The sequence below is a fragment of the Rattus rattus genome, chromosome 18 (genome assembly GCF_011064425.1).
Source record: "Rattus rattus isolate New Zealand chromosome 18, Rrattus_CSIRO_v1, whole genome shotgun sequence".
Lineage (NCBI taxonomy): Eukaryota > Metazoa > Chordata > Mammalia > Rodentia > Muridae > Rattus > Rattus rattus.
In genome coordinates, this window is record NC_046171.1 from 5,230,323 (window position 1) to 5,299,746 (window position 69,424).

General features: G+C 49.5%; 4 protein-coding genes across 5 annotated transcripts in view; 3 read left to right on the forward strand and 1 right to left on the reverse strand.

Moving 5' to 3' along the window:
• Positions 1 to 4,268: 4,268 nt before the first annotated feature.
• LOC116887677 (40S ribosomal protein S25-like) lies at positions 4,269 to 4,774 on the forward strand. Its single transcript, XM_032889275.1, has one exon. It carries the CDS (start codon positions 4,332 to 4,334, stop codon positions 4,704 to 4,706), a length of 375 nt encoding a protein of 124 aa, XP_032745166.1. The 5' UTR covers positions 4,269 to 4,331; the 3' UTR covers positions 4,707 to 4,774.
• A 3,500-nt stretch (positions 4,775 to 8,274) lies between these two features.
• Positions 8,275 to 44,921, forward strand: Srpk1 (SRSF protein kinase 1). Its single transcript, XM_032889274.1, has 16 exons — positions 8,275 to 8,387; positions 8,748 to 8,808; positions 20,565 to 20,683; positions 22,185 to 22,293; positions 22,938 to 23,025; positions 23,977 to 24,064; positions 29,710 to 29,816; positions 30,328 to 30,493; positions 32,068 to 32,093; positions 32,507 to 32,720; positions 33,096 to 33,497; positions 34,145 to 34,245; positions 38,390 to 38,497; positions 40,165 to 40,234; positions 41,352 to 41,444; positions 42,594 to 44,921. The coding sequence occupies exons 1-16, from the start codon at positions 8,375 to 8,377 to the stop codon at positions 42,776 to 42,778; spliced, it is 1,950 nt and encodes a 649-aa protein (XP_032745165.1). The 5' UTR covers positions 8,275 to 8,374; the 3' UTR covers positions 42,779 to 44,921.
• A 6,638-nt stretch (positions 44,922 to 51,559) lies between these two features.
• Lhfpl5 (LHFPL tetraspan subfamily member 5) lies at positions 51,560 to 58,649 on the reverse strand. The gene is made up of 3 exons (XM_032888938.1): positions 57,884 to 58,649; positions 53,975 to 54,211; positions 51,560 to 51,632 (listed from the first exon to the last, which is right to left on the reverse strand). The coding sequence occupies exons 1-3, from the start codon at positions 58,293 to 58,295 to the stop codon at positions 51,622 to 51,624; spliced, it is 660 nt and encodes a 219-aa protein (XP_032744829.1). The 5' UTR covers positions 58,296 to 58,649; the 3' UTR covers positions 51,560 to 51,621.
• Positions 58,650 to 68,103: 9,454 nt separating this feature from the next.
• LOC116887321 (colipase) overlaps positions 68,104 to 69,424 on the forward strand; it is a 2,371-nt gene continuing 1,050 nt past the window's right edge. The window contains exon 1 of one of the 2 annotated variants that reach the window (XM_032888914.1): positions 68,104 to 68,235. In XM_032888914.1, coding sequence (XP_032744805.1) covers positions 68,152 to 68,235 — 84 coding nt within the window. In that variant the 5' untranslated portion in view covers positions 68,104 to 68,151. The remainder of the gene's footprint in view (positions 68,236 to 69,424) is intronic. The other variant, XM_032888915.1, reaches the window with a different exon arrangement.

Below are 69,424 nucleotides of genomic sequence, written 5' to 3' on the forward strand. Positions count from 1 at the left end.
ACTCCACCCCTGGACTAAATCCCCCACCCCTTAGAAGGGCAGTTCTTAAATTGGCATTTTTAAAAGATTTATTTATTTAATGTACGTGAGTACACTGTAGCTGTCAGACACACCAGAAGAGGGCATCAGATCCCATTACAGATGGTTGTGAGCCACTATGTGGTTGCTGGAATTTGAACTCAGGACCTCTGGAAAAGCAGGTAGTGCTCTTAACCACTGAGCCATCTCTCCAACCCTTAAACTGGCATTTTTAAGACTGGGGAGATTAACAAGCTGGGAGTGTCCACATCTTTAGTCTCAGCACTTGGGAGGCAGAAGGCAAGCCGATTTCTGTGAACTTAAGGCTAGCCTGGTGTACAGACAGGACAGCCAGGGCTATACAGAGAAACCCTGTCTTGAAGAACAACTGCAGCACTGAAATACTTGGAGTGTGGACGAGCTTCTCATGGGTACGGTGTGGGTAAAGGCCACTGAGCCCAAGCGTCAGGACCATCCCAAGATCATCAGACAAAGGGGAGTCCTCATCACTGGAAGGTAACCTTCTGGTCAGTTATCCCCACGCCAAGAGTAAGGAGCAAATCTCCTGACTGGAAAGCATTGACAGCAAAGTGGTTGTTGGTCAGTCCTGCAGAATTCACCAGTGGCCCTTTTAATTAAAAAAAATACCGGGTTGGGGATTTGGCTCAGTGGTAGAGCACTTACCTAGGAAGCGCAAGGTCCTGGGTTCGGTCCCCAGCCCCGGAAAAAAAAAAAAAAATACTGAGGGGGCACACACCACGGTGTGTGGGGCTCAGAGAACAGCTTGTGGGAGACGGTTCTCCACCGTATGGGTTCCTGGGTCAGCAAGCTTGGCAGCAAGCCCCTTTACCCGCTGAGCCATCCTGTCAGCCCAGTGATAGCCCTTTCTAACATCCACCACGTAGATTACCAAGCAACTCCTCCCACTAGGGAAATCCCATTTCTCCTGTAATTGGAGATGGAACCTTGGACCTCACATGCCAGCCAGAAGCTGCCTTATTGCCAGCCCTCTTCGCCCCCACTTATATTTTGAGAAAGGGTCTCTCAACACTCCCGAGGCTGGCAGAACTCCTACCTCAGCCTCTCAATTAGCTAGGATTACAAGCCTTCAACACACGTCTGGATGAATGGCTTGGAGCCGCCTAACCAAATACAGGGCAGAGTCCACCTCCTGCTGTCACAGCCCACTTTGAAGGGGACACCCTGAGACTCTGGGGCTCCAGTCAACCCAGTGTTGGCACCCAAAAAGACAACAGTCTAGGATCTCAAAGCACTGAGAGCCGTATTCTCCCGGCCTCCTAGCGACTGTTTGCCCAGTGCGCGTGCGGTCGCTCTCCATCGGCCCCACGGTGGTGCAGGAGTGAAGTTGTTGCAGAAGCAAATCCTTCCGTTGGCCCTTCCCTAACAGGCATCTTTCCCAACCAAAACAAACAAGAAAACCCTAGGCAGGGTGTGGTCGGCTCAGGTTACTCGGCACCACCCTCTGCTGCCCCCCTGAGGGGCTGTGGGGCACCACAGTCTGCGGCCTCTGCACCCCTTTCTACTGTTCCTCCCTGTTCCACCCCACCCACCCAAGGCCTTTACTCCTCCATCTTCCCCTCCTCCATGCCTCCAACCCTTCACCAATGCTCATTCCCCACGAACCGCCCGGGTGTAGTCACCTCCAGGACAGGCTTGACCGGCTAGTCTCCTCTTGCCTACTCTGCCCTCCACCCTGGTGATACGGTACACCCCCTTCTAACTTTAGATGGGTTTCAGCAGTGGGAGCCACTACCACAGAGCGTGAGAGGAGAAAGACACCGGCTGTTGACCCCCTGTTGTGCTTATCGAAGGGCACAGCCTTTATCATTCTCGTTCCTGTCACAGCAGAGCCTCGGCCCTGGCTGCCCCAACCAGCCAGTCTCGGCCCCCCCATCCTCAACAGCCAATCAAAGAGATAAGTGAAAAACAGAAAAGGGACACTCGTCCAGTGTGGCCACACGGAAGCGAGAAACAAAGGGGCCCTCTCAAGTCCATCTTTGGGGCTCTGATGTGAGGTTTAGGTTTAATGGCGGCCATAAGGTGCGCATAGCCGCGTAGCTAAGCAGTCCAGGCCAGAGTGGGGCCTCGCCCATCACTGACCCAGCGCTGTCTGGGTTCCAGTCTCTCCTGCAAGGTGGTCTGGCTGTGGTCAGGACCCTGTGAAAATGTTTTCCTGGGATAAATTCCCCTCTAGCTGGTACACAGGCTTCAGGCGGTTCCTTCTCCCAGCGTTAGAATCCTGGGGAAAATTCCAATTCCTTGGGGACTTTTGTTTCAGTAATCCGATGGGCAGAGGGAAGGGCACAAGACTTTATCTTTCTCTGCTTCCCTCTGTGCACACCCACGCCCACGCCCGGGATTTCACATAGTACAAGCTGACCTCAAATGTGCTGCGTAGCTGCGGGCGACCTTGAATTTAGGAAACTCCTGCCTCCACCTTCCGGTGCTGGGAGCACAGTCATGTAGCACCACCACACCCGGGTTATGGGGATCAAACCCAGAGCTCTGTGTACACTGGGAAATTATTGGGCTACGTTCCCGCCAGAGTGTGTCTTTAGAATATCTTTTTTTTTTTTGTTATCAGGGGCCCTTTCTTACCATTGCAGCTTTGTTCTGGATTGTGACACGGGAGGAAAAGATCAAGGGGAGGAAAGGAGCTGAGAGATTCCCCTTCTCAACTCTCAAGAGGACCCATCCCGGTCAGCACCTACATCCCGGCTTCCAGCTTCTGGAATTTTCTGCCGTCGACATCATAGCCTCGGCTTATTCTAGTGACTCCAGCAAAATAATACAAGCTCCCTCGGGGTTCTAGAGATGGCTCTTTTCCCTGTCCATCCCAGTCTGGGTGGGGTGAAAGCTCAAGTTGATGCTGGGCCCTGGCCACCTCAGCATCTCTTGCTGGCTTTCCTTAACCTCCATCCCTCCATTAATTTATTTATCTTCTGTTCTCTGTATGTTCACAAAACTACCACAAAGGCAAGAAAAGTTTCCTTAGGGATCTCCATCTACGCAGTGAGACTTTTCTGTCAGCAGAAAGTTGTCTCGGTGATAGCTTTGGTTTCTTTTTTTTTTTTTTTTTTTTTTTTTTTTTTTTTTGGAGCTGGGGACCAAATGCAAGCGCTCTACCACTGAGCTAAATCCCCAATCCCTAGCTTTGATTTCTTTTATTGTTTATGTTCTCCAGTAGGATGGAGGGATGCCTCAGGAGACTTGCCTCTTTGGATTCAGTTTGTACTTAGTGTAATGTTTTATCACCTTCAAGGTAAAAGAATACAAGCCAGGCATGATGGCTCTCGCCTTTAATCTCAGCCCTGAATAGACAGAGGCTCACAGAGCTCTGTGAGTTCAAGGCCAACCAAGGCTAATTAGTAAGATCCCGAGTCAAAGCCAAAACAAAAAGAGAGAGAGAGAATGTATCTGGCCGTGGTAGCACACACTTATAACCCTGGTACTCGGGAGGCAGGGGCAGAAGGATTGTGTGGAGTTTGAGGACAGCCTGGACTCCATAGCCCTAACAGGACCCTATCTCAAAAGATCAGGAACAAGGAAAGGACCAGAGAATGTTAGACTTGAGGACACATGTGCCTTCAGGTTTAAGTGATCAGATTTAGAAGCTGCCTCAGCAGTGTTGGGGGAGATTACAGGAACAGTCTTTACAAGTATGTTACTTCAAGAGGAATGGGATGTTTTTCAGAAATTAAATTCTGACACCGCCCATGAGCAGCCAAAAATATAATGGCTTTTGCTGCTGTCTGAATAATTCCACTTTTAAAAAGACTTGCAGAGAAAGGGGGAGGAAGCATGTGCACCCAAGAGGCAATGGATACCAAAAAAAAAAACAAAAAAAACAAAAAAAACCCCAAACCACTCTTTGAGACAGGGTGTCAAATAGCACAGGGCTAACCTTGAATGGTATGTGAACAAGGATAACCTTGAACTTCTGATCTTCTTACCTCTACCTCCCCAGGGCTGGGTTTCCAGGCGTATACCACCTCAATTCACTGTACCTCAGGTCATCCTGCATGCGAGACACTTTATCCACGGAGACACAGCCTCAGCCCCGGTAGCCACTAGTATTGAATTATTTCCAGAAAGGTCAAGTCCAGAAAAGGCAACCTTTCTGAACCGGTGGTGAAGAGCACAGGAAGGTAAGATGGTTTACATATGTAAATTAAGAAGCAGAAGCTAGGGGCTGGAGAGACCGCTCAGCGGTTAAGAGCACTGTACTTTTTTTTTTTTTTTCGACATCTTAGTGTGGCTGCAGTGGTCCACACTACTCTCTGAGTTTCGCCATGCCGCCCAAAGACGACAAGAAGAAGAAGGATGCCGGAAAGTCGGCCAAAAAAGACAAGGACCCAGTAAATAAATCTGGTGGCAAGGCCAAAAAGAAGAAGTGGTCCAAAGGCAAAGTTCGGGACAAGCTGAACAATCTCGTCCTGTTTGACAAAGCTACTTACGACAAACTTTGTAAGGAAGTTCCCAACTATAAGCTTATTACTCCAGCTGTGGTCTCCGAGAGACTGAAGATTCGAGGCTCTTTGGCCAGGGCAGCCCTTCAGGAGCTACTTAGTAAAGGACTTATCAAGTTGGTTTCAAAGCACAGAGCCCAAGTAATTTACACCAGAAACACAAAGGGTGGAGATGCCCCAGCTGCTGAAGATGCATAAACAGATTCAATCAGCTGTACATTTGGGAAAATAAAACTTTATTGAATCAAAAAAAAAAAAAAAAAAAAGAGCACTGACTGCTCTTCCAGAGGTCCTGAGTTCAATTCCCAGCAACCACATGGTGGCTCACAGCCATCTGTAATGGGGTCTGATGTCCTCTTCTGGTGTGTCTGAGGACAGCGACAGTGTACGTATATATAATAAATAAATCTTTAAAGAACAAAAAAGCAGAAGTTTGCCCCCATCTGTAGGGAGCAGTCGCAGGGGATAAACACTGGTGATGAGGAAGCTGTGGTTCAAGGTGATACTACCTCGTGGTTTTCTGTTGTTACAGACACTGGTCAATCCTTAGTAAACACTTGTAGGACCGGAGGAAGGCTGAGTCACATGAGTCACAGTGAGTTGCACTGCTTCCTGATGTAGCTATAGTAAACACTTGGAACGTGTGTGTGTGTGTGTGTGTGTGTGTGTGTGTGTATGCGTATGCATGTGAGTGTTCGCGTGTGAGCACACGCTCACCTTTGCCATCCCTTTGATCCTCATCTGGGGAAGGCTTTGCTGTTTCCGTGGGTCTGAGACATCCCTAGCTATGGCTGGACTCATATCAACAATGCACATTCACAACCCATGGGGCCGGTTCCCTGGGCTAGTACAGTCTCAGGCTCGAGGACACTGGGTGTTTTCTGATCCTACTATCCGTTGAGTCCCAAGTTTAAAGTAGAAAGCAGTTTTCTTTGGCTAACAAGGGCTGGCCTCTTTCACAATAAACCCAGAAATGCCACCATTCAGGTTCCGGGCAGGAGATGCTGTGATCTGAATTTCCAATTTAGCAAACCCACCTTTCCACCCCTGCCTATTTCGTACCCACAGTCACTCTTGGTCCCAGTCTCCACCCACAAGTTTTCCAGCCTGGGCCCTTTTGCTCAATCGATTTTTCTTTCAGGAATGCTTGACATCTCCTTCCCCACCTATGGAAATCCGACACATTTCCCAACACCCACATCAAACGTGGTGGCCTCCTCCCTGTCCGGACCGATCTGCCTGCTTTGCTAAGGAGGTTGTGCATGGGCTCCCAGGCTTGGTCTGTGCTCCTGAGTGCTCACCCTCCATTCCCAACCGATTGATTGCTCCTCTGTCTTCCCTCCATCACCTCCTCTTCTTCCTTTATTGCACGTAAATGTGAGTGCAGTATGTATACCCGTGTACGTGTTCCCGTGTGTGCGAGCACAGTGGTGTGTGCCGCGTGTGTCCATGTGCCTGTGCATGCAGAGGCCTGAGCTTTTACACTGCTTGTCTTCCTTAATCATTCTCTACCCTGTTGAGGCAGGGTCTCTCTTTGAACCAGAAGCTAATTAACTCATCTAGCGAGCCAAGATCCCTGTCTCCAGCAGGCTGCCTCACCTACCCAGCAGTTATACAGGCTCTGGGGAATCCACATGTCAGGCAAGAACGTTACCCACTGAGCCAACTCCCTAGCTGGAATATAGACATATACATGACACTTGAAAAGGCTTCGGGGGCTGGAGAGATGGCTCAGTGGTTAGAGCACCAACTGCTCTTCCAGAGGTCCTGAGTTCAATTCCCAACAACCACATGGTGGCTCACAACCATCATGGGATCAGATGCCCTCTTCTGGTGTGTCTGAAGACAACGACAATATACACACACACATATATATATATATATATATATATATATATATATAATGTCTTCTTGTTCTTTTAAGTTTTCTTCTCCTTTCTTTCTTTCTTTCTTTCTTTCTTCCTTTCTTTCTTTCTTTTTTTGTTTTTCTAGGCAGGGTTTCTCTGTATAACACTCCTGGCTGTCTTGGAACTTACCATGTAGATCAGGATGACCTTGAACTCAGAGATCCACCTACCTCAGCTTTGCAAGGGCGGGATTGAAGGCATTTGCCACCATGGCCTGCTGAAGATTGATTTTTACATATATGCATCTGTGGGTTTGTGAAAGTGAGTGCAGTGGCCTACAGAAGCAGGTCTCTATCGGATTCCCCTGGAGCTGGAGTTACAGGTTACTGTGAGCCCCGGGCAGTTTGTAGAGAACCCAACTCCAGGCCTCTGCAGGAATAGTTTGTGCTCTTAACCACTGAGCCATCCGTCCCGCATGTGCTCCCTATGAAGCATGGTCTCACTTTGTAGCCCAGATTGGCTTGGAGCTCGCTATATAGCTCAGCGTGGCTTGAGACTTGCAGCAATCCCCTTGCCTCAGCTTCCTGATTACTGGTTGGAATACTAACATCTGGTTTACCCAGTGACTTTGTAGCTGTATTCTGGGCAAACATCCTCTCTTTGCTAGCTGAGGCCTGAGCATGGGGGGAAAAATCATGCTCAAAAAAGATCAAAAGGAGACTGTTCTGAAACATGTGTGAAGTATATAAAATTCAAATTTCAGTGCCTACTAGTAAATCTCCATAGCGGCATCCACGTCTATGCTTAGGAATAAATATTGGGGTCCAGAGTGCCTCGTGCTCCTCCCCCACCCATTTCAGAAATACCTGATGATTCTACTTACTCTAAGGGTTTTGATGCCTGAATCACTGGGTTGGTACACCACGACTCTGAGCATACACCCTTTCCAAGTTCTCATCTTTCCGTATTGGGGATAATAACTACCTTGGCCTGCAATTAACATCAGCATCTAATAAGATCATGCACTTAAACAGTATGGAAACACCCTGTAAGTCCTACGATGAGGAGATGAAGTGATTCGAGGAGAAAACAGAAATCTCGTCCACCCCCTTCCTTTAAAGCTTTCAACTTACGGCTTTCAACTTTTAGAGGGAATTCCCTTTTGGAGTGTTTGCGTTTACTTTTAGAAACTGTTTTATTTACTTATGGGCGAGGGGTTGTTCCCTGTGCCTTGACTCCGGTGTGCAGCTCAGAGGGCGACCTGAGAGAATCCAGAATTGAGTCCTCTCGATTCGCGGGTTTGAACTCAGGTCCTCAAGCTTGGAGGTAGGCCCCTTTACCTGCTGGGCTGTCTCCTGTTCCAGTTCTTATTGATTTATTTTTGAATCAGGGTCTCATTATGTAGTCCTGGCCGGCCTAGAACTTGCTACCTATACCAACGGGCTTCGAACTGATACAGATGCACCTGCTTGTGGAGTGCTGGGATTAAAGGCATGGGCTGCTGGCCCAAGGTTTTATCTTCAAAAGATGACAACGGCACACGTTCCCTCCCTCCCTCCGGCCTTTGTTCTGTGTGCATCCACATTCGATTGCAGTTTCCCATTTTCTTTAGTGTCTTCACCGACCCTCACAACAGCTCAGGGAGGAACTGGGACATGTTTGGTCAATCGGTTTTGCAGGCCGGGCAACTGAGGCAAATCCCGACTGACTGCGGGGCCCTGCCCTTCCTCAGGAGGTAAGAACTTCTCCTCGATGCAGCTCGTTTTATGGCGGGGGCACTAGAACCAGCTTCCTTTTCAGGGTCCCTGGGTCCCCTGCGCTCCACTCCCGCACTCCCCGGAGCAGGTGGTAGGCTCCGGGCCTACTACGCAGGCGCGCGACGCCGTGCGAGGCGTGGCTGGGCGGGCCCGGAGGCGGGGCCGGCGCGCGCGGTGAGGGAGAGCTGGGATTAGGGCCGCGGCGGGAGCCCGAGTCGGCGTCACTCGAGTGCGCAGGCGCCTGGCGGTTACCGGTCTCGCCATGGAGCGGAAAGGTGAGCGGCCGAGCGGCCTCCGCCACGAGGAGACACCGCGGCCCCCGAGTGGGCGCCCGGCGCCTCTCCTGGCCGCAGTCGCGGCCCCCGAAGCGGCGTCACCTCGCCCGCTCGCCCCTCGGCAGCGCCTTCTTCGGGCGCCCGCCGTCCCCGCCCCTCGCTCCGCAGCCCCCAGGCCGGGGCGGCGAGGCCTCATGGCCGGCCCGAGCTTCTGCGGGCGCTCCGGGCCTGGCAGCCGCCGTGCACTCCGGGCAGCCCGGCCCGCGCTCGGCCGGCTCAGCCTCAGGCCCCACCGCCCTGCGTCCTCGCGCCGCTCCCCGCCTCCCTCTTACATCGGCCCTTCATCCTTCTTTCCCACAGTGCTCGCGCTCCAGGCCCGAAAGAAAAGGACCAAGGCCAAGAAGGACAAAGCCCAAAGGAAGTGAGTCTTGTACCCCAACATCCCGCCCTTTGCGTCTCCTCGGGGACCTCCTCCTCCTACCCGGTCGCGCTCCTCGGAAGCGCACTGGGTTCGGGCGGCTCCCCCCCCAACCCCACCCCGCCACATGGCTTCTGAGTCGCTGTGTGATTCGCTCTCCGGGAACCATGTGGAAGGGAGCTGGGTCTCCAGGCCCCGGTCTTAGCAGCTCCCCAGGCCTGCTCAGGAAAGACCCAGAGCCTGCCCGGCACCACTCCCCAACTCCATCGGGGAGGCTCAAGTGTGGGCCGGCGGCCGGAGCTGGTAATCATTACCTGCCTGTGAACTCCTCTCTCCCCGCCTTCTTCCGCAGCGTCTTAACCTTGCCTCCTACGTCTGTCCGCACGCTCTGCCATCAGGAAATTGTTGAATGAATTTTTCCCTGTTTACCCTTGGCCCTGCCAACCACACGTTTGCCTGGGTAGAGGAGGGTGGCCGGCAGTCTTCCTTCGCGCCTGATTAGTCTACTTCCTAAGTCTGCGAGGCGCGGTGTGTCGCTGTCCTCTCGGTTGGGTTGTGCAGGCTGGCTGCGTTGTGTACTACCGGTGGGCGTGTTATCTGAACGGAGTTAGTGCAGTAATGTCGAGAGACAAATTGCTAGTCCATTCTGGCTTGAGCTACACTTGCCAGATTTGTTAGTGATGTTGGGAGTGCCTGCACAAAGAGAGCACAGCTTGATAGAAACGCACCGGCTGGAGTCTTCAAGTGAGCTTAGCTGCTGCCACCCCTCATCCCCTCCCCCCTTTTTTTTTTTGAGACAGCCTTGACTGACCTGGAACTCACTATGTAGACCAGGCTGGCCTCGAACTCGACATCCTCTTGTCTCTGGCTGAGAATCCTGGGACTAAGGGACGTGTGCCACCGGTGCAACTGTGGGAGCACTGCCACTGAGCTTAGAGGTCAGCTTTAAGGATGATCTTGTACTCAGATTTAGTAGCAGAGGCTCCTCCAGGTCGACTCAGAAAGATCTCTGCCCAGCACTCCATTTCAGATGAATTATTTTCCGTGGTTTTTCATTTATCTGGTATTTTGTGTTGGATGCCATCAAGCTGGGTCTGCACTGCTATACCACACATTGGAGGTCTTCCTAGGTCACCCAGAAAGACAGTACCAGATCGGGGTGAGTGTTTTTGGAGGCTCCCTGATGTTTAGGGAGGCCGTGTCATGACTTCTCTGAGTGGGACCAGAGCGTTTCCTGTGGTGTGCCTTAGGAAGTTTTTTAAGTTTGCACAAGGTGTGGGGCCGTGCAAGTGCTCAGGTTCTTGGGTTGGCTATCCATTCACAGACTGTCCAGCACAAGTTTTTTGGTTTTTTTTTTTTTTTTTTTTTTTCTATTTTTCGGAGCTGGGGACCGAACCCAGGGCCTTGCGCTTCCTAGGCAAGCGCTCTACCACTGAGCTAAATCCCCAGTCCCCAGCACGAGTTTTTAATCCCACACTGATTGGTTAACAGCAGCGCCAACCGGGCAGCAGCTGGAATCTCAGCACTCCTTGGGGAAGCCATGCGAGAATGTTTTATGTTTTCTGGTGGAAAAAGGAAATGGTTTTATTAATCACTTAAAAAGTTTTTTTTCCCCCTCATATTTTATTTTTGGTTTTTCTCCATGTTCCCTGGCTGTTCTGGAAGTCTCTCTGTGGACTGCCTCTGCCTCGAGTGCTCGGATTGAAGGCCTGCACCGTCACACTTGGTTTAAAGGGGTTTTGAAAAGATGAGCGTCTCGCTATGTACAGCCTAAGGTGGTCTTGAACTTGGGGTGATCTTCCTGCGTCAGCCTCTACAATGACAGGATGACTAGTCTTGTGCCATCGTGCCCAGCTGGCTAGTCACCTGTGTTTTGGTCTGTCCTGTGTAAGACATGGCATCTTATTTAGATATGAGGGTGACCACTGTCATGGGGCAGGAGAATGCAAGTGGATGGTCACACATGCAGCAGAGGTTCAATATTTCATGTGGTTGAGGGTGAACATACGGTGTGTGTGCATGGGAATGATGTGTCAGAGTCCAACATTACAAGTTGACTCTGTCCTTCTCTGTGTAGGGTTGAACCTGGGTTCTGGTGGCGAGAATCCTACCCACCGATCCATCTTGCCTGCCGCACATGCTTGTTTCAAAAGCAGACCTCCTTAGTGTTGGGTACTCTTATTTCTCTCACTACTGCAGGCAACTTGGAGTTGTCCGTGCTCTTAGTTATCCCTGTGCGTATCCTTACTTTACTGAATATAATCTTGCCTCCCCCTTGTTTCCCAACCTCTTTTTTTTTTTTTTTTTAAAGATTCATTTATTATATATAAGTATACTGTCGCTGTCTTCAGATACACCAGAAGAGGACATCGGATCTCTTTTTTTTTTTTTTTTTTTTCTTTTCTTTTTTTTTCGGAGCTGGGGACCGAACCCAGGGCCTTGTGCTTGCTAAGCAAGCGCTCTACCACTGAGCTAAATCCCCAACCCCCGACATCGGATCTCTTTACAGATGGTTGTGAGCCACCATGTGGTTGCTGGGAATTGAACTCAGGACCTCTGGAAGAGCAGTCAGTGCTCTAACTACTGAGCCATCTCTCCAGCCCCCAACCTCTTTTCAAGTAGTTAAATTGTCTGATTAATTAATTTGGGGACAGTTCTGTGGCAGAAGCCCCACCTGACCTAGGTAACTTGACTCTGCTCCTGACAACTTTGCTATTTTTCTGGCAGAGGTATAAGCTACCAAGAAGCTGTTAGGAAGCCTGCCGTAGTTTGGTCTTCTGAGTAAGGGGTCTGATTCTGAGTTCTGATTGTAGACCGACTTGGACTTACAGGTCTATATTTGAGTCACTCAGCCATAGTGACAAGCAATCAGGACTGAGCAATATAAGAAAATAGTGTTCACATGTACAGGCTTAGAGGTTCTCAAGTGCTCCCCACTATGCAGCCATGGTGTGGCACCGAAGGGTGGGATAGTCCTGATGCTGTGGACTGCCTGTAAACCAGACCCTCAGCACTTGGAGCCGTGGGTCACAGTCAGAGCTGGCGGCTGGGCTCCTGCTCCAGAGCATCGTCCCTTTGGGTTTGTGCTCCAAGGTTAAGGGCAGGTGACCTTGCCTAACCTGAAGGATTCCTTCCCTACCCTACTGTTCTAGAGCTTTCCGTCCATTCTTTCTGATGTTTTTGGGGGGTGGGGTGGTCAGGGAGAGATAGGTTCTCTGTAGACCTGGCTGTTCTGGAGTTCACTGTAAATTAGGCTTTCCTTGAACTCAGGCCTGCTTCTGTGCTGGGATTGAAGGTGTGCTCCACCACACCCTAACAGAAAATAGACATTTTCTATTTACTCTCATGTTAACTAGTTGTGTAGTGATCAGTTTTGCTTTAGATGGTTAGAGGTCAACTCTTTAGACATCTGTGAAGCTAGGACTGGGACCTGGGTTGGGTGTGCTCTGTAGCCCCATGGCTAGATACCTTGTGTTGGGACAAATAAGGACGGGCCGGAGGGGAAGAGGCTTCTGTGGCCCTGGGAACTTGGTGCTCACCTGTGACCCATTGTGTGAGGAGCGGGATGCAGGGGGTGCAGGGGGTGCAGGCTGCACCTTGCCTGTGAGCATTTGCATTCCAGTATGCTGCAGGGCCTGAGCCGCCTTCCTCTGCTGTGGGCTGTTGGACTCCAGCAGCTCACGGCTTTTAATGGTGTGGAGTCCACATTGGAGCACTCACCTCAGTACTTAGCTTGGCGGGTCGTCAGCCTTGAACTTTCCCAAGCTGCAAGGTCTCCATGATACCAAAGGATATCCATGCGACAATAGGATAAACCAGGAGGAGTTTCAGTGAGGAACCAATATTTATGGTGTGACCAAAACCAGAGGCCTAGGATCAGACCAATGACTCATAGCAATGAACATTTGCAAGTGAAGATGCGTGGTCAGAGGTTTTCCGCCACTTGCAGTCAGTCTCATGGTTGTTGTGCAGATCCGATTGTGTGATTGAGCTGGGGAAATGCACATGCTCCAAGCTGGGAAGGACATTTTTTTATCTTATTTATTTTCTTTAGTATAAATTGTTACACTGAAGATTTATAAAGGAAGAATGCATAAAGACTCCTAACACTCTGTAGTAGAAAGTAGAGCCTTCACAGGTCCTTAGAAGTGAGCTCTGCGCGTTCCGTCCCGTGCACGTGCTGTCTCCTCCTCGTGTGTTGCTTTCACAGTTGCTTTCCTCACTAAGTTTTGCGTGTGGAATGAGACAAGGCATGTCGTCCCAGGGGTTCCAGCAGAGGACTGGTCAGGATTAATGTCTGTTAACAAGCATGGACTTTATTTACTTTGGTTTCTCTGTGTGGCCCTGGCTGTCCTGGAACTTGCTTTGTAGACCAGGATGGTTTTGAACTCAAAAGAGATTCCCCTGCTTCTGCGTGCCAAGTGCTGGAACTAAAGGTGTGCACTGTGTAGTTCTTTTTCTTGCTCTTAAGAGCTGTTTATAAATGGTATGTCCTTTGTTCTGTGGAATAATTTATATTTCTTATCTATTTAAAAGCGTTTGAACTTCGTGTGTTTTTAACATAAAGTGATTTCCCCCAACGTGGCTGATTATTTTCACTTCTGAAATTTTCAGAGTTAACTTGTAATTTTAATTGTATGGATTTACTAAGTTTAAGTATGTGCTTTTAAATTGCATCTCAAGAGCTCTTGTCAGAAATATTTTATTCGTTAGCAGGTTTATATGTTAGCAAGCATATTTTGCTTACATGGGTGTTTCTACATGAGATCCAGGCTTGTCAAATTACTTGAAGCCCCAACCTGTTAAAATGTTAAAGTAAATAAGATTTTCTCCTGTTCGAAGGAAAGCAATGAAAGGTGACCAGCTAGAATCTAGGTTTTTGTAGAGTAACTGGAGGTTACCACCCTCTGCTTCCAATGCTGTGTCAAATGGATGCTCGGGTCTGAGCTGGATGTATGTATGTGCGGATGTATGTATGTATGCATGCCTGTGTATGTGTGTATCTATGGATGTTTTATTATTGTATGGGTGTATGCCTGCATTATAGCTGCACACCATGTGTGTTCACCCTTAGCGGCCAGAAGAAAGGTGTCAGATCCCCTGGAGTTAAGATGGCTGTGAGCCACCATGTAGGTACTGAGAACCAAATTGAGGTCCTCTGCAAGAGCAGCCAGTAACTTAACAACTGAGCCACCTTTCCAGCCCCTAAGCATGTAGCCTGTCTTTGGAAACCTTAGGGAATCACTTCTGACTCCAGAGCACGCTCTAAATCAGCTCCTGGGCCTGAGCGCCAGCTCCCCTTGTAGAACCTCCACTTTTAATTATTCAGGTTAAAATTCAGCACTTCCTTAAATGTCACAATGCTATTAAAATATTGTGTGTGTGTGTGTGTGTGTGTGTGTGTGTGTGTGTGTGTGTGTGTGTGTGTGTGTATGCTTGTCCTTCACCCACTCAGCCTTCTTTTTTTTTTTTTTTCTGGAGCTGGGGACCAACCAGGGCCTTGCGCTTGCTAGGCAAGCGCTCTACCACTGAGCTAAATCCCAACCCTCAGCCTTCTTCTATAGCCCATCTTGGCCACTATCCTACAGGAACATGGATTTTCTGGAGAGTAGGACCTTAATGGGACTCTGCAGTTTGCCTGTGGAGCTCTAGATAGAAGATGGTGGCTTCAGATACATGTGGGCTTTAGTTCCTTTCATGGCGTAGATGTGCACACAGTGAAGGCACACTCTTCTGGTCCCGCTGCAGCTCCAGTGTCTAGAAAAGTGCAGACACAACTGTGCACACTACTAAGAGGGAGTGGATGAACATTTGCATATTGTGTCCTGCACACATTGCTACAGGTTGTGTTTGAACACTGCCTGTGTCTTAGGGTTCTGTTGCTGTAAAGAGATACCATGACCAAAGTAACTCTTACAGAGGGAAAGATTTAAATGGGGCCGACTTTCAGTTTCAGAGGTTGAGTCAGTTATGGTGAGAGGCATGGAGGCAGGCATGGTGCTGGAGCAGGAGCGGAGAGGTCTACATCTTGACCCAAGGCAGCAGAAAGACTATGTGCCACAAAGTACTAGAAGATCTCAAAGCCAGCCCCCACGGTGACACTTCCTCCAACAAGGCCGCACCTCCTAGTAGTGCCACCCTCCATGAGATGGGCCAAGCATTCAAAATGAGTCTGTAGGGGCCAAACCTGTTTAAACCACAGCTTGGTTTATTGTTTTTCATAGATTCAGTGAGAGACAGGTACTTGTGCCTCCATTTGTACAGGCAAGATGACCATGACAGAGAACTTTATGTTGTTCGTATTTTGAAATGACTTCCTGTGTCCCAGGCTGACCCTGAAAATTACATGAATCCATCATGCCTGGTTCTATGTGGTATTGCGGATGGAATCCAGGACTTTGTACATGTTAAACATCATTAACTGAGCCACATCCTCACATCAACAGAGAACTTCATGAAGTGGACTTTACCCAAGTCATGGAGTTGAGATAAACTAAGATCAGGACTGAGTGGAGCTGAGGCCTTGCCTGTGACCCTGAGCCTCCTGCAGCTCCCGCGCGTCTGCTTTCTCCTTGCTGTGCTTTATTTAGCAAATCTAGCCATCATCAAAGAGTCTTCTTGGGAATGGGCTGGTGACCTCCTGAGTCTGAGAACGTCCTGGTGTACACGGTGAGTTCCAGACCAGCCAGGGATCCCTAATGAGACCCTGCTTCAGTAAGAGTGGTGTGGAGCAGCGGAGAGGAAAGCAAGCACAGTGCCTGCCTCCACACAGGGCTGGGCTGGTCACCTGGTCATGGCAGCTAGCAAACAGCCTCTCCCTCCGAGACCTGGATCCTGGGTGTGGGGAGGGCACAGTAGGATGGTGAGTGCTGAGGAAAGAGTGGTGAGAGGGGTCACTGAAGGCAAAGCTGACTCCAGCACAGGCCTGTGGAGTGGAGTGCAGAGATGGTTTTGTTCAGCAGTGAAGTAAGACATTGTGGGCACTGGCTACTGTGATTGATTCTCAGTTGAGTGTAATGTCTGATTGTCTTAGAGTTTTACTGCTGTGAACAGACACCATGACCAAGACAACTCTCATAAGGACAACAGTTAATTGGGGCTGGTTTACAGGGTCAGAGGTTCAGTTTATTATCAATGTGGGAGCCTGGCAGCGTCCAAGCAGGCATGGTACAGGGGGAGCTGAGAGTTCTACATCTTCATCTGAAGGCTGCTAGTGAAAGACTAACTTCCAGGCAGCTAGGGTGAGAGTCTTAAAGCCCACAACCACAATAACTCGCCTACTCCAACAGGGCCCCACCTTCTAAAGTGCCACTCCCTGGGCCAAGCATACACAAACCATCACACTAGAAGGACTGTCTTGTTTTAAAGTGTAGCTTGAGTCAATGCATGCTTCCTGTTAAAACATGTTGGGGCTGGGAAGGTCGCTCAGCAGGTGAAGGGACTAGCTGCCAACCCTGTTGACCTGAGTTCAGTCCCCAGAGTTCACATAGTTGAAGGAAAGAACCAACTTCTGAAAATTGCCTTCTAACCTCCACACACCTGTCACGTATGTCCCCAATTACACTTGGGTGTTGGCGTGCACAGAAGAGAATGGTGCTCAGTTTACATTCTGATGTGTGAAAATAGCATCTCAGTGTTTAAATTAATTTATGAATGCCTATGATTTCTCAAATTGACTAATTGCTGACATTTTCCCTTATCTCCCCCCCCCGTGTGTGTGTGTGTGTGTGTGTGTGTGTGTGTGTGTGTGTGTGTGTGTGTGTGTGTGTGTGTGTGTGTGTGTGTGTAGCATCCTGAGTGTTTGGCAGTGCATGCATCTGTGCACACCTATGCACCCTCCTTACTCTGGGGCAGTGACTGACTCCAGGTTCTGTAGCAACATGGGATGTGTTTTGTATTTGCTGTCTTTTAGTGAACAGAGACCCTGACGCTGGTAGCTTTTGTTGTCCTGATTCACCTTTTCATGATCATTTGGGTGGTTTCCTGTTCTGTGTCTTTATGAGTAAAGTTGACTATATGGTAACTTTTTTTGTGGTATCATTTATAAGTTGTAGAGATCATGACATAGCACCCTATCTACTTGAGCAGAATGGTGTCACCCTTTCAGGGCCATGATACTATAATCTTTGCAAGAATCGACGGGATTAAGCCCAAAGCTTTGTGTACTAAGTGAGCACAGCATAGCACATGGCGTGCCCACGTCCTTACAGCATTTTTGTCTGCATGGTTCAAACCTTTTTTTTTTTTTTTTTTTTTAAGATTTATTTATTTATTACATGTAAGTACACTGTAGCTGTCTTCAGACACACCAGAAGAGGGCATCAGATCTCATTACAGATGGTTGTGAGCCACCATGTGGTTGCTGGGATTTGAACTCAGGACCTCCGGAAGAGCAGTCAGTGCTCTAACCGCTGAGCCACCTCTCCAGCCCTGCATGGTTCAAACCTTAATGTAGCCGTTTGCTTAGCTTTTCAGCTTTCCTTAGCTAGCTGTCTAAGCTCACCAGCCTTTCCAGTCCCAGATAGGAATCTCCCTGCTCTCCAGGGGGACTGCCTTACTGACACAGAAGCCAGGGCTCATTGTCTCTAGGCCCTTCCAACAGACCTGTGGCATGCACACTGCATTTCTTTTAAACATTATCTGTCCACAGTGCGTGATGTTTTCAATCCAAATTGTTGTGAGTTTACTGGATGAGATGTAAGGACCCGCACCAGGTGTCCTGAGTTCAAGGCTCCTTGCTTGTTCTCCAGTCCTCAGGTTGTATTCAACTTGGAAGTGTACAGCTGGAGAATTGTACCCAAAATTAATTAGTATGTTTTTGATTATTTTACCAATATATAGTTGGGCTTATTTTTCATCTGTATTTATTAGCTTTCCTTTAATTGTATTTATCATTAAAACATGCACATGTCTTAGTCTTAAAATTTTAAGTTTATTTTTTAAATTTAAAAATACGGTTTTTCCCTTTCCATTTTCTTCCTCTAACCCCGCCCATGTACAGTCCATCCTTACTGTTTTAAATTCATGGCCTGTTTCTTTAGTAGTCGACACACGCTCACACACACTCACACACACATGCATACAGTGTTACTCCTATGTATATGTATGATTTCAGGGCTGACAGTTGGCATTAGATAACCAGTCGGAGGGCTCATCAGTGGAGAAGGGCTCTCAGCATTCCTTAGTTCCTTACAGTTCTTGTCAAGGGATGGGTCCCAGTGAGCGTCCCCTTCCGTGTTAGTATGGTGATGTCTTTCTTTGTCGGGTCTTGTTGAGGTAGCCATGTTGATGAGCCTTCATGGATCTAACTGACATTTTAGGAGATGCAGTTTCACAGCAGACCCCGTCTCCATTTTCACCACAGTCCACGAGCCTTAGGTGCAAGCACTGTGCTGTGAATCTCCCCACTGTGCTGGGCTGCTCTCACTCAGTCATTATGTCTGTCAGTCGCTCCAGCACTTACAGTCTATAATGGTCTCCATCTGTTCCAAGGAGAAGTTTGTTTGACAGAAAGTATATTTATTTGGGGTATTGGGATATGTATTTAGAATGCAGTTGGGAATTAGGCTGAACCGGTAAAAGTGTACAGATCCTCCTTACCCGGCCTTTACCTAGCGCCCTTTCCACTCCTGAAAGTGAGCCCTTTTATTCACTCTGTGTGGGTGTGTGGTGTGAGTGATGTGAGGACTCAGCTGCCACGTCTCTTCCCACTATGCTTTTGTCTTTTTATAAGAAAAGTTTTGCCTAATTTTGTGGTGTTTTTTGGTGTAATGTGGAGGCATTATTAAAAATCTTGAATGATTTTAGAATTTAAGACGGGTTACAGAGATGGCTCAGTGGTTAAGAGCACTGACTGCTCTCCCAGAGGTCCTGAGTTCAATTCCCAGCAACCACAGGGTGGCTCACAACCATCTGTAATGGGATCCGATGCCCTCTTCTGGTGTGTCTGAAGACAGCTACAGGGTACTCATCTATATCTAGATAGATAGATAGATAGATAGATAGATAGATAGATAGATAGATAGATAGATAGATAATCTTTAAAAGACATGGGAATAATGTGACTTACAAAACTGAGCGAAGTTCCACTGTCAGTTATAGAATTCAAGACTTGGGCCTGTAGAGATAGATGGCTTATAAGAACATGGCTGCCCTTCCAGAGAACCCCAGTTCAGTTCCCAGCACCCACATGACAGCAGCTCACAACTGTTTGTAACTCCAGTTCTAGGGGGTCTCATGCCTGCATACAGACATACGCAGGCAGAGCAACAGTGCACATGAAATAAAACAAACTATTTAAAAAAGCAAAGGAGTCAAGACTTAGTATAGAAATCATCCGGTAACATCAAGTTCAGGTGTCCCCACACAGGTGCAGAGAGCGCGTCCACCGTGCCTGTCAGTGTGCACGCTCTCCCTCCTCCACTCACTCATCTGCTTCTGCGCTCTTTATCAGTAGTCATGTTTCAAGAACAGGAGCTACATGAAGATCTCCTCAGATCTTTATTTTAGCTTTATACTTGACTGTCAGTCTATAAAATGTATTGATCTGTAGCCCTGTAGCCGCCTGAGTCTAAAGGAGGGCTAAGCCTCTGTCCAGAGTGCTGGGGGTATAGGACTCACCAAAGTGCTTAATGTTCTGTGAATGCATCTCACTAAGTCCTTGGGCCCCTTTGAGAGCTGGGGCTGCTCAGCTTGGGGAAATTGCTTATTTAAGTCCTCTTAGTTGGAGGACTCTCCAGGCTGTCTGCTAGACTGGGCTCTCACTGCTCCACCAGCTGCATCCTTTCTAGGTAGCTTCCTGCTTCTCCTCCTTAGAGTTGTCTCCCTAATATTCCAGCCACCCATCTCACAGGCTCCTCCTTCACTATGTCTATGCCACCCACTGCCTCCCAGCTCCTTTCTCTAGGAACTGCACTGCCTTGAATTATCCATCCATCCATCCATCCATCCATCCATCCATCCATCCATCATGTATACAGCATTCTGCCTGCATGTATGCCTGCAGGTCAGAAGAGGGCATCAGATCCCATTACAGATGGTTGTGAGCCACCATGTGGTTGCTGAGAATTGAACTCAGGACCTCTGGAAAAGCAGTCAGTGCTCTTAATCTCTGAGCCATTTCTCCAGCCCTCATTAATTTTTAAAAATTTCACAGTTGTAGTCCTTGTTATTGGAACTGGAATACCTACTTTCCTGTGGAGCTCCCTATAGCTGTTAAAGCTGTCAGCGCAGTGGCTTGAGGCAGTTGTTACAGGCACTTGGGGCTGGACAGGGAGAAGGCTTCATCCCAGCAGTTTGGAGCCAGCCCAGGCAGGCCAGTGAGGCTGGCAGCGAAAGGCAGCATGCTGTCTGACCTGGACCCCATGTCAGGCGGCCAGCTTGAGGTGTCGGGCCTCACCGCATGGACAGCTATGTGCTCAGTGAAATTCAGAAATAGCTGACTGGAATGGCAGGATCCGTAGTGTTCCACCTCAGGGAAGCTCAACTCTGGGGTGACTTGGCGGTGTAAAAGCAGGGGACAAAGTTGTTTCTGGAGTGTATAAAAATACTTACAACTATCTTTAAAACTGCAAGGTGAAGAAAATGTGATGGCTTTCTCGGGATTATGCTTGGATGTTGATACTCTTAGTTATTATAGACCACTAACTGCCGCTTTGCGAGGCTGCCTCTGGTGTTGGTGTGAGGGGCTGCCAATGACATTTCTTAAGCTCACTCTTTGTTTTCTGTGCATATGGAGTGAACATGTTATTGTTTCTTAGGCCTGAAACCCAGCACCGAGGCTCTGCACCCCACTCCGAGAGCGACATCCCCGAGCAGGAGGAGGAGATTCTGGGGTCTGATGATGATGAACAGGAAGACCCTAACGACTACTGTAAAGGTGTGTGCTTGCCTGTCCAGTGCGGTTATCAGTGCGTCCTGATGTGACCTTGCTCTGTCCTTTGATCAAGATGCAGGAAATGGGGTTTTGCTCTTAGTTGGGTTCTATTACGTTTTTAAGCTTGTTGACACTGCTAGGGCCTCACCAGAGCCTGGGGTTACATTCTTGCACTCAGCCCCTTTAAAATGTGTTTTCCAGGCTGGGCAGGGTGACACACCTTCAATCCTAGCAAGGGCAGGCAGATCTCTGAGTCGAGGCCATTCTGATCTGCAGAGTGAATTTCAGGACAGCCAGAGCTATGAGACATGTAGAGAGATAGTGATTCCGTAACTGACTAGCATTAATTTAAAAGGAAGGAAAGACAAATCTTTTCCTCTTTGAAAATTGACAGGATATGCTTACCTACGAAAATTTCAGAGGTGTGGCGAACAGATAGATAGCACAGTCTGTGTGTGCCGGGGTAATAGCTGTGTGTCGCCACACTCAGCTCAGTTGGGATATAGATTTGTTTTTGTTTTTGTTTTTTGTTTTTTAAGGTTTATTTATGTTTGTATGTGAGTACACCGTTGCTGTCCTCAGACATCAGAAGCGGGCATCAAATCCCATTACAGATGGCTGCGAGCCTCCATGTGGTTGCTGGGAATTGAACTCAGGACCTCTGGAAGAGCAGTCAAGGCTCTTAACCGCTGAGCCACCTCTCCAGCCCTGTTTTTTTTTTTTTTTTTTTTTTTTTTTTTTTTGTTTGTTTGGTTTTTTTTTGTTTGTTTTTTTTGTTTTGTTTTGTTTTTTTTGAGACAGGGTTTCTCTGTGTAATAGCCCTGGCTGTTGGTGTTTGTTTGGTTTTTAACTACTGTAATCCTCTCTGTCCTGGTGACGGCTGCTAAGATGTGTGTAACTGGGCCATCAGGCCTCAGTGGCCACCCTGCTGTGATAAGACTTGCCAGGGTCTTGAGGGCAGACCCTGGAGGATCTGCTTCACTGTCTAGGAGAGCTTGGGCCTTTTCCCCCACAGGCATAGATAAATGCCGACGTGTATTGTCTGGGACCTGAGGCGGACTTTCTGTTTGCTTTTTTCCCTTTTTCTTTCCTGGGGTGGTTGGGGATGGTTGTCACTGCGTGGCTGGCCAGGAACTCACTGTGCTGACCTACATTGAGAAGAAAGACCTTTCTATAATCATATTTGTTATTATTTCTCTCTGAATTTTTGAGATACCAAATGAAGATTGGTTGATTTTGATAGACATGTTGGGTTTTGAGAGGCCAGCAGTGTGGTAGCCCGTGACCACAGGTTGACGCAGAATATCACATACCTGGTGTGGATTCTCACCCATGCCGTCCTCACACCAAGCTGAGCGACACTGGGACTCGAGCCTCCCATTGAACTCCTCTTACCAGACGTCCATGGTGCATGGTACGTCTGTGCTGACAGACAGGATGTGGGTGAGCGATGCTTCTCGGTTCCTCTGACTGCTTCCTTCCCCATCTCCCCCGTCTCTTTCAGGAGGTTATCATCTTGTGAAAATTGGAGACCTATTTAACGGGCGATACCATGTGATTCGAAAATTGGGCTGGGGACACTTTTCCACAGTATGGTTATCATGGGATATTCAGTAAGTTTACAGGGCCTGGGGAGGAAATAGAGGGTGGACCTTGATGTTTTCTTTGACATTCAAGAGGTGATTAGGTCTCTATCTAGGCTGATTACCTTTTTTAAATTTCTCTTTTTTAATAATTAACATTTACATGCTAATTTTACATAATGGGTTTTATTATGAGTTCCTAACAAGCATGGTTGGTGTGGGTCCCAGAGGCCAGGGACTGATGAAGTCAGTGTCTTAGTGTCAGGGAGCACATGGAGCTGCCAGGCTCGAGGCTGCACGAGTATTTAATGAATGGGAAATAAGAGAAACTCAGGGCCGCCTTTGCACTAGAGTGTGTTTAAGTTTGCAGGTGATTAGGCCAACGGTGCAGGTTCATTACACTACACCGTTCTCTTGCCTGTGTGGGGAAAGTTCTGTCTGTCCCCATAGTCAGAAGGCGGACATTGAATTCAGAGAAGATGTTCAGTCTGAGTTTACCTGGCACAGGTTCTGTTAGCTCCAGCTGGCCGGTTTCTGCCACTCCTAGATGCACAGTCGTGTCCTCTGGAAGTGGCTCCATCTGGCCACAGGGTAGTAAGGAATGTCCCCACTCAATACGAACTCTTAACTATGACGGTAACAGTTGGATAATTGAGTCTGCATTGTCTTTTTAGGGGAAAGAAGTTTGTAGCAATGAAGGTAGTTAAAAGTGCCGAACATTACACAGAGACAGCACTGGATGAGATCCGGCTGCTGAAATCGGTGAGTGTGAGGGAGGCCACCCATGCATGTGCCCTGGCCAGGGGCAGGGTAGGGCTTCTGCAGGCTTAGAGGCTCCCTAGAGCCGCAGAGGAAGGTCAAGGTATCTATGTTTCCTACATCTTGAGGGATTGATGCATCCAGTGGTTAGATCTGTCTTAGCATCTGCGTATACTCTCCTGCTGAGTAAGCAGAACTTCAGTGACTGTGTTTTATGTGTACCACATACAGTCCATGAGTGTCTTTCATACTTCAGTCAAAAGCAGAGTTAAGGGGTTGGGGATTTGGCTCAGTGATAGAGCTCTTGCTAGGCAAGACCCTGGGTTCGGTCCCCAGCTCCGAAAAAAAGAATAGGAAAAAAAAAAAGCAGAGTTATGTGTGTTTATGATAACTACTTTGTTTTGTAAAAATGTATCGTGCCTTGTGTGGTGCTGCACGCCTCTAGTCCTAGCACTCGGGAGGCAGAGGCCTGTGGGTCTGAGTTTGAAGCCAGCCTGGTTTATGTAGCAGAGTCAAGGCTGCAGGTTGAGACTGTCTAACGAGGCACAGCAGCACAGAGCCGTGGTTCTCAGCCTTCCTAACGCTCCGGTCCTTGAACACAGTTCCCTACGTTGTACTGACCCCCCCCTCCCCCAACCATGCAGTTATTTTTGTTTCCACTTCATGACGAGTTCTGCTGCTGTCGTGATCCTGATGTAAATGTTCAGAGACAGATTTGAAAGGGGCTGAAACCCATAGGTGGAGACCCAGAGGCCTAGAACACAGACTGTGATTGTTGATTGTTTAGACCTCGAAACACAAGCATGTCTTTCCCAAAGCCTTGCCTTTCCTTTTCATAGTGAATTGTGGTGACAGGAGTATGGGGACAGACACTGCTCAGACAGCCTGCTCCCCCTGGTGACTGGTGACTGCTTCACTTGTGCTAAACATAGCTGTTGCTTCTTCCCAACACAGGTTCGCAATTCAGACCCGAATGATCCAAACGGAGAAATGGTCGTTCAACTACTAGATGACTTTAAAATATCAGGCGTTAATGGAACACGTATCCTTTGAGAACTCCACTTTTTTCTTTGTTTTTAGTATTATTATTATTATTTTTTTTTTTTTTAAGCTTTGTGTAAGGATGTGCTGCCTTCATGTATATATGTGCACCCCAAGGATGCAGTGTTTGCAGAGGTCAGGAAGGGTGTCAGGTAACTTGGAAGTGGGGGGATGGACAGTTGCGATTCCTTCCACACGGGCGCTGAGCTCCCAGTTGCTCAACCGTCTCGTCAGCCCTGTTTTCTTTGTTGTATGTGTGCGTGCGTGCGTGCGTGCATCCTGGAATGGGGATGGAGCTCAGATATTCACACTTGTTGGCAAGAACTTAGACCCATCAGGTCACCTTACCAGCCCAAGAACTTATTCTCTACTAGTCGTAAAATAGTTTATTACCAGAGAAAGATGCCACCTGGGTCCCTGTTCAAGGTGAACAGTAATAAAATAATTTCCCACAGGTGTGGGTTGTGTCTATTTGTTTTGTGTCCTCCAGAATATAAAAGAATTTTTAAGAATATCAAAATCTAAAAATAGTGAGTAGATTTGTAGTAACTAAAGGTCTTAGAATTTTTATAGATTAGCTCAGAAATTTTAAGGGAAGTACTCGTTTTGGGGTTTTGTTTGTTTTTAATAACAAAAGGACTTACCATGTAGCCCAGGCTGACTTTGAATTTACTATGTAGTCGAGGCTAGTCTCAAATGGGAGTCCTCTTTGCTTCTTTCTCCCAAGGGCTGGGGTCACAAGTGTGACCCATCATACCTGGCAGCGAGTCTTTTTTTTTTTTTTTTTTTTTTTTTAAGATAATGGCTATGAAATATTTAGGGTACTTTTCCTGTAGTGTTTATCAGGCTTAATATAAAGAGAATGAAGTGGTTCTATGTTGCCTGTTGTAACAACACCTTATATGGGGCTGGAGTGGGGTCAGCTGTTAAGCTACTTACTGTTCTTCAGGAAGATGTTCCCAGCCCCCATGGTGGGTCAGAACCATCTGGAGCACCAGGGGATCTGATGTCCTCCTCTTTCCTTGGGCACAGCACACATGTGAACACGTGTATGTCTAGGGAATACAACATGCACATAAAGGAAGATAAATGCTTTTAAAGGAATTTTTTTTAACAGTACCAAGAATTGAACCTGGGGCCTCAGGATTGCCAGGCAGGTCCTCTGCTACTGAGCCACATTCCCAGCCCCTTAAAAGATTAAATGTTTACATCCTATTATAAACAGTGACTTAGAACAAGTCTTCCTTTAGGTTTTAGAGTTGGAGAGACTGATTTTCTCATTGGGCAGTTACGTAGGTGTGCAGGGAGCTCGGGCAGGAATGTGCCGAGACGGGACTCTGACACTGCTCGCTCAGCAGCCACTAGGGAAGGAAGGGGTGCGGTTCTGGGTTTTGATTGGTCAGCCCTTCATACCTGTGAGCCTCTGCTTCCATTTAACGTGTCTGAATGTTTTGTCTGATCATATGTGTATATAGTGTGCTGCCCATGGAGACCAGGAGAGGGCGTTGGATTCCTTGAGACTAGAGTTAGAAAGACTGGGAATGGCCTTGCAGGACCTGGGAGTCAATCCATGTCCTAGAAAAACAGCCTTGTGCGCTTAACAATTGAGCCATCCCGCCACCCCCTCAGGCCTATTTCTTAATCTTAGGCAATCCTAGTAGCACACACCCCCACATGGTTATACCCATCTCTCTGAGATTAGCAGATAGCTCTCAGTGCAGTCATTCTGCCCACAGAACTCAACCTGGTAACTTTAAATTCTACTCAGAAATGTCATGGCATACTTAGAGACGTCAAAAGATAACTCACCATGTGGGAACTGGGGGATGAACTCAGGCTTGGTGGCAAATGTCTCTGCAGCCCTTAAGCCACTGAGCCATCTGGAACACACTTTTTTTTTTTTCCTTTTCTTTTTTTCGGAGCTGGGGACCGAACCCAGGACCTTGCGCTTCCTAGGCAAGCGCTCTACCACTGAGCTAAATCCCCAACCCCTGGAACCCACTTTTTAATTCACAACTCGAGCTCCCTTGCCACAATTTTAAACCTTGAACCCTTTAGGATTTCTTTCCTGCTGTTACCATTGCTAAGAAGGAACAGTAAGAATGCAGCTTCACGTCTTCTAGAGTTAACCTGATTAGGAAAGGCTGCTCCTAGGGTTAAGATGTCTGCTTCAACTATAACAAAGTCAAAAAGAAATATTCAAGCTTTATTTCTCACTGTGTAGCCCTGGCTGACCTGAGCTTACCACGCACACTCATGACGATGTCAGCCTGCTTGTGTAGGGCGCTTACCTGTGCTTCCCTTACATGTGGTCACACTCTCTGCTACTTTCCTTGTCACTTCCCCAAAAGATTCCAGTAGCAATAAAAGTACCTAAAACTGACCACCTGCTGCCAGCACCCGCACCCCCCACCCTGTGCCATGTGAGGCCACAGCCTAGCGTCTCACCTCATGAATTACTTAGTGTGCTGTGCAGAGTTAGGACTATTCCATTAGAAAGCCTAACACTGGCCTCTCATGGGTCATTAGATGTGCACCCCATGTTCAGGATAGTCTTAGAATATCATCAGTGAAGTGTGCCTGAATATACTGCTGTCTGCTGAGAGCCACCCAAACCCATCACAATCTCAACCAGTCAGACTCCGGCTCAGCCCACCGGAGATTGGTAAGGAAGTGAGCAGACCTGCAGGTGGAAACGAGACTTAGAATGCGTGCACTGTAATTCTCAGAGAACTTAACCAGGAACACAGCCCCTCTTGTTAATTAGCTGGTACCAGCCAGTACCTGTGTGGGGAGATTTCACCTCCCCATCGGGCGGGTGTGTTTTGGTGTTGCAGAGCGATACAGTTGCTTTCCAGGATAACCTCCCGCAGCAGATGCCTGGTTACCTGTTATCTACTACCTACACTAACAAGGTGTCAGACTTAGCCATCATCCCAGTGGGGAGCTTGGGGACAAGCATGGTGCTGGAGCGGAGCTGAGAGCGGACATCCTGCTCCTTGGGCAGCAGGCAGAGAGACACACGCCAGGCCTGGTGTGAGCTTTTGAAGCCTCAAAGCCTTCCCTGGTGACTCATCCTCTATTAAGGCTGCACCTTATCCTTCCCTGCCTGAGCCTGTGGAGGGAGGCCAGTCCCATTCCAGCAGCCATAGTCAACTACATAGGAACTCTGAGGACCTCCGTGCCAGTGGAGCCTCTGTTTTCTCTGCCTATTTATCAGGAGGGTGACTGCTTAGCGTGCATGCTTCCTCTGCCCTCTCAGACCCAGGCCCTCAAGCAGTTGTGTGGCTTGGTGCTCCTGCAGTGTTTAAAAACTGGTCTTTGTGTCCGTGCAGGCCTCTGCGGGGCAGCGGCTGTTGCTGGGGTGGATTTGAGGGCTCTCATCTGACAGCTCCTGGACTATACTTTGCCTTCTGTTTACTGTTAGAGCCCTGGTAATAATTCATCTCCTATTTCTTGAAAAGCGTTCAGTGACCTGAGAGTAATAACCCCAGACTCCTTGCCCTAGAGATGCAGGCACGTTTGACCTCGGTTTGACCCTTTCCTTCTTCCTTATGCTGTGTCCACTCCTTCTGAACTCAAAAGACTGCATGGCCCTCTGACATTGAACTCTTACGGCTGACATTTTGTCTCTGCTTATACAGTCCAATGCCCATCTCCTCACAAACCATTGGTTTCTATTTTCATTTTAGCCTCATTTCCAGTCCAGCCAGTACATGATGCCTTTGCACTCACTCTGGCCTGTTAACACCACAATTAGCTTTCTTTAAGCCCACATTTCTGCTCTCTTTAACATTTTCTCTTTTGAGCACTTCCTCATGTGCTCCCTCATATATACCAGACCAGCTTCCAATCCTCCTGCCTCCGCCCCAGTGCTAGGGCTCCAGGCACACTGCTCAGTGTGGGTAGTGATGCAGGACAGGACCATCTCCAGCTCTGCTGCTCCTTGTGTTTGAATTTTAATTCTCACAGCCTGGTCTGCTGAGTGCGTCCCTGCTTTGTTTGCTGGCCTGTGCTGCACTCTGACGTCATTCCCACAGTCTCCGGCCTGTGCTGCACTCTGACATCATTCCCACAGTCTCTGGGGCTCACTCTAGGATGCAGTTGTGTTACTTGCAGAATAGTTTTTTTTTTCTAAAGTCTTTTTTTTTTTATTCTTTTATGGGTACACCATTGCTATCTTCAGACACACCAGAAGAGGGCGTCAGATCCCATTACAGATGGTTGTGAGCCACCATGCGGGTGCTGGGATTTGAACTCAGGACCTCTGGAAGAGCAGTCAGTGCTCTTAACCGCTGAGCCATCTCTCCAGCCCTCAAGGTTTACTTCTATGATTGGGCCAAACAGAAGTGACCGTTTTCTTTTCTTTATATTCGTTGAGACCTTCCTGAATATGGTACCAAGGACCTTGTGACTGACTCTCTCTGGGTTGTTGTTGTTGTTGTTGTTGTTGTTGTTGTTGTTGTTGTATGGGAACAGCCTTGCAGCCCTTGAGCAGAAGCTGGTTGCTGTTCTCCTCTCATCCTTCCGATTCTTCTCTACTGTTGTTTCCTCTCTTGGGTCCTTGACACTTGAATACTTGAAGGACATGAGCAGACACCCACCATGGTGGTCTAGCTTTCCCTCTGCTCTCTGCTGCTGCCAGGGACGCCTACATGCACAACTCAGTCCGCCTAGAGAGGCTCAGGGCCTTGTTGCCCAGGGACCACCGTCATCTGTTTATGTTTGTCTGTCTGAATTGGGCAAATAGAGCCCACTTGTCCCATCCCTTAGTTTAGGACTGTGGTGGTTTTCCCGGGTTAGTCAGTTTTGTCCGTTGTACTGTGAGGGATACATGTGTTCTTTATGGTACCACGTGAACACATGGTGCGAGTAGACAGCACACTGAGGTGCTACCCTGCTGTGAGTGACAGTGCTGTGTCTGACACTGGTCTAGTAGGTGCCCACAGGTCACAGGAGGCTGAGTCCACACGCCAAGATGGCTTTGGTGTTCTCTGGTAAATGTCTGCTGCCTCTCCTGGAGCTCTGTGTTTATGTTGGCTCATTCTAAAGTGTGTTAACTTCCTGCGGAGTGGTGGCACCTCTCAGCCAGCCCAGTTCAAGGCAGTCTGCACCACACAGTTAGCAACAGCAAGATGGTGCTTGTTTCTCTTGGGTTCCACAGCCATCTTGGGGGGGGTGGGGCTAGGCTTCTTTTTAGCGGCTTAGGCCTGCAGCTCGGCTGGAATGGTGAGGACGCTGTGGGGGAGCGGCAGGCAGGCAGTAAGAGCAGTGCCTGGTACCAGGATGAACATGGCCGCTCTGTCTTTATGAAGCGAGTCACAGACACTCAGTGTGTTCCGCTCCACTACAGACAAAGAAGCATGCTGCCACCTTCCCGTTTCAGTTACATTTTGTATCTTGTCTTTGTTCTTTATGTTGAGTTTGTGAGAGCCTGCATGTTACCCCAGTTACTCTGAGCGGAACCTGGCTCTGACTGCACAGCCAGACTGGTCTTTCCTCTCACCATGAGTATATAATGCTGTCTAAATTAATGTGTACAGTTCATCAGTCCTAGCCGGCCTGTGACTGAAGGCCTCCATGCTTCTGTTGTGCTAGAGCCACCTTCCTCCACTTTCCTGTGCCTCTTTCCTTAATGAACTCTAGATATCTGCATGGTGTTTGAAGTTTTGGGACATCATCTACTCAAGTGGATCATCAAGTCCAACTATCAGGGGCTTCCGCTGCCTTGTGTCAAAAAAATTATTCAGCAAGTATGTATGTTGGTCACTGCTGTGCGGGATACCCCCACCCCATTGCTGTGTCTGAGAAGTGTCTGACTGTGTTACTATGTAGACCTTGCTGCCCCAGAACTCAGGCTTGCTTCTGCCTCCGCAGTCTTGGGATTGAAGGGTTTCTTCCACCACTACACCTGGCTTCTGGTGTTTTCTCTTGCTAATAAAATGGACTAAGGATTAGGACTGGGAAGTGGCTCACTAGGAAATTGTCTGCATGTAAATGTGGAGACAAAAGCTTGGCCTTGTGGGCTTTTGTTTTGTTTTCTTATGTGTGTGTTGTGTTTTGCCTCCATGTCTGCATCTTGTGTAGGCAGAGGCTCAATGAGGGTTCCCCTAAGCTGCAGTTTAAGGCAGTTGTGAACTGTCATGGTTGCCTGGGTCTTCTGGAAGAAGAGCCAGTACTCTCTGTACGTGCGTGCGTTGTGATGTCTTCCTTTCCCTGCAAGCTTGGCTCGTGTAGCGAGGTTCCTGCTGTGTTTCCGTTTAGGTGCTCCAGGGTCTGGATTACTTACACACCAAGTGCCGGATCATCCACACTGACATCAAGCCGGAAAACATCCTGTTGTCCGTGAACGAGCAGTACATTCGGAGGCTGGCTGCAGAGGCCACAGAGTGGCAACGGTCTGGAGCTCCCCCACCATCGGGGTCTGCAGGTACATGGGGTGCTTCCCTTGACCCTCAGGAGGAATTTCTGTTTGTATTAGGTCACAAGACATGAGTAGAACTCACTGCCGAGATACTTTAGCGATGGCAGCAGCATTAAGGAGACCGGTATCTCTTCCAAGCGGGAAGAGAATGAAGAGCTGGTATTTTAGATGCACAGATTCACTGTAGTAAGATAGCTGGCTTACACTACATCTTTATTTGTTGGCCTTTTAGATTTTCACTGACTTCTCTGTAGGGGCATGTGGATTTGCACATGTGGATGTTAGGACAACTTTTGGGAGCTAGTTCTCTACCTTGTGGGCCCTAGTGATCAGACCCAGGTATTTAGACAGCAGCTGTCTTCTTGCTAAGCCAGGTTCCTGACCTTCGATTTGAACTTTTTAGGATGAGTCCTCTTGTACAGTAGGCCAGGCTGGATTTGAACTCCTGATTGTTCGGCCTTAGGCTCCGACACCGGCTGCTCCCTGGGTGGCTGTCTCTGTGTTTGCCTCTTGGTGCTCACACGTGCTCACTCATGACACTGCCAGGGAGCGCTGCTGGGTTGCCTTGATGGAGGAGGACCTTGGCCCGGTTTGATGGGAACAGTGGCAGGTGGACTTTCTTGGGTGCAGTTGGGTGGAGCAAGTGCCACAGCGCTGTGCTCACTGGGCTCTGATGGCTGCTGTGCTGCTTTCCATAGGCAGTGCAGACCTTAATTAATGTGCTTTTAATTGTATTTAAAGGAAGAACAAAGAAGAGGTGAGGTTGTTGACTAGGGTTTAGTTTTGTAAGATGAGAGGATGGGTTTTGTGTCATTCTTTAAACCCTAATTATAAGTGCTTTTGGAAGGAAGGTGAAGCATGTAAACTAAACTGTTCTTCACTGCATGCCACGTGGTGACTGGGTAGCTCTTGATGTCACCTCCCTTACCCTTTAAAGCTGCCAGCTAGCAGGTGAGCCAGCAAGTGAGCCGGCATTTGTCCTGCAGAAGTGGTGAGCAGAGTTTGATCCCTAGAACACATATAGAGTTGGAAGCTGAGACCTGGCTCGCAGAGGTGCCCTGGGCATACATGCAGTGTGCTCAGAGCCACACCGTAGCTGTGCTTTACTGAAGTGTGAAGTGGGGGAGTCCGGGGTGCTTGTGTATGGAAGCTGGAGTGCTGCTGGCACAAGCAGCATCAGCTGTGAGACCCATGGAGCCTGGCGCTGCTAGATGGCGCTGGTGCAGAGAACAGTTCAGTCTTTGAAACTTTGGCTCAGCTGGGCAGGGTGGCACGTGTCTTTAATTTCAGCAGAGGCAAGTGGTTCTGAGTTTGAGGCCAGCCAGGTCCACATAGTTAAGACCCTCTCTTTAAAACACAAAACCACTTAAATAGCTTGGCCACTTTCTGTCTATCGATTGTTGTCTTTAAAAGTAATGCAGTTTCCTGGTTGTCACTTAGAGGATGTAGGCTGTGTGGGCACGGACGCCCTCCATCCATCCGGCAGTGTCTTTCCAAGCCTGCCTCCTGCCCCCGCTCCCCCCCCCCCCCCCCGCCCCCTGCCCCGCCCCTCTAACCTGCTCCGTCTCCTTTCTTTTCAGTCAGCACTGCTCCACAGCCTAAGCCAGTAAGTATGAGCACACAGTGCTTCTGTTCACTTCTGCTCTCTGGGCGCTGGGCACGGGTGTGATGTGGAGGTCATAGCTTGTTTAGAGTTTGAAAACCAAACAGAAAGACTATTTCCTGCGCTTCTGGGATTTGTCTCCAATAAATGTCATCGTGTCTTCAACAAGTTTGTACTGATGAGGCTTCTGTAATAGAGGTGTCTGAGTAACCAGCCCCACAGACCACAGAAGATGAAGATCTGTTGTTAATGTCCTTTTAATTCAGTTTCATAGAAAATCTGCTGATTTTACATTAATGAAATACTAGGGAAAGAGTGGAATTTAATTAGGAAATAATTAAAGTTAACAGTTGTCTCCAACCAGGGGTAATGGATTAGCCACCTGAAGGCTTTATCTGTTTGTAATCTCCGCCCAGGCTGACAAAATGTCAAAGAATAAGAAGAAGAAATTGAAGAAGAAGCAGAAGCGCCAGGCAGAATTACTAGAGAAGCGAATGCAGGAAATTGAGGAAATGGAGAAAGAGTCGGGCCCTGGGCAAAAAAGACCTAACAAGCAAGAAGAATCAGAGAGTCCTGTTGAAAGACCCTTGACAGAGAACCCACCTAATAAAATGACCCAAGAGAAACTTGGTATAAAAGAGCGTTGCAGCAATGACTTGATGGCACTTGAGCACTGGGTTATCTTGTTTGTAATGTTTGCTTTCGGGTATGCAGCTCATCTCGGGGGTGTCCTGTAAGAATTCACGCTGGTCTGATGTAGGCAGGTGATAGATACTACAGTGTAACCTGTTGCCTTCTCTGCAGAAGTGGAGCTAGACTTGGTAGCCATTGGGTAAAGATGAGGTCTTGGTCCTTCCGTCAGGCGGTGTTGTGTTGGAGGGCTGCTGTGTTTTCTTGGTTTGATGCCACGCAGTTTGAGCTCTAGTGAATGTTTTGGTCTTGTGAGAATTGCCCTGTTGTTCACTAGCACATAGACACATGCATCCTTCTCTGTTTGTTCCTTAGAAGAGTCGAGTTCCATTGGCCAGGATCAGCATGGTGGAGAGGGTGGTGCGCCAGAAATTAATTGCAATGGAGTGATTGGAATCGTTAATTACCCTGCAAACAGTAACAATGAAACCTTGAGGCTTAAAGAGGACCTACATAATGCTAATGACTGTGATGGCCACACTCTGAAGCAGGAGCCTAGCTTCCTAAGTTCTCCAAATGGAGACAGTAGTCCGTCTCCAGAAACAGACTCATGCACACCTTCGGGCTCTGAGGTGCCCGAGACCATGGTGTGCCAGTCCTCTGTAGAGCAGTCACTCACCCAACAGGACATCACCCACCTGCAAGAGAGCATTCGGGCAGATACGCCTTCTGGGGATGAGCAGGAGCGGGAACACAATGGAACGCTGGACAGCAAAGGTACCACAGAGGGGCCTCCCTGCTCATTCCTGCTCAGCCTGGTCTTGAATTTTCTAGACAGACGACTGCCAAGGTTTTTGTAAAACTGCATTTTTTTTTTTTTTTTAAGATTTATTCATTTATTATATATCAGTACACTGTCGCTGTCTTCAGACACACCAGAAGAGGGCATCAGATCTCTTTACAGATGGTCGTGAGCCACCATGTGGTTGCTGGGAATTGAACTCAGGACCTCTGGAAGAGCAGTCAGTGCTCTTAACCGCCGAGCCATCTCTCCAGCCCATAAAACTGCATTTTTATGGCCAGTGTCTGGTTTGGTTTTTTGGTGGGGAGACAGGTGTTTTATTGAGTGATGGGTGGGGATGGGGTGGACAGACTCTGCTCTGGGAGGAACTGCCCCTGAGCTACATCTCCTGGTAGGTAGCAGTTGTCCACTACATCCGGTGTGTAAACCTGTGCATAACCAGCTTTAAATGCACTGCTCCCAGCATCCCGCAGGGACTAGAAACTGGAGACTTAGAACGATTCATTAGAGGTTGCCTGGGGTTTGGGGGCAGACTGAGTCTCACCCTGGAGACCTTGGCTGTCCTTAGGATTATCTTGTGTTCATTTTAAACTCTTTTACTGATAATGGCTATTGTCTGTAGGAAAATTCTCTGCTGGAAATTTTCTTATTAATCCCCTGGAGCCAAAAAATGCAGAAAAGCTCAAAGTGAAGATTGCTGATCTTGGGAATGCCTGCTGGGTGGTAAGTCACACTTTCTGGTGCTGCACTCTGAGGTGACTGGGGAAGGACAGTTGGGCCCGGTGACACTTTTGGGAAGTTGGATGTATTCATGAGTACTGTATGATGGAGAGAAGAGTCAGGCCCCGCCGTTCCCTGTTCTCAGTTGCTCTGCTTGTTTGCCCAAACTCCCCTGAGGCCCTTGGCACCCGGCCTCGACATGGACGTTGGCTTGAAAGTTGGATCCTTTTAGATTCATTTAACACTTTTTTACCAGTAGTTGATAGGGCATTGAGTTGGCCATACAGTGATGGGACACGTGGACCTGCGTGGCGGTGTCTCCGTATGCCGTGCCTGCCCTCTGTGCAGCCTCCGGGAACCAGGTCGCAGGAGGAGTTGCTGATCAAAAGCTTCCTGCTTTTCTATGTTGATTCTAAAGCTTTTGATGAAGTGTTACATTACTTAACTTCAGAATCCATGTAATTATAACTTTTATTACTAGTTTCTTTACATCTTATATCTAGTTAGTTTTACAAGTGGCTTTTTGTTTTGAGTTGTGGTTTTATAGTTGTTTTGTTTTTCTTTTTTGTACCAGGCTAGTTCCAAACCTCAGATCCACCCGCCTCTGCCGCCCAAGTGCAGGGATTAAAGGTGTGCAGCACAAGCACGCTGCTGTTTAGGAGTTTCAAAATAAGATCCTACAGTAGACCAGGCTGGCCTCGAGTTCTCTGTGCGGTGGGCACCTTGAGATCTGCCTCACTCAGTTCCCAACTGTTTGGCTTCCAGGCGTGAACCATCATGCCTGGCCCGGAATTTTTCCCATTCTTTTCTGGGCAGCCCTCCTTTAACTCAGGGTCTCTTACCGACCCAGGGCCTAGCCACTTTTCAGCTAGCTTGACCTGCCTGTGACCTCCAGAGAGCCTTCTGGATGCCTTCCCTGCCTGTCCTCTCTGTAGGTGCTGGGGTCCCACTTAGGCCTAACTTAGCCATTCCCCAGCCCAGATACCTCCTTTCCCATATGGCTGCTGAAATGTCTGTAAGGTCTTGACCCTTCACATTCGGTGATGTCGCCACCGCTGTCCCACCTGGCTGCACCCTGGTCACCTCTCACTGTCATCAACTTGCCTACATCCGGCATTCAGTTTATAACCTTGAGTTTTGTTGGTTTTTGTTGTTGTTTTGTTTTGTTTTGTGGTTTATTAGCTTGCTTGCTTTTTTTCTTTTATGTATTATTGTACACCTGTGTGGTTTAGAGACAATTCGGGTTTGAAACTAGAGTTTGACTCACTGTGCTGGGGTCTTACCTGTGTACCAGGAGTAGATTAAGTGGGCATGTCTCGTGCGTCCTGCCAACCTGCCCTTTGGGAGTGAGTGCCTGCAGGCATTACTCTAACCAGTGTCGGGAGAAAACAGTGCCTCAGCCCTACAGCAGCCTGGTCCTGCTGAGCATTGCAGGCCCACTCTCTGAAAGGGTAAGAGAGATTTATAGTCTAGCCCCGCCTGCAAACACCCCAGCACAGCCCCGACATGGTGGCTCACGCCTTTAATCCCAGCTCTCCAGGGGCAGAGACGGGTGGATCTCTGCAGAGCAAGTTCTAGGACAGCCGGGGCTACAGCGAGAAACCCTATCTTAAAACCCAAAACAGAAAGGAAGGAAGGAAGGAAGGAAGGAAGGAAGGAAGGAAGGAAGGAAGGAAGGAATGCTGGCATTGGAAAGCACAGTAAGTCAGGAAAAGCTGTCTTGGGAAGCCACACCAACAGGGTGAACCAACAAGGCCAAGATCTAGAAACACTAGAGGAATGGCAGGACAGTCAGTTGGCAGGAGATATCTGGGGCACAGTGAAAGACCACATCCACCCATGGACTGGGAGAAGAAGGATTTCATTCCAGAGGCAGGAAAGAAAGCATTGCTGATAGTTGAAGCAGAAGGTCCTTGCTGTGTTGTGCTGTAACGGAAGGCACCAGAACTGACGTAGAGCCTTAGGCCAGCTCTTCAGACCCTCGGAGGGCGACTCCTTTACTGTAGAGTGAGTGAGGAGCAGCTGCAAACCGACAAGGATGGACTGCACCGTAGTCCTAGGTAAAGGGAGGACCGGGCTCCACCCACCATCACAGACCTTACCTTACAGAACAAAGCACACACCTTTCAAGAATTACTCTGAAGGTTAATGCTCTCAATGCTGCAGTTCAAGGTCAGATCAGAGATGGTTTAACAGTGAAGAACAATTATCACTTACAGAGAACCAGAATTTGATTCCCAGCCCCCACACTGGACAAATCACAACTGCCTGTAGCTCCATCCCCAGGTATCAGCGTCTCCCAGGTGCACATGTGTGCACTAGCAGATACACTGCGCATATGATTCTATGTGTGTGTCTGCACCTAGTGCCTGAGGAGGACCTCAGATCCCCTGGAACTAGAGCTACAGACGGTTGGGTTGTGAGCCACCGTGTGGGTGCTGAGAACCAGACCCAACAAGAGTAGCAAGCCCTCTAGACCACTGCACATCTCTGCTGTCCTTAGATTCTTTTTTGAGACAGAGTCTCACTAAATAGCCTTGCTGGCCAGGAAGTCCCAGTGTAGAACTCATAGCGATCTGCCTGCTTCGGCCTCTGCAGTGCTGCGGTTAAAGGCCTGTACTACAACAGTAGACATGAATTTCTTAGAGAATAAAGAAGACAGATGAACAGGTTGGGTGAGCAGCATCGACTGTCACTTAGTTCCTCAAGGTTGCTCAGCATTAAAGATGTGTGTGACGTAGGTGAGGCGTGCGGAAAGGTGCTCCAGGCCAAGGCACTCACAGACATCAGCCTGGGTGTCCCAGCTATGCCATCTGACTGGTCAGCAGAGAGGAAAGTCCCTCCATCCTGGCCATGGGAGCAGCCTGTCAGGGCAGCAGCACAGCAGGAACGGGAAGCTTTAGTGTGTCACTCTGACCAGCGGACAGGCCTCTGCAGGTTGGGCCATCCAGACCTGCAGACGGTATATTCATTACAGTGAAACTAGACTAGAACTCAGTGGCAGGAGACCTGGGGATTAGAGAGATGACTGGATGCTGTCTGTGCATGGGCAGTCAAAGGACAACCTGCCAGAGTTGGTCCTCTCTGGGGTGTGGATTCCAGGGATGAAACTCAGATTGGCAGGCATCTGTGCCTCCTGGGCATCACCAGTCCTGGCCTGTGTGTTTCCAAGTTGTGTGTGTGCTTTCAGTGACGGTCCCCAAGGACCAGCTCCTCCTCTCCATAGCTGTGTTTGCCTGCTCTGTTGATGGTCCTCCCCTGGAATCCTTCTGCCCTGCTCGCCCAGTTCCGTGCCAAGTCTCAGCCTGAGCCATGCTGCCTTTCTGCCTGTCTTAGCAGGACTGTAGGCTGTGTGCTCTACACATCTGAGCATCCATTGTATAAGAGCTTGCACGTTGGGGCTGGAGAGATGGCTCAGCGGTTAAGAGCACCCGACTGCTCTTCCAGAGGTCATGAGTTCAATTCCCAGCAACCACATGGTGGCTCACAACCATCTGTAAAGAGATCTGATGCCCTCTTCTGGTGTGTCTGAAGACAGCTACAGTGTACTTATATATAATAAATAAATAAATCTTTAAAAAAAAAAAGAGCTGTGTGCACCAGTGTGCCACAACATGCATGTAGGTCAGAGAACAATTGCAGAAGGCGTTTGTCGTCGTCACTGTGTCGGTCCCCATCATCTCCCTCATCTCCCTCTCCCCCTCCTCTCACTGACTTTTTCTATTTACTTAGATTTGTTTGTTTGTTTGCTTGCTTGACTTGGGTTTGTTTTGTTTTGCTTTTTGGAACAGTCTCATTGTAACCCCAACTGACCTGGAACCCACTGTGTAGACCAGGTTAGCCATGTAGAACTCAGATCTGCCTGCCTTTGCCTCTCCCAAGTGCTAGGATTAAAGGCATGTGTGTGCCATCACACCAGCTCTCATTTTTATTTTCTGATAAAGCTATTGTTATCCATATGTCTAAACCAAATTAAGGCTCAATTTTTAAGTTCTTTGGAATAGCAGTAAGACAGGTTGTTAAATGATACTTGTGAAGTGACCTAAGTGGAAATTTTTCAGAGAGCTTGTTTTCAGTTATTGAGCCAGCCATAGCTTTTCCTCTCTAACATAAGTGACCTAAGTTCTCCACTCATTGACTTGCTCAGCACAAGCATTTCACCGAAGACATCCAGACCCGGCAGTACCGGTCTTTGGAGGTCCTGATAGGATCTGGCTACAATACCCCTGCTGACATCTGGAGCACAGCATGCATGGTAAGCCCTGCCGCCTTCCCTGTTTGCTAGTGCAGTGTGTGACAGCGGAGTGACCCCCCAGCTGCTCACTGGTGACAGTCAGAAAGCAGGGCGGTGTGGGGAACCGACAGCGGCTGTTCTCAGACATTGATGTTCCTGTGTTGTGGGTTACTATTGTCCTTGAACTCTTAGCCTTGATCTGTTTGCAAACTTGGGACAGACGCATGCCACAGGGAAGGCTGATGTCCTCTGCAAGTGAGCCACTCGCCTGTCTTTGTCAGTTGAGGGTAAAGCCTAGGCACCTACAGATGCACAGCTCACTGCTGTAGGCTGGGCTGTGCTATTTCTTGAATTTGGTTTTTCCCCTTTATTACAGTCTGTGCTTGTCAACACCAGCCGGTGGCATTGCTGTCCTGTGAGCTTGCGCTTTGAGCTTGAGCCGAGGCTTTCCCTGCTCATAAGGACCCTGACTTCCCAGGGCAGACAGGTTGAGGACATAGTCCTGCACCAGTGCCTTTGCTTTGCATGGCGGCCTCAGTCAGCTCCTGCATGGCTGGCTACAAGCACCAGCTGGTGTTTTGTTATCAAAGGCCAGATATAGAGAAGTGCCATACTTGGTGAACTTGGTCGCCCCAGGGAAGGTCCCCTGTGTGTCAGGTTTGCACACTTACACTTTAATTGCTGTTTCATTACTCCCACAAGATCAAAAGTATTCAATAGTAAGCAAAGAGAATTAAGGCTTACAGAGGAGAGGCGAGGACTCGTTATGCCTGGTGAGGCAGGGGGATTGCCAAGACCATCCTGGGCTACGTAGTCAGAAAAATCTCAGTGTGGTCTGGATTGTAGATTACGTTTCCAACGATTTAAGATTCCAACAGGGGGGGTTGGGGATTTAGCTCAGTGGTAGAGTGCTTGCCTAGGAAGCGCAAGGCCCTGGGTTCAGTCCCCAGCTCCGAAAAAAAGAACAAAAAAAAAAAAAAAGATTCCAACAGGGAAGGGGGGAAAGGGGATAACATTTGGAATGTAAATACATAAAATGTCCTATAAAAAGATAAGCCGATTCCAGCACAGGGTGGGGCTGCTTGTCTCACAGTGGTCTATGTAGAGACTGTAACACCCTGTGCGCTTTGCTGGCCACAGTGGGAATTGAGGGCTGGAAGAGGGCAGTGTCATTGAGGTACATGTGGTTGGCTACAGGAAGTCATGGTGAACTCTGCTCATCTCAGATACCATTTCTTGGTGACTAGGACAATCATGATTGTAGGCCCATGAGCTAGCTCTGAATAAAGGCACCGACAACCTGACGCTGAACCCTGAGTGAGACACACGGTGGGGAAGACAGAACCAACTAGTAAGGGAAGCGCAGCCCAGCCTTTGTTTCAGGGACATCCGAGCCCTCTCCTCTGTCTGTTGGAATGCGGGGGCCGCACTGTAGGAAGCAGTCAGCCCTCTGCCCAGCGGCTTCGCTCTGCTCTGTGCTCTCCTGTCTGTCTGGTTGCTGTTGCCCATTGCGCTGTCCCAGCCTCAGTGCTGACTGGTGGTGCTTTTCCCCTTTCCCCATTCTACTGGTGGATGGCTGTCGTTGAGGAGCCCGCTTAGGTGTTTTCAGGGGTCCAGTCTAGGCTTGGAGTCAGCTAGCAGAGGCCTTGCAGCAGCGTTCTGTTTCTCCAGTGTTCTCTCTTCCTTAGGCCTTTGAACTAGCCACAGGGGACTATCTGTTTGAGCCTCATTCGGGGGAGGATTACACGCGAGATGAAGGTGAGTCCCTTTGCCAGCTGTTTGTTTCACTGTAACTGGCATCGTTTGACACCAAAGGTCTTTGGTGCTGTTGTAGGTGTGTGCGTGACCCTGAAACACAGGAGCAGTGCCGCCAGCATAGAGTGGGGTGGGACAGTGATGCCATCCGAGCACTAAGGAAGCAGAGGCAGGAAGACCACGCATGGTCATGGCCAACCTCGGCTACACTCTGAAACCCTTCCTCAAAAAGTGTCTAAGTCAATAAGGCAGACCGTCTATGTTAGAGTCAGATAGACAGACATTAAGAAAGATAGTAGACGGTTCAGTTACTGAGGTGCTTTGCTGGCATGCACAGCCCTGAGCACTTGTTAAACCTGAGGAGTGTGAGCTACAGAGTGCGCGGTGTCGAGAGTTAGGTGAGGTGGGGCCTTCTGCTACCAAACCGGGAATTACAGTAAGGTGCTGGGTCGGGAGACGTGTGTCATTCCACCCTCTCCAGCCGGTTCTCAGTCAGCTCAGGTGCAGCGCGGCTGGGCTTCTGCCAGTGTGTGTGTCTGCGTGTCTGTGTGTGTGTGTCATTGACTTAGCAATTGCAGGGGTCTGCCTGAAGCACACACTACATCCTGGTTTATGGCCTCAGGTGAGCTGTGGTGCGGCTAAGCTTCCATTGCTTAAGAAGCCTGCAGTCAGGTCCTCAGGCCCCCTGAACGCCGTGGCTTTATTTGCTCTCAGCTAATCCTTGAAGCTGTTCGTGGAAAGCCTTGTTCACCTTGACATTGTTGTCTCCCTTCTGTCTGCCCACTTGGCACATGCTGCCGAGCCGATAGGCAGGGTTCCAAGGCCCTTTGGCCACAGTTGGAAATGGTCACAGGACTTCTCTCTCAGGGAGACAATTTGAGGAAGCAGAGCTTGTCGCACCAAGGCTGACTCTCGATCTCACTCTGCAGAGATCTCTTCCTGGAGGGGGCTGAGGTGTTGTCTAGGAAATGGACCCTGCATTAGAGAGACGGTCCGTTTCTTCTGCTTTAGGTCAGAGAGCAAGCGTGCAGTGCAGGGTCTTACAGAACAGTGTGTGCACCTCTCTCTCTGCTGTGAGTAAAGCCACTTCTGTTGTCCCTGCCCCGCCCTGTCCCCACAGACCACATCGCCCTGATCATAGAGCTCCTGGGGAAGGTGCCTCGCAAGCTCATTGTAGCAGGGAAATACTCCAAGGAATTTTTCACCAAAAAAGGTAAAACCAGTCTGTCCGTTCCCAGTCAGTAAAGGGATAGAAATGTCTGAAACAAGAAGGTAAGTCTGGGGGCTGGAGAGATGGCTCAGTGGTTAAGAACACCGACTGCTGGGGTTGGGGATTTAGCTCAACGGTAGAGCGCTTACCTAGGAAGCGCAAGGCCCTGGGTTCGGTCCCCAGCTCCGAAAAAAAAAAAAAAAAAGAGCACCGACTGCTCTTCCAGAGGTCCCGAGTTCAAATCCCAGCAACCACATGGTGGCTCACAGCCATCTGTAATGAGATCTGATGCCCTCTTCTGGTGTGTCTGCAGACAGCTGCAGTGTACTCATGTACATTACACAAATAAATAAACCCTTTTTTTTTTAAAAAAAAAAAAGAAGGTAAGTCTGTCTGGGTCCTTGTTCCCCAGATCCTGCAGAGAGCAGGGTGCAGCCTGAACACTCACTCAGTGTGGTTTGCAGGTACTGAGTGGCCTGGGCAGGCAGTCGATGCTCGGCTCAGCCACATGGTTGGATTGGGTTTGGTTTTCCATGGTTTCTTCCTGTGTGTTCCAGTCTGGCTTGGAACTTAAGTCTCCTGGTGAGGCAGAGGTGTGTGTCCCACACCTGCTTAGGAAAACATCCCTGTCACCTCAGTGGAGGGTCTTAGCGTTTGCCTAGGACACTGTTAGTAACCGAGTGCCCTGAGTTGCTGCTCCAAGCAGGGACGAGGGCTAGTCGCAGCTACCTGAAAGGCCAAGGCCAGGATTTCAAGGTCAGTCTGGGCAACATAGCAAGACCCCATAGCCCCCTAAGGAACAGCCTGAGAACTCACATCAGGGTTGGAGGTGCTGTACCTCAGTGGCTGGAGGCTGCCTGGCTCACCAAGGCCGGTTGGTGGGATCCGAGCGCCATTTGTTGCAGGGAAAGGTCCTTTCCGAGGAGCGGTTCAGTTCCGCATTCAGTGGTGCCACTGAGGCCAGGTTGCTGGATGTGTGGGCAATCTTGTGTGTTTCTGCCATGCTGTTAGCCTTTTATTTGTAAGTCATTACCTCACTTTAAAACAGCGTTTGCTAGACTGTTGTGGAAGGGTGAGCCCTTGTTTATGAGGTGATCCCTGAACACACTGTGAGACCGAGGGGACTGTTTGAGCCTGTGCTGTCTCCCACAGGTGACCTGAAACACATCACCAAGTTGAAGCCTTGGGGTCTTCTGGAGGTTCTGGTGGAGAAGTATGAGTGGCCTCAGGAGGAGGCTGCTGGCTTCACAGATTTCCTGCTGCCCATGTTGGAGCTCATGCCTGAGAAGAGAGCCACTGCCGCTGAGTGTCTCCGGCATCCTTGGCTGAACTCCTAAGCCAGCCCTGCCCGCCCGCCACTGCAGCAGGCTCATCAGACTGACCCTCCCTCCGGCCCTCCCCTCTGAGGCTTCCCTCTCTTTTTTCCAGGGCAAAGCTCTTTCTTTCAAGGGTTTCTATTTTTTTTAATCCAACATGTTCATTTGGGTTTGCTTCCTTGATCCTGTGGGAATCCCACAGCCATTGGGCATCCTAGGTGAATTTGGCCTTGGTTGGGCTCTGCCAAAGACTAAAAGTGTGAACAGCCTCACCCTCTGCCCGCCATTCTCATTGTCGTCCGTGCCCTTTCTCAGAAGAGCCGTGAAGATCTGAGCCCACCCTTCTTATCCACTGACTCTTAAGAGACATTTTCTAGTGCATATCCCGCTGCCAGCACCAGGTTGAGGAGGGGAGGGTGTGGGTTCTGTGAACAGCATAGACATTAAATGCGCTGTATCCAGGCTGCATCATCTTCCTGGATTCTTTGTGTTTTCTATGTTCACATTTTTTTCCTGCGACTTTTACGCTACGTTTTTCGGTGAGCAACCAGTTTGGGTGCCATTTTATCACTGTTCAAGCGCTGTTCGAGCCCCTCATCTTCTCACAACCAAGTTCCTGGAATCTTGAGTCTGATTTTTAATGTAAACGAAACAGAACCAGTGAATTACAGTTCCTGGGAGCCTCAGGTGTTGTGAAGTCGTCCTTTCTGTGTCCTGTGTTGCCCTAAGAACCCTCTCTTGAGTCCGATCCTCCCACTTGGGGCCCTCCTCAGCTTGAGTGGACGTGGACTGTCTTGTAACGAGCTTTGGGGTGATCCAGACAGGAGATGTGGGTTTCAGGGCTGTCTGTCCGGTTCAGGGAGTGTCCCCACATTCCAAGTCCTTCCCAGATGGCTCTCTGCTTCCACCCCCAGCCCGCCAGCCCGCCCGCCTGCCTGCCCGCCCGCCTGCCTTGCCTAGAGTTCTGGCCTTGACTCAGTTTCTCCATGTGGCTTTGCTGTTCTCACTTCTCAGAGGCTCGGGGTCTTTGAGACCCTGGATGAGGAACCAAGGGAGGAGAGGATGGCACTTTTCTCATTCTTCCCGTTGGTTTTGACATTAGTCACCCTATGCTGCTATTTCCTTGTATAATGTAAGTTTTTTTTTTAACATCAATTTTGAGATGATTGAAATGTACTTGAGGCTTTTTCTTAATGCAAAAAGGCTTTGTGAACTTTGTTTTAGGCCCGGCCCCTTATAGACTTGATTACCTAAATCTTACATGTTCCTGGGGTGAAGCCCACATCAGAAGAAAGGCGGGATTGGGGTCACGTGACAGCTGCTTGCAAATTTTAGCAGGGACCAAGTGGGTCTTGATTACAGCACTCTGGAAACAGCTCAGTCTCTAACTTGGAGAAAGCCAAGGAATTGCAAGCCAAGGCTTTCCTGAGCAAGCTGAATGAAACCCACCACTGCCTCCTTCCTGTGTGGAAGACTCGAGAGTCACCCTCGTGATTGGCTCACCAGCAAGCAGCTGCCTGTAACTCACCAACTTCACCTGAGGAACTGGCCAGCCATTCATTGGCTCTGGATTGGTTGTTTGGAAGCAGACATGTTCCTGTAGAGAGTTTTAGGTCAGGCTATCTGTGTACCTACCAAGAACAGAGAGCAGATGACATCACACAACGGCAGGGAAATCCTACAGCAGTTGCAATCCACTCGGGGTTGTCAACTGTGCTGACATCTAAAGCAATAGCAGACCTGAAACTGCGTCTCAGCAAATCTCAGTTGTGGGATTATAGGAATCCTAGTGACATTAAGGTGACCTAACCAAGAAACACAAGCCAACAGCAGGCCTGTTTTAATCATTGACTCCATGGGAAATTTTAATGGGGGGAGACCCTGGAACTTCATTCCGGAAATAAGTCCCACCAAATAAGGGCTTTCCCCCTGCTGCTTAAGTGAGGAGCAGAGAACCTGGGTGAGGGGAAGGAGGCAGGGGCAGAAGCTGCCCTCCCGTGGCTCCTGAGCTAGGCTGAGCAGCAGATGCCATGGAGGCCAGGTCTGCTGCAGGACTGCTGTTGGCTCCTGGGTACAGGTACAGTCCTGCTGTGTTTTATATTCTTTCTACTGAGTGCGATGTTTGTCCTCACAAGCCGATCAATAAACAGAGTCTTTAATAACATGCTTGGCTCTACCAGTTTGGTCTCTTTGTTGCCAAAGCAGTTAACTAGATATACAGGGAAACATGGCCACTCACTCTCGTGGGGTTCGTAATTTTCTCTAACTCTTAGTTGTAGAATTAACATGTATTTTGGGGGCTAGAGAGGTGGCTCGGCGGCTAAGAGCACTGATTGATCTTCCAAAGGTCCTGAGTTCAATTCCCAGCAACCACATGGTGGCTCACAGCCAACAGGCATATGCAGGCAGAACACTGTATAGAATAAGTTTTTAAAAAACATGTATTTTAGGGGTTGGGGATTTAGCTCAGTGGTAGAGCTCAAGGCCCTGGGTTCGGTCCTCAGCTCCAGGGGGGGATAAACATGTATTTTGAAAAATTGTAATTATTTCCCCGCTTCAGGAACTGGAGATACGGCTCAAGTCTGATTATTTACCACACCAGCACTGCCAAAATGGCCAGATGTGAGAATACAGAAGCAGAACAGCTCTGAGGTGAGGACAGGATTCCTGGGGCTGCTGGCCATCCCTTAGCTGAGTCTGCTGAGTTAAGGTTCAGGGAGGTCCTGTCCCCCAAACAATGAGGGCCAACATTACTGATCCGGCTTCCTACTGTAGTGCGAGCCCAAGGTCTTCCCACAGCAGCCCCTCCACCCACTGGGGAAGGATTCAGTTTGCTCCTGTTTGTCTTACACATTCCTGGCCCACAGTGCTGGAGCTACTGGCAGGATGGAGGCAGTTCTGTGAGGTGTTTCTTTACCTGTCTAACTTGCAAGAGATGGAACATCTCCGCAAATACGGGGAGCATATTTTTAAGGCCCCTAGTATCAGCCAAGAAGGGGTGTTACCAGGGCCATTTGACAGCATTGAAAGACCTGTCCTGATCCGTGCTGACATCAGATCTAAGGCCCTGGGCATGTGCTAGGTCCATCTGCATTCTCAGCCTGAGTTTGGGTAACTCCACCGGGCTCCAGCTGAGCCTGGGAGAAAAGGGCTTGTCCTGCTTTCACTAGCGTGTTGGCACTGGTGGCTTCAAGCCTTCTTACTGGTCTTATTGGCCATTTGCATTTATTACCTCTGTAAACTCGAGTTTCTTGAGGGGGGATTGGAGAAATTTATAACTATAGGAAACTCACTATATAGACCAGACTGGCCTCTACCTCCCAAGGGCTAAGACTAAAGGCCACCACTCCAGGCTGTACTGGGGTTCCGTGTGTGTGTGTGTGTGTGTGTGTGTGTGTGTGTGTGTGTGTGTGTGTGTGTGTGTGTGTGTGTGTGTGTGTGCATGAGCATGCATGCTGAGGCACGGGTACGGGGGTAGGGGTAGGAGGTCCTTATACCTTGGCTTCCAGGATTGAACTCATGTCCTCTGGCTTTCAAGGCAGGTCCTTTGACTCTTGAGCCCTCACGTCTACCCTGGAGTGATTTCTTATTTATTTCTTGTATATGAGTACACCGTAGCTGTCTTCAGACACCAGAAGAGGGCATCAGATCCCATTACAGATGGTTGTGAGCCACCATGTGGTTACTGGGGTTTGAACTCAGGACCTCTGGAAGAGCAGTCAGTGCACTGAACCACTAAGCCATCTCCAGCCCAGAGTCATTTCTTTTTAATACCTTGGTTAGGACTTGTATTTTAATGAAATTTTATTATTTGCTCCGGGTAGTTTCCCAGATTTTAATTTGCCTTTCCCTTTTGTGGTGGTTTTAGTGCCAGTCACAAATAATCCTTTTTTAGCTACCCAGGAACTACAGCACTCAAAAGCCTGGGCGTGGCAACCGTAATCCCTGTACTGGAGAAACAGAAGTTACAGGACCTCTGTGAGCAACATAGTGAGGCCCCGTATAAGAATGAGTGAGTGAATGAGTGAATATGAAGAGTCACTGAGGAAAGCAGCAGAGCATGGTCTTCGGGTGCACGTTTGTATATTTGCATACATCCGTTTACATGTGTGCAAACAATACAAAAAGCCCCAGTAATTCCTACCTCCCATGGGCTATGAATTTGCCTGTAGCCTGGGATAGGAGGGATGGGTGGCCAGTCACTGGAGACTGGGTTATGTCACATGGCTTTTTCCAGGACCCCCAGCAATGGTTTGTTTGGCTCTGGACCCCTCTGAGGAAGCAACCACCCTGGGGTGACCTATGTCTGAGGATGGTGACCACCGAAGACCTGAAGCCCAAGTCCAACAGCCTCAGAAGCCACCATCTTCAGCCTCAACAGTCGCAGAGCTCGCCCACGTCTGATTTGTGTTGCTTAGAGAGATTTCTTCTTTAAAATATTTTATTTATGTGAGCACACTGTAACTGTCTTCAGACACACCAGAAGAGGGCATCAGACCCCATGACAGATGGTTGTGAGCCACCATGTGGTTGCTGGGAATTGAACTCAGGACCTCAGGAAGAGCAGTCAGTGCTCCTAACCACTGAGCCATCTCTCCAGCCTGCTTAGAGGGATTTTGATCTATTTTTGAGCGTCTCCAGTATTTTAGGGTGGTCTTTGACTTGCAGTCAAAAATGGCCTTGAAAGGTCTAGTCACCCTGCCTCTACCAAATGCATGGGTTCTAAGTGTGTACCACCCTGCCTGGGTCGGGGCTTTTCTTTCTATTTATACTTGTTTACTTATATGAATACGCTGTAGCTGTCTTTAGACACATCAGAAAAGGGCGTGGGATCTCATTACAGATGGTTGTGAGCCACCATGTGGTTGCTGAGAATTGAACCCATGACCTCTGGAAGAGCTGTCAGTGGTCTTAACTAAGCCACCTCTCCGGCCAGCTTTTGGGTTTTTTTTTGTTGTTGTTTTTTTGTTTTGTTTTTATTAGTGTTGGGGATCAGATCTAGGGCCTGGTGCATGCTGGGTAAGAGCTATAGCCTCCTCCCTGGTCCTCCCTCTGTCTGCTAACTGACCAGGTGACTCCTGCACCCCGGGCATGTCTGTTCCCCAGTGCAAGGCCACCACAAAAGGGTAGCACAAAAGGCTTACCCACAAAAGGGTAAAACAAGCATTAGCCTCACTGATTTTTATTCTGCATGGTTTGGAGGATGACTGAGAGTTTGAAAGAGAAGCTGCCTAAAAACTGTAAGAACCATAATCATTGTCAGTGATGGGACGGAATTCTGTCCCCGCTAAGATAGGGCAAAAAGGCAACTCTCCGGGATTATCCGACTTGCAGGTCTCTCTTAACCCGGCCCTTGTTTAAACCTGAAGGTTTTGGTGAAATCCACCGTTCCCGCTTCAAGGCACAGTGTAGGCTGCAGGCAGGCGTGCCACACACCCGGGGATCTTCTTTGGATCACCACAGTTATCAGTGCGCAGAACTTGAGGGTAGTGTGGTTTCTGGAAACTTCTGACCTCCAAGGAGCCCACCATGAGCGGCACACACAGTGAGGGAGGCCCGGCATCGGCCGGACCGTGAGCTGGAAAATTGTATCAGGAAATCAACACGTGAGGGCGATCATTCCCGCAAGCCTGCTGCTATGGAGCAGGTGACGAGATCGAGTCCCATTCTAGTAGTTTCTGCACCGTTTTTCCCTCCAGTGCTGAGGAGAGAAAAACACACATACAAGGCGGGTGCTATCGCCTCCCGAGCTGCCTTCCCAGCCAGCACTCTGTAAGCAGCTATTCAACAAGGATAGCTTGGACGATCTCCCGAGCCTCTGAACTGCAGCAGAAGCAGCGCCCTGGGTGGGTTATCAAGGGTTAACCGTACCCCCTTCACCTGAGAGGACAGGCCACCCTAAATGGGGGAAGCCCAGATCCTGTTTCTCAGGGTCATTAACAGGTTACCCCTGCAAGGAGTAGAGCTGTCATTTGCTACAGCGAACTATCACCTAAACAATCACCCATCTGATAGGTCGAATCCCAAGTTTCTCACAAAAACATCCCAAAAGTCCTGTGAAAATTTACTTTCATGTAAATGGCAAATTTCTGAAGCCAGGAGCAGGCTTCAGGTGGAGTACTGTGGGAATGTGAGTTTCCTTTCCCTTCCCGAGGGAAGTCAAATTCAGCTTAGGCATTTCCTGATCCTGTTTGGTCTCTGTTCCTCACCCATCTCTGAGCCGGAATATGAGACCAGGGAAGAAGCAGAGGGGACCTGCTGAACCCCAGCGTCCAGCTACTTCACTATTGGCTGAAGTCATAAGGCTCTTGGGTGTCTAGGTATGAACTCAAACCTAATGGGTAGCAGAGAGGCCACCAAAGAGTAAAGGGACTTGCTGGTGGGAATCCTTAGCTGGGAAGGAAACCTGGCTCTCTGGGTAAGCACCCTCCTGCCACTCAGCCCCTAGGTGTCTTCATGGGGATCACTTCTGTAGGAGCTGTCTATGGGCAGTAGGCAGCTGAGGGTCTGCCCTGTGCTGAGACTGTGTCCCCAGGCCTGGAGGAACTGAGAACAGGAAACCGGAGGGAAAGTTCTCATCTCTGAAGGATCCAAGTCCTAATTTTCTTTGCCGGGGAAGTAATGGCCTGAAAAATGGGAGCAGAGGAAGAAAGGGGGAGGAGGGAGGGGGAGGAGGGAGGGGGAGGGGAGGAGGAGGAAGAAGAAGACTGCTGCTAAATTATAAAATGTGCTAAATTATAAAATGACATTTTTAAAAGTCAATTAAAAAATATAGGACCCAGCTAAATCTATCAGTGTGAAAGATAATTGCTGTACCAAGCCTGAAAACCGAAGTTCAATCCACGGTGGAAGGAGAAAACCAGTCAAGTTCATAAGTTGTTTCTCTCTCTCTCTCTCTCTCTCTCTCTCTCTCTCTCTCTCTCACACACACACACACACACACACACACAGTGTGACTTTATATATAAAGTGTGTTTTTTGAGACAGGGTATCTCTGTGTAACCCCCTGACTGTCATGGAACTCTGAAAACCAGGCTGGCCTTGAACTCAGAGATCTGCCTGCCTCTGCCTCCTGAGTGTTGGGATTAAAGGCCTGCATCATCACCCAGTGAATTCCTGATCGGCAGCAGCACAGTCAACATGAGGATGTGGGCAAGAAGAGTGTAGTCCCTTTGAAGCAGCACAGCAGCTTCTGATGTGGGGTCAGCAGTGGACACCGGAGGAACATGAGAAGGATTCGTCTAGACACTCAGCTGTGCTTTTTAACAGTGTGATTCCTGTTGCAGGAAGTTGTTTAGAAAAACTGTCGCTGGTTCCCTCCTGCTACTGCAGAGTTGCCTTTGAACAAGCTCTCCCTGGTGACCAAAACCACTGAAGGGTGGGACTGCTCTAAATGGAACAAAGGGCTCTGCTAATCATTACCACCACCACCATCATCACCACCACCATCATCACCATCCCCATGCTCATCACCATCACCATTCTCATCCTCATCATCACCATCATCCCCATCATCACCACCACCACCATCCCCATCCTCATCACCACCACCACCACCACCATCCCCATCCTCATCACCACCACCATCACCACCATCCCCATCCCCATCACCACCATCATCCCCATCCTCATCACCACCACCACCCATCATCACCACCCCATCCCATCCCATCACCACCATCACCACCACCATCATCACCATCCCCATGCTCATCCTCATCATCACCACCATCACCATCCTCATCCTCATCACCACCATCATCCCCATCCTCATCACCACCACCACCATCACCATCCCCATCCTCATCACCACCACCATCATCACCATCCTTATCCTCATCACCACCACCATCACCATCCTCATCACCATCACCATCCTCATCATCACCACCACCATCACCATCCCCATCCTCATCACCACCACTACCACCATCACCATCCCCATCCTCATCACCACCATCATCACTGATTTAACAGGGCAACAGAAGGCCAACTAAGAGCTGTTTAAATGAACATAATTCACGTGCGCACAAGACTGCCTCGATCCTCAGTAAACCGCAGTTATTGGAGAACACTTGAGGTGATTTCTGGCTTTTTTGTAGTTTTGGTTTTTTCTCTTAATTTCTAAGTCATTTTGGAAGCTAAATGAGAAATCTGCTCGAGGCTGGGTGTGGCAACCACACCTTTAATCCAAGACCTTGGGGAAGCAGAAGCAGATGGCTCTCTAGAGAGAAATCAGTACACGGTGCTTCTGGACTCCACTGAGGCTGGCTGGCCGGTCCTTGTTCCCTTGGCTCTGCAGGAGCAGAGATTTACCCTGCCAGATAATTCCATTATCTCTGTGAGATTGGCTTTATTGAACTGCCCCACCCCCACCCTGTGGCTTGTTTTCTGTTGGGTTAGGTCTTCCAGTCCTTTTCTTACAAATCGCTTAAAACTCTCTTTGAAAACAAGCGCTTAATGGCTATAACAATGGCTTCCCAGTATGTTCTGTTCACCAGACTGCACCCATTTCAGAGTCACTCTCTGAGATGTTACATCTGCTGGAGACCTAAGTTTACTCTCACGAATGTCCAGTGTCCCAAACAGCTCCGTCTGAGGCTGCCCACCTCCACACTTCCCCATCCTTTCAGCCTGAGGTTGCCCACCTCCTCCCCACTCCCCCAGCCTGAGGCTGCCCCATCCCCTCCCCCCACAAGCCTGAGGCTGCCCGCTCCTCCCTTCCCCCCAGCCTGAGGCTGCCTCCCTCCCCACCTCCACCAGCCTGAGGCTGCCCACCTCCTCCTCCCCACCCCACCCCCAGCCTGAGGCTCTCCCCTGCACACTCACCTGCCAGTAGAGTCGCTCGCCAGCACCTCATGGCTTCAGACTTCCTCTGGAGAAAGAGAACAGTGTTCCTGACAGAACCTCTGCAGGTAATCTCTGTGTGCCCTGGCTCATCAGATTCAACTTTCTTTCTTAACTACTTTTCTTTCTTTTATTTTCTTTTTCAAGATAGGATTTCTTTGTTTAGCACAGGCTGGCCTCAAACTCAAAGATCCACGTGCTTCTGTCTCCCGAGTGCTGGGATTAAAGTGCTATACTGGCAGAGGGTTGTGATTGGTGTTTCCCACACGATACCCAACCCTCAGCACGTCACTGTTGCTAATATAACCGATACAGAATCAATTCTCTGAAAGCATAGAACTTGATGGCCTACAGGCTACAATGCAGAACGTGAAGTCCGGGGCCTGAAAAGACAGTGGTTAAGAGCACTGGCCGCTCTTAGAGGACCCAGGTGCCACTACATGCACCTACATGACAGTTCACACCCGTGTGTGACCCCAGGCCCAAAGGATCAGAAGAGGGTGCTCGTTTGGCCTCCATGCATTGAATGCATATGATGCACAGGGCAAAATGAGCAAAAGAACCATCTGTATTAAACGAAAATGAAGGGAAAATGAAGCAACTCAGGAGGCAGAGGCTGGCACATCTCTGCAGAGTGAGTTCCGGGACGGTCAGGGCTACACAGGAAACTGCCTCAAAAAAAAAAAGTGATGAGGTTTAAAAGAAAAAGAAATTGAGGTTCAAAAAAACCTAGGCAGTCAGCTAACAGTGGGATCAAGACTGAACCCTAGTCTGATACAGGAAGCCAGCATGTTTTTCCTTCTACCCAGGAAGGAAGGGGCAGGGCTAAGCCAGTCTTCTGACTTTCCTGGGAAGAAGGAGGCCTACCTGACTCTTCTTATCCAGCCTCTGCTCCCACTGAAGATTGTTAACCAGATGCGCTCAGCCATAACAGCCAAGCAAGACCCACCCAGGTGATAGTAGGGGAATAAAATCCGGGGGCGGGGGAGATCTGGAAAGACTGAAAACGGGTGTGTGGGTTGAGAGGAGCCAGGAAAGGAGGAAGAAGGTGGTGACTGCCACTTTAATCAATGGGTGACCTCCTGTGTAAGAGGCTCTTCAGAGAGGGTTTGTATGACTAAACATGTCTCTTTGACCGAAGGAATCTTGTGGACATGAGAGACTGCATACAGCTAAAAGCACAGGGCACATTAGAAGACAGATTTAAGGACCTATGTGCAGTGCTCCTGACCCATTCTCCAGGGAAAGCCTGCACTGTGGGGAAGATGCTGTCTGAGCAGGGTGCTGCTGGGAACCCCTGCCCACGCATTGCCTCACAAGGCCCCTGCAAGTAGGGGTAACAATGGCCCTTATAAGCAAACATTATCCCAGCCTTGCATGGGCCCTCTGTAAACACTTCATTTTCTTCCCCTAAATAGGGTTCTTGGGGAATCCAGCAGCGTCAAGAGCCCCCCTGTGAAGGAAAGATACCCCACCCATCTCTGGCAATGTACAGTCCCCATCATCAGTCACAGACGGGTGGGCTTCAGGCTCAGCTAGAGGAGGTCTGGCTTCTGATTTTCTCCTATGCAGTGTCCTTGGCCCTGGGGCCAGCAGCGGGTAAGAGTCTGCCACTGCCTCTAGTCCAGGTTCAAGATCTTATGTGGTGGAACTTTCTCTCAAAAGGCTGGGGAGATCCCTAAGGTGCCTCAGGTGTAATGGCGGCCACATGCTAGCAACCGTATCTGGGAATCTTGAGGCTGTAAGTCAGGCGCTGCTCTCTGGCTAGGCTGACAGACACTGGAAAAGCCCCTCAGGATCATGGGAAGGCAGAGCCAAAAGAAGACAGGCATAAAATCCCAGAGAGCAGGAGTCCAAAGCGAATCATTAGGGAAGGTTTCCCAGAGATTGTGCCACCCCCACCCCCTTCCCCTGACGTCAGCAGTAGCTGGCTGGTGGCAAACTGAGTTGGGCAGACCGAGGCAGCCCGGGAGCCTGTGTGCACCAGCGGCACTGCAGGAGCTGTCCGTTCAGCACCACCATGTTTTTAAGATCTCCAGGCACAAACTTCCCCAGCAGTTCATGTCTTCTTCCCCCACCATTCTCTCCACCTGCCAACCTCCCACCCCCGCCCCCGCCCCCATGACTTAACCCAGCCTCAGTGCCTCCCGGGGCAACCCCACCTAGCTCCCCCAGACCTGTTCCCAGGTCTCCTCTGAATAACCTGCCAGCTTCCAACGTTCCACTGATGGCCTTTCTCAGGGAGGGCAGGCATGGCTGCTGGTCTTGACTGAAGAAACCTAGACACGCTTGGCTTCTGGGAGCCACCACCACACCCACCTCTCCACCCACAGCCCCAGGGGAGGCTATCCCTACGGAGGAAAACGGTACCGTTCCCATCGGCCTTGTAGTCATCTGGGAGGAGCTTGTCCTGCCGGTAGCCCAACACGAAAGCCAAGAAGGAGAGGATGAGCGCATCTCCAATACTGAGGATGGCCAGCATGAAGGCCCAGCGGATGGTGCAGTGGCCCAGCGTATACTTCCCCGTCTGCTCGCCGCACATGCGCCGCACCTCGCTGGAGTCCCAACCATCTGGGTAGACCAGACATCCGATCATCAGGCCCGTGGCTAAGGAGACAAGAAGGCACCAGTGGCGTCAGCCTGTGCACCTCCCTCCTGGTCTCTGGGTTAGCCTCGGGAAACACAAAGGGCAGCTTCTTCCATTTACATAAAATACAAGTAGAAAAGCCAAACGAAGCTCACAAAACTAGAACACTGGGATCCAGCAGTCAGGACAGAGGCAGAGGCTGGGCTCTTCAGCCAGGGTGGTGGCTCTGCCCCATACCACCCTGCGCTTCTCCCAGTACCACCCTGGACTCAGCAAGGCCTACGCTGGCTCCAGAGCCCTCCCGCATCTGATCCCAGCCAAGAAGCATCTCCTCTAAGAGACGTTCCCTCGCTCATCCCCTGACCCCTGAATTACACGTAATGCCGAGGCAGGTGATCGTTCTGATCAGGAGGGCCTTTCATTATCATGGCACGCCTCATGACCCAGGACCTTCAAGCCAATGGACACAGGGACCAGCCCTACCCTTAGTTTCTCATGTTCCTCAGGAAGCTTTCATGCTCTTTCCCTCTGCGGAAACAACCCAGATCGGTGAAAGCAGAGGCCTCACTGAGCTGTGCTTCAGGTCACTGCAGTTCCAGGTTCTTGTTTCTCCCTGACTGCGGGCCCTACATTTGCCAAGTCCTTAGACGCTGCTCTTCATGCACGATATCAGCCCATCTTCACAGGACCCTCAAGGGATGGGGTACTACACGCTACTGATTATGCGTGTTGGGCTGAACAATTTGAATCCCCCAAAAGTTGTATGGTGAAGTTTCAGCCCTTAGAGTGGTGATATCAGAAGGTGAGGTTTTGGGGTTGAGGATTTAGCTCAGTGGTAGAGCGCTGCCTCAGTGCTTAGAGGCCCTGGGTTCGGGTCCCCAGCTCCAAAAAAAAAAAAAAAAAAAAAAAAAAAAAAAAAAAAAAGAAAAAAAGAAGAAGAAGAAAAAAAGAAGGTGAGGTTTTGGGAAGAGTGGTGCATTGAGTATGCCTAGCCCAGAGAGTGGCACTGTTTGGAAGTGTGGCCCTATTGGAATAGGTGTGTCACTGCAGGCATGGGCTTTAAGCCAGTCTTCTCCTAGAAGCCTTCGGTGAAGATGTAGAACTCTCAGCTCCCCCTGCACCATGCCTGCCTGGATGCTGCCATGCTCCCACCTTGATGATGATGGACTGAACCTCTGACCCTGTAAGCCAGCCCCAACTAAATGTTGTCATATAAGACTTGCCTTGGTCATGGTGTCTGCTCACAGCAGTAAAACCCTAACTAAGACAGGAAGTAATTAGCTCGGGAGATGAAGCCCTCATACACACAGGATTAGCACACTTATAAAAGGGAACACAGAGAGGCTTCCTGCCCTTTCCATCCTTTGTGGGCAGAAGAGGAAGTCAGCAGATGACCCTCACCGGAACCACACTGTACCAACACCTGACCTCACTTACCCGGGCTCCAGAGCCACGAGAGATAAAGAGATCGGGAATTTGTATAATAACACAACTTCACTAAGACAGGAGGTTACCAAGATTCAGGAAAAACAACTGAGCCCGTGTTCAGCCGGCACCCCGAGCTCTGCCGCTGTTTTAAGCTTCAGTTCCCGCACCTTTGCAGGGGCATCAATTCTGTTCTCCCACCCCCCCATCCCTACCCCCATCTCTGGCTTTGTGGGAAAATTTGAGCTAACAGATGCAGACCCCAGTTGCTGGCTGTGAGGCACACCTGTTCAACCCTCTCCTCCCGGACACAGAGTGGAACATGACACCACCTTTGTCTTCACATAAATGCTTCATGGGATGGCACTTAGCCACCTGCGCCATCAGCTCTGTGACCCAGATAGCGCCTGGCTCAGATAGCCTGGTGGTCCTGTGGACGATGCTGGAGGGGGACCTACAGCTCTGAGAAAGGATGGTGTGTCTCCACGCCCCAGAGCCCTGAGGTGGAGGGCCAGCTGGGCAGCACACCCATCTCACTGCCCCTTCCTGATAGGACCATCACAGCCTGTTGCCCCTTACTGCCCGCCGAGGCTTAGAGATGGGGGGCTGGGGAGTGGCCCGGGTGTCAGACTGGGAATCAGGTCTGCCTTTACTTGCTAACCAGCTCACCAAGTCAGAACCAGAACTTTGCAAATGCAGGAACACTACTGGGCTGTGATGAGGCTTTGCCAGAAAATGAAGTATTTTTGTGAACCATGCTTATAAAATATGGGTTCAATAAAAATGATCTTGGAATGCATCTAATTTAGGGGGGGGAGTCTTAATTGTCCCAGGTTCTTGTCTTAATTTTTTTTTCTATTCTTTTTTTTTTTTTGGAGCTGGGGACTGAACCCAGGGCCTTGCGCTTGCTAGGCAAGCGCTCTACCACTGAGCCAAATCCCCAACCCCTTGTCCCAGGTTCTAATTTGCCAGTGGGTCTGCTATAGCCTTGGCCAGCAATAACCCTCTGTCAGTCCAGTTCCTCATCTACAGCTGGGGTCCCCTCCAGCTCTGCCTGCCTGAGACACCTGTTATTCACGACCCTCTGACCCCCGCCAAGGCAATGCTATGCTACCCAATGATGTCCAGACAGTTTGCCCCTGTCTCCAGTCCCACCACTCTTGGCAGACATCTGTAGGAGGTCAGGGACGAAGAGACGAGTTGTCAGACTGTCTCTTTCTGAGCTCCAAGATCAGCTGTCCCAAAGACCAAGAGGGCCACCTGAGCCTAAAGCAGGAAAGCAGGCAGGAGATGCCTTGCCTTGGGACCCTGCAAGCAGCCCCCTACCTGACACGGTGTTAAAGGGTGCCGGGTGGGCCTTGCACCACCACCTCACAAAACAGTGGCATAATTACTGACAGAGTTCTCAAAGACTTTCATTCCACAGTGAAAGAGAGAGATCCCAGTCTTCGTCACAGCAGCACTCTGAAATCCTGGACTCTTCCATGAGAGCAGTTGGAGATGAGGAGGAAGCAGGGAGTGAGGCCAGAGATCTGGGAAGGGCCATTACCATAGCCTGGGGGTTGGGTCCTAGTCCACAGGGCAATAGTCTTCCTCTTCCCTCTGAGCGTGCACACCTGTGGTGTGGTGTTCCAAGTGTTGGTACACCTGACTGCATCCACCGAGAACTATGTGCCCCCTCCCGTCACTTCTCCCTGGCTCAGGAACTCGATAGCATGGAGTGGACCCAACAGTTTGTGTCCATTCTGCCTGGGCATACTGCCACCACCACGACCACCATCACCACCACCACCCTTTTTTTTACTTTTAGTTGTGTGTGTACATGTGTGTTACACATGCACTCGTGGCACATGCCACATGGAGGTCAGATAATAACTGGACAGAGTCTGTTCTTTACGGGACATGAGTCCTGGAAGCTGAACTCAAGGTGTCAGACTTGGTGGCAAGCATCTTTACCAGCTGAGCCATCCCCTAGGCCCTGACTCTTCTCTCTTAGAGTCTCGGATAGTCTCACACTGTAGCCCAGAACTCACAGCGGTCCTCTTGTGTCTATCTCTCAGTTGGTGGGACCTATAATCTATCTCCTAGGCTCACACCCATAATCTAGTCTGCTACAGCCCTGGCCTCTACTGATTATACCCTGAGCTCTACTCGGAATCTTCTGTGGAACACTGAGTAGGAGAAGGCCCAGAGCTTTTCCCTTCACGGGAAAGCCACAGCTGTTCCCTGAGTGCGCCCCACGTGCCCTCCCCAGCAACCCTACTCACCCGCAGCCAGCTGCATCCAGGCGCAAATCTTGTAGACCGTGGCTGTGTTACAGACGAAGAACAGGCTGAAGCAGATGATGGAGCCGATGATGAGGAACATTGCCAAGGCCACGAAGAACATGGCGGTCTTGAAGGCTCTGGAGGGGATAGAGGAGAAGTCCAGAGGGCCGCCCTTGCAGATGAGTTCCGACGACAGCACGTTGCCCACGCAGTACGAGAACAAGCCAAAATAGCCAGCCTGTGGCGTGCTCACACTGTCGCCTATCCAGTAGGGCTGGATAAAGAGGGCCATGACCAGCACCGAGAAACAGATGGTGAGTGTGCCCCACATCACCCCCACGGCGCGCGAGTTTCGCACATAGTTGGTGTGGTAGATCTTGGCGGCCTCCTGGGCTGGCAGCAACTTCACCATGGCGAAGGCAGCTGGGCTAGGTCAGAGGCGCTGGCTGGGTGCAGGACCACAGATCTAGGGAGTAGAAGGCCAGGTCGTGGGTCAGTCCTCAGCCTGGGGTGAGGAGCAGCCTGAGATCAGGACGCAATGCGAGCATTCTCCCAGTTAGCTGGGAGCGCAGCAGGCCAAGGTCAACCTTGGCTCCGCAAGAGATGCTTCCCAGACGCCTGTGTCCGCCCAGACCAGGATGGGCTGAGTCTGCCTCCTCCTCAAAGTCGGCCTGGGTCTGGGCCTGCGCCGCCGCCTGCCCGCCCCTCCTGCTCCCCTTCTCAGGCCCCGCCTGGCCCGCTCTGCCGAACGCGTTTCAGCACCGCGGCCAGCGCCAGGGCTCGGGGGCGGGGCTTGAGAGGGGCGGGGCCGGAGGCCGCGGGGATACCCGGAGCGGTGGTCTTGGAGGGGAAGGGATCTGGGACCCGCACCTTCTCTTCCTTCCAGAGGGTGGGGCCGCGTGCCACGTTCCTTCCGCTGAATCCCCCTTCAAAACCCGCTTCCTGTCCTCTACACCCCTAGCCACTCTTCGGGGACCTCTGCCTCCCACCAGCGGCAGCAGCACCACCCCTCCATCCCGAGGGCCTCAAGTTTTGACTGTGGCTTGGCTTGGTTTTCCAGTCAATAATAGCCAAGACCAGGGTGGAGATTCCAGATCTCTTGTCTGCAAGGACCGTGAGGCAAGGCAATAAACCCCGCAGAAATAAAGAATAGCAGAATTCATTTTCCAGAGCCTTCCCAAACTCCAACGGAACTGCCAGTGTGTCCAACACACGGCCTTTTGCCTCTAGTTTTTATTTTTATTTCAATTTTTTAAATTTTTTTCTTTTGGGTGTGGTAGCTCACACCTGTAACCCTAGCACTGAGGAATCGGAAGGGGATCAGGACTAGGAGAGGTCACATAAGATCCTGTCTCAAAAACGAAAGAAATAAACCCTATATACCCAGATTTTTTTTTTAGATAACTGCATGGCTAGTGTAAAATACTAAATAATAAAATAATAATAGGGGCTGGGGATTTAGCTCAGTGGTAGAGCGCTGCTAGCAAGCACAAGGCCCTGGGTTCGATCCCAGCTCAAAAAAAAAAAAAAAAATAAATAATAATATTAAAATAATAATAATGGGGTTGGGGATTTAGCTCAGTGGTAGAGCGCTTGCCTAGGAAGCACAAGGCCCTGGGTTCGGTCCCCAGCTCCGAAAAAAAGATAAAAGAAATAATAATAATAATAATAATAATAATAATAATAATAATCGTCGTCGTCATCGTCGTCCAGGGAAGTATACATAAAAGAACAAACCCTTTATAACCCTGCAGTCAGGAGCTAAATAAGATGTGACACAGGCTTTAGGCGGGAGAGATTGCTCAGCGGATAAACGTTTGTCATTCAAGTTTAAGGACCTAAGTTCAAATCCCCAGGCCTCAGGTAAAACAACCTGGAAGCTGGAGACAGAAGATTCTGCAGGAGTTTGCAAGCCATCAAGACTGGCTTCTGACGTAGCATACAAGAGCCCCCACCCCCCAAAAAAAAGTTCTAAGGTGAGGTCTGACTTCCATCTGTGTGCTGTGTCACACACACATTGAGGCACAAATCATCCACACAGAAATCACAGACATGTTTAAAACCTGCCCTTTGAAGCTGGGCTTTAAAGGCAATGGTGGTGCACACTGCCTTTGATTTCAGCACTTGAGAGGAAGAGGCAGGTAGATCTCATGAGTTCAAGGACAGCCAGAGCCACATAGTGAGACACTGTCTCCGAAAAAAAATATCCAACCAGCCAACAAGAAAGCATTGGACTTTGAGTGGGCGTGGCTACTCACATCCATAACCCCAGCTCTTGTGTGGCTAAGACAGGAGGGTTATTCTGTGTTCAAGACCAGCCTAGGTTACTGCGAGACATTGCTAAAAGTATGGAGTTTCGATTTAGACAACAGAGCCAGCACTTACTAAGTCAATAAACACACTGGCAATCTCTGTGGACACATGACTGGGGACCCCTCTTGCTCTAGACAGTCAGCAACAAGAGAAAGTGTTTGAGGGGGGTACCATGGCCCCACCAGGATGGCACTCAGGGCTTCCCGAAAGGTAGGCACCATAAGGGGTGGGATTCTACACGCTCTAACTACCCACAAACCCAGAGCATGGTGGCTCACGGGGTGGCATCTATACAGAAGTATCGAATTAAGAATCTTCTAGGGGGGGCTGGAGAGATGGCTCAGCGGTTAAGAGCACCCGACTGCTCTTCCAGAGGTCATGAGTTCAATTCCCAGCAACCACATGGTGGCTCATAACCATCTGTAAAGAGATCCGATGCCCTCTTCTGGTGTATCTGAAGACAGCTACAGTGTACTTTTATATAAAAAAAAAATAAATCTTAAAAAAAAAAAAAAAAAAAAAAGAATCTTCTAGGGGTTGGGGATTTAACTCAGTGGTAGAGCGCTTGCCTAGGAAGCGCAAGGTCCTGGGTTCGATCCCCAGCCCCGAAAAAAAAAAAAAAAAAACCAAGAATCTTCTAAAATATATTTTTATTCAGCCCAAGAATTTCACATTTACATACGTTTAAAAAGAGATTTTCTTTCTTTTTCTTTCTTTTTTTTTTTTTGTTTACTGTGTGGGAGTGTTGGCTGCACGTAGGTCTGTGCATTCTAGAAGTGGGATTACAGACGGTTGTGAGCCACCAGGTGGGTGCTGAGGACGGAACCCAGGTCCTCCGGAAGAAAGTCAGTGTCTACCCACTGAGCCATCTCTCCAGCCCACGCTCCACGTCTCTCTTTCTAGTTTTTAACCATATTACTTCCACTTACCCCTAGAAACGTTGAATAAGGAGATCCTACATCATTTGAGTGCACCCTGAATCCAGCGGCAAGTTATTTTTACGGGGACACACGGGACACAATGTCACTGAGAAGTGAGAGCCACCAAACCGAGAGGCAGGATCTGGGCATGGCTCAGTGAGGGGGTGGAGGGTTGTTTTAAGTTTGGAAAGTTAGGGGGCTGGAGAGGTGGCTCAGTGGTTAAGAGCACTGGCTGCTCTCCCAGAGGTTCTGAGTTCAAATCCCAGCAACCACATGGTGGCTCATGACCATCTGTAATGGAATTCTGGGGTGTATACGATAAATGAATTAATTTTTAAAAAAAAAGTTTGGAAAGTTAAATAGAGGTTGGGAAGCAGCTGAAGACCTGAGGATCGGAACACAACTGAAGAGGACATGGGTCCCAGTTCAGTGTGCTCGGGGGACGGATCATGCACAGGTTGCTAACTGGCCTTCTTCAGCCTAGCTTACCTGTGCTCACACAGACTCATGACAAGAATCTGCCAAGGCTGAGCTAGACACCATCATTACTGGCTCTCAAGCCAGCCAACCTTGTAGCCTTGTCTGAAATCCAGAACTCAAAACCCAACAGGAAAACCGATAGACCCATGTGTGTGGCATGTGCCTGTCCACAGTGTACATGCATGTGTAGGCCAGAAGACTTCAGTGCCTTCCTGGATCACCTACCACCTTTCTGTTCTTTACTTTTGAGACAGGGTCTCAGGGGATGCAGACTGAGCTCAAACTCTCCACATAACTAAGGATGCTCCTGACCTCCCGGATGTTCCTGACCTCCCGGATGTTCCTGACCTCCCGGATGCTCCAGTCTCCACCGCATTTGTACTAGGACTGTAGTCCCGTGCTACTCTACTTGACTTTGAAGGTGTTAACTTTCAAAACATTATTTTATTATTATATTTATTTTTATCTTATATACACGGATGCTCTGCCTGTGTGTGCGTGTCTGTATAGCATGTGAAGAGGGAAGGAACCTTGGGTCCTCGGTAAGAACAGCCTGTGCTGTCACCCTCTGAGCCTCTGAGACATCTCTCCAGCCCACAAATGTTTAAAAACCGATGGCAGTGACTCCAACGGAAGCATCTAGAACTCATGCCACTGGTAGAACTGTCTATCAGTCTAGCCTAGGAAAACTGAGCCTTTCAGAGACCGAAATAAGCATCCGTCATGTGACCCAGACATCTGACACCTACGTGTTTGGCCCAGAGAAAAGAACGAACGAACGAACTTGTGTTTACATAAAAAATGTTCCATGTTGTCCTAGTTAGGGTTACTAACTGCTGAGATAAAAATGTTGTGGCCTGGGGTTGGGATTTAGCTCAGTGGTAGAGCGCTTGCCAGTGGCTTAAGGCCCTGGGTTCGGGTCCCCAGTTCAAAAAAAAGAAAAAACAAAACAAACAAAAAAAAAAAAAACCCAAACAAACAAAAAAAATGCTGTGGCCAAAAAATGCAACCAGTGGAGGAACATAAGCAGAACAAGTTCGTCATAAGGACCTCCAGAAACAAGGACAGGATTCCAACATGGCAGCAACGAGGTGGGCTTAAACTTTTAAACAAAGATAGGGTTGCAAGATGGTTACAAACGACTTTCTGAAACGAAGACCTGACGCCATTCCTGGAGCAGGCACTGCAGGAACGAACGTTTGCAGTTAGGTTTACAGGTGGGGCATAGCCGGATCCTTGAGGATTTAATCATAAACAGGAATGGACCTAGTTTGTCCTTACTATAAGACGGCTTTAAACCCAAGATGGAGGCAGGCTGGCTCTATTCTATAATTTCACACACACACACACACACACACACACACACACGCATACTTTGATGATTACCCCCTACCCCATATCCGTTATCCCCTCCCCTTCCCACTGAACCCTTTGTTACTTTAACATTGTTTTTTTTTTTTTTTTTTCTTTTTTTCCGGAGCTGGGGACCGAACCCAGGGCCTTGCGCTCGCTAGGCAAGCGCTCTTCCGCTGAGCTAAATCCCCAACCCCTGTTTTTTGTTTTTTTTTTAACTTTGGCCTACCGCATTTAAGCATGGATGGGGAGTTTTTACCTGAACAAGCCCAATTTACCAACTGGTGGTTACACCACTGAAGAACGCCCTCTCCCAGCAACCAGTAACCGCCTGTCCCTCTTCTCCATGAGCCTTGCAGGGCATCATGTAGACGTCCCGTTTAGAGCTAAGTACTCCCCCGGACACTGATGCGCGACGCTTTTACTAGTCTCTGCATTAACTGTCGCCCACCGCAGAAGCGTCTCTCACCAAGTCTAATGGGAGCCAGCCCACGCCGACTTGAGCCATGCTGTGCACCCCTGATAGGCAGAGCCAGACCGGGCTTGAACGCGTGGGAACCCTCAGCCACCAGGGGGCGCTCCGCACTGGTCTGAATTTTCTTTGCTGTGATGTGTATACAATAACTTTTCATTCTCTTGCGGTTCGTCCACTTGGATCACTGGCAGCTTAGCCTCTAAGCTACAGAATAATCAGGTGATCGTGTGCGAGCCGCTGTGCACTGCACTGGCATGGGCGGGACGGTAAAGCGGGTCTGGTGTGGGATCCCTGGGCAGAGGACAGGTGAGGCAACCACACAACAGAGTGTAAAGATTTGCACCAGTTAAGAGCGCTGGCTGACATTTCAGAGGTCCTGGTTCGATCCTCAGCACCGACACTTCAATCCCGAGGAATCTGAAGGCACCCACCCACATGGTCCACAGACAGACATTCAAGCAAACTATCCATACATATAAGATAGTAACAACAATAGTCCTCTTGCCACCGCGGCGGTGAGGCCACAGATTCTGTGGTCCCATTTTGTTGCAGCCTTGGCAGGAGGCTTGGCAAAGAAAGGCACGGCTGAGGGGAGAGCCACAAAGAAACTGATAGCCTCAAATCCACTTCCTCGTCCCTTTTTTTTCAAAACCACATCTTTAATCAAAAGGATACACATCAAACAAGTACCTTTAAAAGGTTGACTGATACGGGTTAAACAAAACACAGGCGCGGGAAGGGTTAGGAGCTGTGGAAAGGTCAGCAAGCAGCTGCGAGGAGCACGGCTCAGCCCTCACACGGCGACAGAGCCAAAGCTACATCCCATTATCTCTGGCATGTCTATGAGTATGCATGTTTGAATGTGTGTGGGCGTATGCCTGTGTGAGGGCATGTTTGCATGTGTATGAGCACATGCCTGTGTGAGGACATGTGTGTATGCATGTATGAACACATGTGTGTGGGTACATGTGTGTATGAGGACATGTGTGCATGTGTGTGAGGGTATGTGTGCATGTGTGTGCATGTGTGTATGTGTGTAGGGTCACATGTGCATGAGGACATGTGTGTATGCCTGGGGGGTGTATGCATGTATGTGTGAGGACATGTGTGCATACGGAGGCGGGAAGCCAACCTCAGGTGTCTTCTGTGACTGCTCTGCTTTATGTGTTGAGTCAGTCTCTTGTTGAACCGGAAGCCGTCTGCGGTTGGTCTAGCTGGCCAGTTTACCCCAGAGTCCGGTCTCTGCCTTCCTGGTAACCCAGTGACAGGCAGCTGCTGCACTTGTCTGCTTTCGTTGTGATTTAGAAGAACTCCAGAGATCATGGTATTGAAGCAAGCACTTTACCTACTGAGTCAATCCCTCAGTCCCCCTTCCTTTTAAAGAGACAGGATTTCATACTAGCTCAGGTTGGCCTTGAATTTACAGTAATTCTCCTGCCTCAATTACACCACACCCAGCTTTTGGTTTTGTTTTTGAAACAATCTTGTGGTGTAGCGCAGGGTGGCTTAGAACTCACAATCCTGCTGTCTCTGCCTCTCCAGCATAGCCTACCTGTGTGCCCACTGCAGTGAGACTTTCCTTTAACCCAGAATGGACAGGACACAGACGACACAGCTTTGTGGGGTCATCCTGTTACAGCTGACCAGTAAATACCTACCATACTCTAGTCTCAAGTATTTCAGTGACTATTCTTCTTTTCTTTAAGATTTATTATATATATTATATATTTATTATATTTATATATATTTATATTATATATATATTTATTATATATATGTATATATTTATATATATGTTGTAGCTGTCTTCAGACACACCAGAAGAGGGCATCCAATCTCATTACAGATGGTTGTGTTGTGAGTCACCATGTGGTTGCTGGGATTTGAACTCAGGACCTCTGGAAGAGCAGTCAGTGCTCTAACCACTGAGCCATCTCTCCAGCCCACGATTTTTCTTTTTATTGTTTGTTTGTTTGTTTGTTCGTTTTGAAACAGGGGTCACTGCAGCCCAGGCTAATCTACCACTCACTACATAGCCAAGGATGGACCTTAAGTGCTGGGGTTACCAGCATGTACCATCACTCCCAGCTTATAAAATCTAAAATTAATTGTTTTTTAAATAAAAGACCAAAGGCCTGGGTGGAGCTTAATGATCAAGGCAGGTGAATCTCTGAGTTTGAGGGCAGCCAGGGCTATGGAGAGGAGAGAGAGAGAGAGAGAGAGAGAGAGAGAGAGAGAGAGAGAGAGAGAGAGAGAGTCCTGTGGTCCCGCCTCTGTCCTCCTGTCCGTCTTTCCCTCTGGAATACTGGAGTTTCAGGTGTGCACCACCACTGCATTTCACCAGAGTTCGTGCCTTTTCTCACCAACGCCGTGCAGCCTCCTGCCCCCCCCCCCGCCCTCGCCCTCGCCCCCTGTGGCTGTTTTGGTTTCAGAAGAAAACTCAGAGGGAATCTCTCCCTGGATCAGGGAAGGAGGTGGTTAAACCCGAAGGACTCAGGGTTTGCTTTGCTTTGTTTGGTTTGATTTTTTGGAGGGGGTGGGGTGAGGGGTGGGACAGGAGGATCTCTCTGTGTAAACCGGGGTGTCCAGGAACTGTCTCTATAGACCAGAGGCCTCCAGCCTCTGCCTCCTGGGTTTTGGGATTTTTAAAAAGGTTTCAATTCGTGTGCATCAGGAAGTGCAGCATCTCTGAAGTCCTCTCTGCCACTCCATGTGTCAAAACTTCAGCCTGGGGAGAAGTCGCTTTCAAGCAGCTGGAGTCGCACTGTCTCAGTGGTCTCTACTGTTTCCAGAGCTGCTGGGCAGGGCTTGAAGAAAGAACTCTGAGGGTCTCCTTGTCCCTCATCTCCCAGGGCCTGGGGATCTGGGGCACTGGCAGAGCCAGGGCCGAGGAAATGAATGGACAAGGGGTGAGAGGCTTCCAACCCAAGACCCTGAAAAAAAAAAAACACGAGGTGATGTGGCAGAATCTTCGCACTTTCACCACGCCCCACGCCGCACGCCCCACGCCGCACGCCGCACGCCCCACGCCCCACATTTGCTCCTCTCATGCCAAGGGTCTCTTGGCTGGCTCCTCCAGCTGGTGACGAGTTCCGGCCCCAGGAATTCAGGGTTAAATGACTCCCAAGGTCATTCCTAAGTGCTGATACTTGAACCCAAGTTGGCCAAGATCAAAGCAGTGCCCAGAAGCACCCCAACCTGAGGCCCCAGGGGCAGATTCCCACCTCCTGGGATCGGGAGTGGCGGCAGCAAGCAGACCTTCAGGGAAAGCCTCTCTGTTTGCACACCTGAGCACACTCAGGCAGCTGGACCCTTCCCAGCCTGCACCGCCAGGCTCAGAGACCTCCTCATTCCCAGGCAGGAGTAGGGAGTACACGGGTCTATACATGACCTTGGCAAGGGAGCAGGGTGACTGCAAGCCTTAACTACGGGGTGGGGGTGCTAGGGTGGAGGATGGGTGGGTACCCCTGTGCCCAGTGGGGGTGCAGCTTCTTTTTTTATATTTATTTAAAGTATATGAGCATCCTGTTGCTGACACACCAGAAAAGGGCATTGGATCCCATTACAGATGGTTGTGAGCCACCATGTGGTTTCCAGGATTTGAACTCAGGACCTCTGGAAGAGCAGACAGTGCTCTTAACCGTTGAGCCACCTCTCCAGCTCAGGAGAGCTTTTATACTGAACTTGCAGACGCTGAGTGAGTCACTGGAGAGGGAGCAGCAGATCTGTAACTGCCTGGTGAGACAGCTCCCTGGGACAAGGACAGGGCAGGGGGTTGCTCGTCAGAGAACATGCATGTCTTAGCCAGGGTAGACCCAGGAATCCCCAACAAGCATGGAAGGAAATCGTAAGGTAAGGACCTAAGTCGCTTGTCGCCTAAAATCTCACACCCAAATTGGGCAGGCCCCATATACACAAATATACCTTAGGTTCCTCTTGTACGTCACCCCAGCCTTGCCTTGTCTTGGAGCTCAAGTCGCCAGCTCAGACCTCCGGAGCTCTCGGGTGACAGTCCGATTCAGAGCGCTATGCTATGGCCTCATGTAATATAAATGCACTTCGGGAGTTTCAAATTAACACAGACTGCACATGGAGATCCACGTGCAGTCCAACCTCCCGGCTCCTGCAGTCACTCCTGGCTACAGACGAGAAAGCTGAGCTAGAACCCTAGGCTCCCTAACTTGCCCCACTGATAAGGTGTATGGTTCCTCCTCCAGGGTCCTCCCCACACTTTCTTTTTATTAACCGATTTATTTGTCCACTTTACATCCCAATATTAGCCCCCCTCTCCTCCCGGTACTCCCTCACACAGATCCTCCCCCACGCTTCCCCCTTATTTGTGCTGCTAGGTATCAAACCCAGGACCTTGCTGGGTGGGCAAGCACTTGACCGCTGAAAGACTTAGTCCCGGAATCTTAACTGTAATGCGATAGCATGACCCACATTCCCGTGAACTCAAGCTCGAGTTCCTGCGCGCACACACACCACACACGCACACACAAATACGTCCATACACGCACGGCTAATACGACCTTTGCCAATTATCTTATCAGGACCCTCCCCCGGCTGACAGACCACATCTGTGCCTGTTTGTGGCCAGCTGTACAGTGTGCAGAAGGCGGGTCACGTGTAGATAGGGCCCCTTTAAAGGCCCACCGCCCCAGTTGGCTCTTGCCTTCTGCCATCTGAACTGCCAGCTCCCATCCGCCCCAGCCGTACCAGTCACCATGAAGGTCCTTGTTGTTCTGCTTGTAACCCTTGTTGCCGTGGCCTATGCAGCTCCTGGACCCCGGGGTCTTTTTATCAACCTGGTAAGGAATCGCTAGGGAGCTGTCAGAGTCTTGTGGGGATTTTGTAAGCCTGGCTTCAGACCTCTGGTGCCACTCAAATAGGACATCTCTACCTGAGTTCTCAGCTATACTTTGGAGCCTTTCCCCAGGTCATCATCCCAAGAGAGAGACAGAGGACAACTCTGAACTCTACCTGACTGAGAGGGTGCTCTCTACAAAGACACAGTCCTAAGGCTTGTCTAGAACCCTGGATAGGAAGGTCCTTAAAGACTAACAACTTTCTAAGAAAGATCACAGCAATGATCCTTCTTCTTTTTTTTTTTTTTTTTTTTCTTCTTTTTTTTTCGGGGCTGGGGACCCAACCCTGGGCCTTGTGCTTGCTAGGCAAGTGCTCTTCCACTGAGCTAAATCCCCAACCCCAGCAATGATCCTTCTAATGATACCATTCTGTGTGCCAGATACAGTTCTTTTTTTTTTTTTTAATTTTTAAATTTATTATATATGAGTACACTGTAGCTGTCTTCAGACACACCAGAAGAGGGCATCAGATCCCATTACAGTTGTGAGGCACCATGTGGTTGCTGGGATTTGAACTCAGGACCTCTGGGAGAGCGATCAGTGCTTTTTTTTTTTTTTTTTTTTTTTTTTTTTGGAGCTGGGGACCAACCCAGGGCCTTGCGCCACTAGGCAAGCGCTGCGATCAGTGCTTTTAACCGCTGAGCCACATCCTTATAGTTTATCCTAATAGCACATCACTGAGCCAGGCAGAGGAAACTAGGGCTGGAGTTTGTGCTGGGACTCATGCTGTCTTCCCATCATGCCTCAGTGGGGCAAGTCCTGCATGAGTAGCAGCCCCAGGGAAGTCATGGGGGGGTGGGCTAGTCCAGGACAGCCCAGAAATCTCTGTACATGTCTTTTGGACAAGGGTAGAGTCTTTTGCTCATTTAAGACAGGATCTCTTTGTGTAGCCATAGTTTTCCTGGAACTTCTTTTGTAGACCAGGCTAGCCCTGAACTCATAAAGAGCCACCTGATTCTGCCTGTCCAGCGCTGGGGTTAAAGGCTGGTGCCTCCGTGCCCAATAAATGTGGGGCGCTGTGTAGAGATGGCTTCAAAGAAGTGGGTAACGTCAAGCATTTTATGCTTGTCTATAATCCTACCTCTGGGGAGGCTGAGGTGGGGGGGAGGTGTCACAGGTTGAGGTTAGTCTG

Bases quoted from the DNA above. Each gene is read 5' to 3' on its own strand.
- Srpk1 (XM_032889274.1), top strand. The intron at 8,809-20,564 runs GTGAGTCTTGTA...ATTGTTTCTTAG, and splicing joins AAGGACAAAGCCCAAAGGAA to GCCTGAAACCCAGCACCGAG. The intron at 32,721-33,095 runs GTATAAAAGAGC...TTTGTTCCTTAG, and splicing joins AATGACCCAAGAGAAACTTG to AAGAGTCGAGTTCCATTGGC.
- Lhfpl5 (XM_032888938.1), bottom strand. From the start codon at position 58,295: ATGGTGAAGTTGCTGCCAGCCCAGGAGGCCGCCAAGATCTACCACACC. The intron at 54,212-57,883 runs GTGAGTAGGGTT...TTGTCTCCTTAG, and splicing joins CTGGATGCAGCTGGCTGCGG to CCACGGGCCTGATGATCGGA.
- LOC116887677 (XM_032889275.1), top strand. From the start codon at position 4,332: ATGCCGCCCAAAGACGACAAGAAGAAGAAGGATGCCGGAAAGTCGGCC.